We start from the raw sequence: 72,089 nt of genomic DNA on the forward strand, positions 1-72,089 counted from the left end.
CTGGTTCTTAATCGTCTCCTGCATCGGCGTCCATACCGTCGATGTCTTCGGAGTCGAAGTCGAGCATGTCGGTTAAATCATCGACAATGGCTATGAAGTGGGTGGTGGGTGGGCTTTGAATTTCTTCATCATCTGCATCCCAACCTTGCCGACCATAGTCCGGCCAGGGCTCTCTTGACAAAGAGAGAGACTTTAGTGACTTCAGAATATCGCCGAAGGGCGAGTGCTGAAAGATGTCCGCGGCGGTGAACTCCATGATCGGTGCCCAATCAGGTTCGATCGATCGGGGTGCGGAGGGCTCGGAGTCTGGTGAGGAGTCCGGCTCCTTGGAGTCACGGGCTTCACAGAGAACAGGGCTGGTGTTCGGCTCGATCGCCGTAGAAATTGCAGCCCCCGAGGCGGTGTCTAACCACCCATCCTCGGTTGGTGTGATTGGCTCCGAGCTAGGGGTCGGAGCGGACACAGGTGCGGCCTCCAGGGCACTGTTCGGCAGCAGAGCTAAATCATGCCCATTGTGACAGTGCGGCGCGCTTGGCTGTGGCTCGAATCCGTCGAAGATCAAGTCTCCGCGGATGTCGGCCGTGTAGTTCAAACTTCCAAATCTGACCTGATGGCCAGGGGCGTAGCTTTCGATCTGCTCTAGATGACCAAGCGAATTGGCCCGCAGTGCAAAGCCGCCGAATACGAAGATCTGTCCGGGGAGATAAGTCTCACCCTGGATCACATCGTTGTTGATGATCGGAGAAGCCATCGGGCCTAAAAGCGACGACACAGAGGAACTCTCAATGAAAGCACCAATGTCGGTGTCAAAACCGGCGGATCTCGGGTAGGGGGTCCCGAATTGTGCGTCTTGGTCGGATGGTAATAGGAGGCATGGGACACGAATTTTACCCAGGTTCGGGCCCTCTTGATGGAGGTAAAACCCTACGTCCTGCTTGATTAATATTAATGGTATGGGTAGTACAAGAGTAGATCTACCACGAGATTAGAGAGGCTAAACCCTAGAAGCTAGCCTATGGTATGATTGTTGTTCGTCCTACGGACTAAAACTCTCCGGTTTATATAGACATCGGAGAGGGCTAGGGTTACACAGATTCGGTTACAATGGTAGGAGATCTACATATCCGTATCGCCAAGCTTGCCTTCCACGCCAAGGAAAGTCCCTTCCGGACACGGGACAAAGTCTTCAATCTTGTATCTTCATAGTCCAGGAGTCCGGCCGAAGGTATAGTCCGGCCACCCGGACACCCCCTAATCCAGGACTCCCTCAGGGGTCTCCGGACAGCCGGACTATATCCTTTGGCTGGACTGTTAGACTATGAAGATACAAGATTGAAGACTTCGTCTCGTGTCCGGATGGGACTCTACTTGGCATGGAAGGCAAGCTAGGCAGTACGGATATGGATATCTCCTCCTTTGTAACCGACCTTGTGTAACCCTAACCCTCTCCGGTGTCTATATAAACCGGAGGGTTTTAGTTCGTAGGACAACAACAATCATACCATAGGCTAGCTTCTAGGGTTTAGCCTCTCCGATCTCGTGGTAGATCAACTCTTGTAATACTCATATCATCAAGAATAAGTCAAGCAGGACGTAGGGTTTTACCTCCATCAAGAGGGCCCGAACCTGGGTAAAACATCGTGTCCCCTGCCTCCTGTTACCATCCGCCTTAGACACACAGTTCGGGACCCCCTACCCGAGATCCGCCGGTTTTGACACCGACAACGGCCCTTCACAACTTTCTTCCACAAATAAAATCCTGGATTTTTTGGATGTCTTCGGAACCCATTCCGAGACCCTAAAAAACTTTCCATATATAGATTCAGACTTTCTGAAACCATGTTATCCCTTTTTGGAATTCCAAGAACCCTTCTGGAACCATTCGAAACATTTCAGAACTATCTGAAACTCTTTTGTTGCTTTTTTTTAACTCATTTCTCATTTCTCCGGTAATCAGGACTAGACCCATTAAGTGTGTGGCCCTACAGGTTCAGAAACAAGAGGGCATGTCCCGGAACACCTTCCAAACAGTAGTTAACAACAAGATCTGTACACCCTTATTAACTCCCGCATATTCACAAAGTTCTCGAGCGAACCTTTGTTTACAAATACCATTCCCTTTGCTTCGCAATAAGTTTACAAAATCCGAGGTAGGATTATTGGTATCCCTGTGATCAACTCCTTGATAACTATACCGGTTATCTTTGTTACAGATTTCATTCTATTTACTCGTGTCCGTGTTTCGGTATCCCGTGATCATAATCACAAGTGTCTGGCCAGACGATAATGAACCCGTAACACTGTGTGGACCTAGGGAGTATCTCTCCATCGTGAGAGGAGAAAATCCTAGTCTTGAACTATTGATATCGAGACATACATTTTCAGTATACTTGTAAATTACTTTTATTCAAGTCCAGTTACGAAAGTGACATTCGGTAACCCCAAAGTAACCATCCAGTATGTTGATATACAATATTCTCATGGTCTAAGGAACAATGCAGTCGTTAACAAGTTATATGAAATACAGATAACATAACAACGAAGCCATCTCTTTGTAAATCATAAAGTTGGGTCTATCTAACTCCGTTGTTAGCATGACAACGGTGTTCTGATATATTGATAGCATCCTCGTTACACTCACAATGCTCATTATGAAGAAAACAAGATCATCATCAATGCATGAGCTAGTCATAGAGGCTAGACTAGGGATCATTTGCTATTTATATTATCACACATGTATATGAGTTTTACTTTGAATCTCATATTCAAGAACCAATACAATTGTAGCACAAAAACATAAACTTAATAATGAACATGAAAAATATAATAATATATTTATTATTGCATGTAGGGCATATTTTCAACAGCGTATCGCCGGAGCATAGTACATATAGCCGCTGCCAGGCGAGGCGAACAAACGACTAGTCCAATTCCATGCAGCACAGCGGCCAAAGTAGGTTCTTGGGACGGCACGTCCGCATTGAAGCGACGATGCCCGACTGATCGCGTGGGTCAGCGCCGCCCTCTCATCCGGTCACATCACACGACATCAGTGTCAGGCGCTCTAGGCCGGCATGAATGCGGCGTGGGAAGCGGCGCGTCCATTGGATAAACACGAGAAAGGATTCTGGATGGGGTCAAGTTGTCAGACGTATGTGTGACAATGGTCTAGACGTCCGCAAAGCCCCTCTGGTTTGCTTCCGGTTTGAGAGAAAAAGGATGCGCGGACCGGTCCGCGGACGGATGTGGGGCCGTATTGGATGACAAAACACGTCCGGACCATGTGGTCTAGACAAATGCGGACGGTTCGACGGTCCATGTTGCAGATGCCCTTAAACTCTTCATTAAAACAATGAAAACTAGTTTTTTTAAATGACCCCGCTTCAACCCATTGACTCTATGGAATTCTTTAATTTGGCTTTATTCTCAACTGTTACCACTATGAAATTCGTTAAACATAATCTCATCTCTTTGGATCCTGACTTCCCATCTATAATATCTTATTATACATGCTCACGTCACAAAATGCTTGATTTTCACTAATTATAGTAAGAGATCCTCCCCTCCTACTTTCAGGAGGAAGTTCTCACTTTCAATCCCTCTTTTATCCGGTTGATGTTCTTGTGAAGAACAACACATGGTTACCACCTCCGTCAAGTGGCCTCTAACAAAAACCAGCGGCTCTTTGCAAACTCGGGTGATAACGTGGAACAAGATGTTCGCACATGAACACGTCACCTTGTACCTCCAACGCCGAGGGTGAAGCACCGCAGCTCACGTCGAAGGAGACCCGTCCGGAAGCGTGGTACGCAAGCAATTCGGCGGGTACTTTTCAGGACCCGAAACCCCACGCGCCCGAGAAGGACCCCGTCTGGACGTGCGGCGGCTATGGGCTGCCCTAGGTCGGTTCGCCTGTCCCTAGAGCCTCGAGGATCGCTGCCCTTCAACATGAAAAACGAGAGAGAAAAAACAAAGGAGAGATGTAAAACTAGGGTAAAAAGTAGATGTGTTTTGCGATTGTGTGTTGTTGTTCAATCGGTCGTCACCTCTTGTCTATATAAGAGGCGGATGGACTTCCCGTACAACAAAAGGACTTGACTTGTCGTCCAAATCATTAAAATCTGGCCAAATTCGGACTTCTCACGACTTCCGGCCCGGATGTCCGGCTCTAGGCCCGGATGATCCAACCTAGCACAGTTTTCTGACAGCAGCTTACTGTTTTGGCTCTAGAATCCACATACGACCTTGGATTTGGACGTTTTTTATATCCAAATCAATCGCCTCGACGAGACGCACAACTTTCATGCTGAACACTTTTCGATCTGAGGCCATCTTGGGGTGTTTCGTGTCATTTTCTAAAATCTGAAGTAGAAAAACTTATCCGGACGTCCGGATTCATGTCCGGATTATCCGGGCTTTACCCGGATGATCTGGGTGCCATCCGGATGATCTGGCTTCACGGGGACTGAAATTTATGGTTCTGTTGATTTACCCGGATGATAGTCCGGATGTCCGGGTCATTCATCCGGCCGAAAGCCGGATGGTCCGCATCCCGGCCCGGATGATCCGGCCAAATACTGCTGCAGCCCACTGTTTTGCCTGTAACTTTTGCCTATGACCTCGGATGAGGACGATTTTTATATCAAAATCGTCCATTTCGACGAGATTAAGAACTTTGTAGTTGAAAGTTTTTCATCCAAGGCCATCTTAATTAGGTTTCACGCCATTTTCTAATCTGATGTCAACACGGGTATCTTCAAAATTGTCATAACTTCTGCATCCGAGCTCCGTTTTGGACCATCTCTATATTTATTTTGATCGGCTTGAAGAGAGTCATCCAATGGTGACATGACATCATGAATTTGAACTCATATTGCTACAGCCTCAAGTCACTCTTTGCGATCATGCCATTTTCTAGCGTCAACACATGCCCCCCTATTTTTTGGCAAACTTGTGTGCCGAAAAATAACTTGCACGATGCTTTTCCTAAGGACGATGTCAACACTCCATCGGCCATTTTATGTGCTTAGGGCGATAATTTCTATATCGGCCATGTTCAACTTCTTGTTTACATCATACTCCCTTCGTGTTGGGGAACATTGCAGAAAACAAAAAATTTCCTACAGTTTCACCAAGATCCATCTAGGAGTTCATCTAGCAACGAGTGATCGGATTGCATCTACATACCTTTGTAGATCACGCGCGGAAGCGTTCAAAGAACGGGGATGAGGAAGGCGTACTCGACGTGATCCAAATCACCGGAGATCCTAGCGCCGAACGGACGGCACCTCCGCGTTCAACACACGTACGGTCAGCGTGACGTCTCCTTCTTCTTGATCCAGCAAGGGGGAAGGAGAGGTTGAGGAAGATGGCTCCAGCAGTAGCACGACAGCGTGGTGGTGGTGAAGCTGCAGTACTCCGGCAGGGCTTCGCCAAGCACTATGGAGGTGGAGGATGTGTTGGAGAGGGAGAGGGAGGCACCAAAGATGTGTTATGAGAGGCCCTCCTTCCCCACTATACATAGGGAGTCCAAGGGGGGGCGCCGGCCCTAGGAGATCCAATCTCCTAGGGGGGGGCGGCCAAGGGAGGAATCCCTCCTCCCCAAGGCACCTAGGAGGTGCCTTCCCCCTTTGGGACTCTTCCCTTCTTGGACCCTAGGCGCATGGGCCTCTTGGGGCTGGTGCCCTTGGCCCATATAGGCCAAGGCGCACCCCCTACAGCCCATGTGGCCCCCCGGGGCAGGTGGCCCCACCCGGTGGACCCCCGGGACCCTTCCGGTGGTCCCGGTACAATACCGGTGACCCCGAAACTTGTCTCGATGCCCGAAATAGCACTTCCTATATATAATTCTTTACCTCCGGACCATTCTGGAACTCCTCGTGACGTCCGGGATCTTATTCGGGACTCCGAACAACATTCGGGTTACTGCATATACATATCCCTACAACCCTAGCGTCACCGAACCTTAAGTGTGTAGACCCTACGGGTTCGGGAGACATGTAGACATGACCGAGACGACTATCTGGTCAATAACCAACAGCGGGATCTGGATACCCATGTTGGCTCCCACATGCTCCTCGATGATCTCATCGGATGAACCACGATGTCGAGGATTCAAGCAACCCCGTATACAATTTCCTTTGTCAATCGGTATGTTACTTGCCCGAGATTCGATCGTCAGTATCCCAATACCTCATTCAATCTCGTTACCGGCAAGTCACTTTACTCATACCATAGTGCATGATCCCGTGACCAGACACTTGGTCACTTTGAGCTCATTATGATGATGCATTACCGAGTGGGCCCAGTGATACCTCTCCATCATACGGAGTGACAAATCCCAGTCTTGATCCATGTCAACCCAACATACACTTTCGGAGATACCCGTAGTATACCTTTATAGTCACCCAGTTACGTTGTGATGTTTGGTACACCCAAAGCACTCCTACGGTATCCGGGAGTTACACGATCTCATGGTCTAAGGAAAGGATACTTGACATTGGAAAACTCTAGCAAACGAACTATACGATCTTGTGCTATGTTTAGGATTGGGTCTTGTCCATCACATCATTCTCCTAATGATGTGATCTCGTTATCAATGACATCCAATGTCCATAGTCAGGAAACCATGACTATCTATTGATCAACGAGCTAGTCAACTAGAGGCTTACTAGGGACATGTTGGTGTCTATTATTCACACATGTATTACGATTTCCGGGTAACACAATTATAGCATGAATAAAGACAATTATCATGAACAAGGAAATATAATAATGATGCTTTTATTATTGCCTCTAGGGCATATTTCCAACAGTCTCCCACTTGCACTAGAGTCAATAATCTAGTTACATTGTGATGAATCGAACACCCATAGAATTCTGGTGTTGATCATGTTTTGCTCTAGGGAGAGGTTTAGTCAACGGATCTGCTACATTCAGGTCCGTATGTACTTTACAAATATCTGTGTCTCCATCTTGAACATTTTCACGAATGGAGTTGAAGCGACGCTTGATGTGCCTTGTCTTCTTGTGAAACATGGGCTCCTTTGCAAGAGCAATAGCTCCAGTGTTGTCACAGAAGAGCTTGATTGGCCCCGACGCATTGGGTATGACTCCTAGGTCAGTGATGAACTCCTTCACCCAAATTGCTTCATGCGCTGCCTCCGAGGCTGCCATGTACTCCGCTTCACATGTAGATCCCGCCACGACGCTCTGCTTGCAACTGCACCAGCTTACTGCCCCACCATTCAAAATATACACGTATCCGGTTTGTGACTTAGAATCATCCAGATCTGTGTCGAAGCTAGCATCGACATAACCCTTTACGACGAGCTCTTCGTCACCTCCATAAACGAGAAACATTTCCTTAGTCCTTTTCAGGTACTTCAGGATATTCTTGACCGCTGTTCAGTGTTCCTTGCCGGGATTACTTTGGTACCTTCCTACCAAACTCACGGCAAAGTTTACATCAGGTCTGGTACACAGCATGGCATACATAATAGAACCTATGGCTGAGGCATAGGGGATGACACTCATCTCTTCTATATCTTCTGCCGTGGTCGGACATTGAGCTGAGCTCAATTTCACACCTTGCAACACAGGCAAGAACCCCTTCTTAGACTGATCCATATTGAACTTCTTCAATATCTTATCAAGGTATGTGCTTTGTGAAAGACCTATCAGGCGTCTTGAACTATCTCTGTAGATCTTGATGCCTAATATATAAGCAGCTTGTCCAAGGTCCTTCATTGAAAACTCTTATTCAAGTAGGCCTTTATGCTGTCCAAGAGTTCTATATCATTTCCCATCAAAAGTATGTCATCTACATATAATATGAGAAATGCTACAGAGCTCCCACTCACTTTCTTGTAAACACAGGCTTCTCCATAAGTCCGCGTAAACCCAAACGCTTTGATCATCTCATCAAAGCGAATGTTCTAACTCCAAGATGCTTGCACCAGCCCATAAATCGAGCGTTGGAGCTTGCACACCTTGTCAGCATTCTTAGGATCGACAAAACCTTCCGGTTGCATCATATACAATTCTTCCTTAAGGAAACCATTAAGGAATGCCGTTTTGACGTCCATTTGCCATATTTCATAATCATAGAATGCGACAATCGCTAACATGATTCGGACGGACTTCCGCTTCGCTACCGGTGAGAAAGTCTCATCGTAGTCAATCCCTTGAACTTGTAGATAACCCTTAGCGACAAGCCGAGCTTTATAGATGGTCACATTACCATCTGCGTCTATCTTCTTCTTAAAGATCCATTTATTTTCTATGGCTCGCCGCTCAACGGGCAAGTCAGTCAAAGTCCATACTTCGTTTTCATACATGGATACTATCTCGGATTTCATGGCTTCTAGCCATTTGTCGGAATCCGGGCCCGCCATTGCTTCTTCATAGTTCGAAGGTTCACCATTGTCTAACAACATGATTTCCAAGACAGGGTTGCCGTACCACTCTGGTGCGGAATGTGTCCTTGTGGACCTACGAATTTCAATAGGAGCTTGATCAGAAGTATCTTGATCATTATCATTAACTTCCTCTCTAGTCGGTGCAGGCACCTCAGGAACATTTTCTTGAGTTGCGCCATTTTCCGGTTCAAGAGGTAATACTTCATCAAGTTCTACTTTCCTCCCACTTACTTCTTTCGAGAGAAACTCTTTCTCTAGAAAGGACTCATTCTTGGCAACAAAGATCTTGCCTTCGGATCTGAGGTAGAAGGTATACCCAATAGTTTCTTTAGGGTATCCTATGAAGACGCATTTTTCCGATTTGGGTTCGAGCTTTTCAGGTTGAAGTTTCTTGACATAAGCATCGCATCCCCAAACTTTTAGAAACGACAGCTTAGGTTTCTTCCCAAACCATAATTCATACGGTGTCGTCTCAACGGATTTCGACGGAGCCCTATTTAAAGTGAATGCGGCAGTCTCTAAAGCATACCCCCAAAAAGATAGCGGTAAATCGGTAAGAGACATCATAGATCGCACCATATCTAATAGAGTGCGATTACGACGTTCGGACACACCATTACGCTGAGGTGTTCCAGGCGGCGTGAGCTGCGAAACTATTCCACATTTTCTTAAGTGTGTGCCAAACTCGTGACTCAAGTATTCTCCTCCACGATCTGATCGCAGGAACTTGATTTTCCTGTCACGTTGATTCTCAACCTCACTCTGAAATTCCTTGAACTTTTCAAAGGTCTCAGACTTGTGTTTCATTAAGTAGACATATCCATATCTACTCAAGTCATCAGTGAGGGTGAGAACATAACGATAGCCACCGCGAGCCTCAACACTCATTGGACCGCACACATCAGTATGTATGATTTCCAATAAGTTGGTTGCTCGCTCCATTGTTCCTGAGAACGGAGTCTTGGTCATTTTACCCATGAGGCATGGTTCGCACGTGTCAAATGATTCGTAATCAAGAGACTCTAAAAGTCCATCAGCATGGAGCTTCTTCATGCGTTTGACACCTATGTGACCAAGGCGGCAGTGCCACAAGTATGTGGGACTATCATTATCAATCTTACATCTTTTGGTACTCACACTATGAACATGTGTAGCATTACGCTCGAGATTCATTAAGAATAAACCATTCACCATCGGAGCATGACCATAAAACATATCTCTCATATAAATAGAACAACCATTATTTTCGGATTTAAATGAGTAGCCATCTCGAATTAAACGAGATCCTGATACAATGTTCATGCTCAAACTTGGCACTAAATAACAATTATTGAGGTTCAGAACTAATCCCGTAGGTAAATGTAGAGGTAGCGTGCCGACGGCGATCACATCGACCTTGGAACCATTCCCGACGCGCATCGTCACCTCGTCCTTCGCCAGTCTTCGCTTATTCCGCAGCTCCTGCTTTGAGTTACAAATGTGAGCAACTGCACCGGTATCAAATACCCAGGAGCTACTACGAGTACTGGTAAGGTACACATCAATTACATGTATATCACATATACCTTTCGTTTTGCCGGCCTTCTTGTCCGCTAAGTATTTGGGGCAGTTCCGCTTCCAGTGACCACTTTCCTTGCAATAAAAGCACTCAGTCTCGGGCTTGGGTCCATTCTTTGGCTTCTTCCCGGCAGCTTGCTTGCCGGGCGCGGCAACTCCCTTGCCGTCTTTCTTGAAGGTTTTATTACCCTTGCCTTTCTTGAACTTAGTGGTTTTATTCACCATCAACACTTGATGTTCCTTTTTGACTTCTACCTCTGCTGATTTCAGCATTGCAAATACTTCAGGAATGGTCTTTTCCATCCCCTGCATATTGAAGTTCATCACAAAGCTCTTGTAGCTCGGTGGAAGCGACTGGAGGATTTTGTCAATGACCGCGTCATCCGGGAGATTAACTCCCAGCTGAGTCAAGCGGTTATGCAACCCAGACAAAACTGTTTTCCTCCATCTTACAGCTGAAGAACTTGTCGGAGACTTGATATCTCTCGACCTGGGCATGAGCTTCGAAAACCATTTTCAGCTCTTCGAACATCTCATATGCTCCGTGTCTCTCAAAACGTTTTTGGAGCCCCGGCTCTAAGATGTAAAGCATGCCGCACTGAACGAGGGAGTAGTCATCGGTACGTGCCTGCCAAGCGTTCATAACGTCTTGTTCTGCAGGGAGAACAGGTGCGTCACCTAGCGGTGCTTGTAGGACATAATCTTTCTTGGCAGCTATGAGGATGATCCTCAGGTTCCGGACCCAGTCCGTGTAGTTGCTACCATCGTCTTTCAGCTTGGTTTTCTCTAGGAACGCGTTGAAGTTGAGGACTACGTTGGCCATTTGATCTACAAGACATATTGTAAAATTTTAGACTAAGTTCATGATAATTAAGTTCATCTAATCAAATTATTCAATGAACTCCCACTTAGATAGACATCCCTCCTGTAATCTAAGTATAACATGATCCGAGTTAACTAGGCTGTGTCCGATCATCACGTGAGACGGACTAGCCAACGTCGGTGAACATCTTCATGTTGATCGTATCTTCTATACGACTCATGCTCGACCTTTCGGTCTTCTGTGTTCCGAGGCCATGTCTGTACATGCTAGGCTCGTCAAGTCAACCTAAGTGTTTGCATGTGTAAATCTGTCTTACACCCGTTGTATGTGAACGTTGGAATCTATCACACCCGATCATCACGTGGTGCTTCGAAACAACGAACTGTCGCAACGGTGCACAGTTAGGGGGAACACTTTCTTGAAATTATTATGAGGGATCATCTTATTTACTACCGTCGTTCTAAGCAAACAAGATGCAAAAACATGATAAACATCACATGCAATCAAATAATAATAGTGACATGATATGGCCATTATCACATAACTCCTTTGATCTCTATCTTGGGGCTCCATGATCATCTTGTCACCGGCATGACACCATGATCTCCATCATCATGATCTCCATCATCGTGTCTCCATGAAGTTGCTCGCCAACTATTACTTCTACTACTATGGCTAACGCGTTTAGCAATAAAGTAAAGTAATTTACATGGCGTTTCTCAATGACACGTGGGTCATACAAAAAATAAAGACAACTCCTATGGCTCCTGCCGGTTGTCATACTCATCGACATGCAAGTCGTGATTCTTATTACAATAGCATGAACATCTCATACATCACATATATATCATTCATCATTCATCACAACTTTGGCCATATCATATCACAAAGCACTTGCTGCAAAAACAAGTTAGACGTCCTCTAATTGTTGTTGCAAGTTTTACGTGGCTGAAGTAGGGTTCTAGCAAGAACGTTTTCTTACCTACATGAAAGCCACAACGTGATTTGTCAACTTCTATTTACCCTTCATAAGGACCCTTTTCATCGAATCCGCTCCAATTAAAGTGGGAGAGACAGACACCCGCCAACCACCTTATGCAACTTGTGCATGTTAGTCGGTGGAACCGGTCTCACGTAAGTGTACGTGTAAGGTTGGTCCAGGCCGCTTCATCCCACAATACCGTTGAAGCAAGATAAGACTAGTAGCAGCAAGAAAGTTGACAACATCAACGCCCACAACAAATTGTGTTCTACTCGTGCAAGAGAACTACGCATAGACCTAGCTCATGATGCCACTGTTGGGGAACGTTGCAGAAAACAAAATTTTTCCTACGGTTTCACCAAGATCCATCTAGGAGTTCATCTAGCAACGAGTGATCGGATTGCATCTACATACCTTTGTAGATCACGCGCGGAAGCGTTCAAAGAACGGGGATGAGGAAGGTGTACTCGACGTGATCCAAATCACCGGAGATCCTAGCGCCGAACGGACGGCACCTCCGCGTTCAACACACGTACGGTCAGCGTGACGTCTCCTTCTTCTTGATCCAGCAAGGGGGAAGGAGAGGTTGAGGAAGATGGCTCCAGCAGTAGCACGACGGCGTGGTGGTGGTGGAGCTGCAGTACTCCGGCAGGGCTTCGCCAAGCACTATGGAGGTGGAGGATGTGTTGGAGAGGGAGAGGGAGGCACCAAAGATGTGTTATGAGAGGCCCTCCTTCCCCACTATACATAGGGAGTCCAAGGGGGGGGCGCCGGCCCTAGGAGATCCAATCTCCTAGGGGGGCGGCGGCCAAGGGAGGAATCCCTCCTCCCCAAGGCACCTAGGAGGTGCCTTCCCCCTTTGGGACTCTTCCCTTCTTGAACCCTAGGCGCATGGGCCTCTTGGGGCTGGTGCCCTTGGCCCATATAGGCCAAGGCGCACCCCCTACAGCCCATGTGCCCCCCTGGGGCAGGTGGCCCCACCCGGTGGACCCCCGGGACCCTTCCGGTGGTCCCGGTACAATACCGGTGACCCCGAAACTTGTCCCGATGCCCGAAATAGCACTTCCTATATATAATTCTTTACCTCCGGACCATTCCGGAACTCCTCATGACGTCCGGGATCTCATCCGGGACTCCGAACAACATTCGGGTTACTGCATATACATATCCCTACAACCCTAGTGTCACCGAACCTTAAGTGTGTAGACCCTACGGGTTCGGGAGACATGTAGACATGACCGAGATGACTATCTGGTCCATAACCAACAGTGGGATCTGGATACCCATGTTGGCTCCCACATGCTCCTCGATGATCTCATCGGATGAACCACGATGTCGAGGATTCAAGCAACCCCGTATACAATTCCCTTTGTCAATCGGTATGTTACTTGCCCGAGATTCGATCGTCGGTATCCCAATACCTCGTTCAAACTCGTTACTGGCAAGTCACTTTACTCGTACCGTAGTGCATGATCCCTTGACCAGACACTTGGTCACTTTGAGCTCATTATGATGATGCATTATCGGGTGGGCCCAGTGATACCTCTCCGTCATACGGAGTGACAAATCCCAGTCTTGATCCATGTCAACCCAACAGACACTTTCGGAGATACCCGTAGTATACCTTTATAGTCACCCAGTTACGTTGTGACGTTTGGTACACCCAAAGCACTCCTACAGTATCCGGGAGTTACACGATCTCATGGTCTAAGGAAAGGATACTTGACATTGGAAAACTCTACCAAACGGACTATACGATCTTGTGCTATGTTTAGGATTGGGTCTTGTCCATCACATCATTCTCCTAATGATGTGATCTCGTTATCAATGACATCCAATGTCCATAGTCAGGAAACCATGACTATTTGTTGATCAACGAGCTAGTCAACTAGAGGCTTACTAGGGACATGTTGGTGTCTATTATTCACACATGTATTACGATTTCCGGATAACACAATTATAGCATGAATAAAGACAATTATCATGAACAAGGAAATATAATAATAATGCTTTTATTATTGCCTCTAGGGCATATTTCCAACACTTCGTTCGGAATTACTTGTCGTGGAAATGGATGTATCTAGACGTATTTTAGTTCTAAATACATCCATTTCCGAGACAAGTAATTCCGAACGGAGGGAGTACCCTGGAACCGATTACCACCAATCGGCTTTAAAGAGATGGGAATGAGCCCATTCCTCATAGCATTAAGGAAATCAAACTCCAAGAGGTCACGTCGTGTTAAGCAAGTAACATCCGGATGATTCCAATCCACCGATGCATCGGCCAAAGCAACACAAGCCGAATTATCCGCGTGAATGACTTCTACCTCATCATCGACCCACTATATTAAGAATTGATGCATGGTAGATGGCACACATTTGTTAGTATGAACCCAATCGCGGCCTAATATAACATTATAGTTACCTTGCACCTAGGCGATGAAGAATGTGGTGGCCAAAGTTTTGCTTCCCACGATGAGTTCCATGCACATCACACCTTTGGCCTCTGTCTTTTCTTTACCCTCAAATCCATTAAGTACCATATTGGTCTTCATCAATGCATCATTATCTAATCCCAACTTCTTGAAGACCGAATAGGGCATAAGATTTACCACAGCACCGCCATCAACGAGCATCCTAGCAACCGGCGATCCGTTAATATGACCTTTGAGGTACAATGGCTTCAAGTGTTTCACCGGTTCTTTTGGCTTCTCAAAGATAGCGTTCTTTGGACCAAAATCCAGTTGAGCCACCTCCCCTTCCTCACCTATAGCACGAAACTCGACAGGTAAGTAATACACCATATTAATATCCATACCTTCCCGAACCGACGTAGAGTCATAATCCACCATCTCATCTTCATCCCCCAATGTGTATATTGGGCTCAAAGTTTCCTCAATTGAAGGGGATTTTTCACGTGGTGTGGACGATGTAACAGGGGTCGCATCCTCCTCCTTTGGTGGTGAAGGTGTTGCTGCAGCTAATGTAGAAGCATCTGCGTTTTGTTTTTGTTTAGGCCTCCACACTTGTTTTGTGAGTGCCATGGGCCGAATTTCACTTAACAATTCGTCCCTTTGCCTCTCCTTTGTGTGCTCTACCTTCTCGTGGTTTCTCATGCGTTGTAATCTCCTTTTCATGGTCTTAGTTAAACCGAGAGGACACCACTTAGGTTGAGTATATTTGGGATCCCTTGGTTTGTCCTTGCTTGTGCTCGCCTCATGATCACTAACCATGGAACCCTGCTGAACAATCCAGATTACCAACAACCGGCTTTTCGATCTCCTTTTGCTTGTCGCACTCTGAGATTTCCGCATTAGATGACTTAACACGCCACACTTTTTTATTGGCCTTACTTGGAGAATTTTTTTGGCCGATTAGCACCATAGCTCAAACGGCCTTGTGTGGGGTAATAAAGCCTCTCGCGAGCAGGCCTTCTAGGTGCTGCCCACCACATATGGAAAGCATAAGGAGCCATTGGGGGCTGCCCCCATCCTCCACTGAAGCCTCTCATGTAATATGGCGCATAAGAGGGCTGTGACATCCATGGTGTCGGTGCCCATGAACCATATGGCCTTGCATATCGTCGAAACTCTTGCTCCAGAGGCAATCTTGAACGCTTTGAATGTGATGGCCAATTAGAGCTAGAACCGGCCGCTTGACTTGCATATTTGGATAGCAACATATCAAAAGTTGGCTTGATTCTCTTGTTCTTAGTTTCATTCTTTTTCCACTTGCCAACTTCTGAATTCTTGGGCTTGATCAATTTAACATGAGCATCCTCTTGTACTTGTGGTTGCCCCCCGAGTGTAGCATTTTTTATAGTGATCTTCAACACTTCCTTGCCATCGGGTTGCTTCTCAAGCACAATCTTTCTTCCCAAGACCTTGCCGCCCTCCTTGCTATTCCTGGGTTCACCAATAACAACATTATCTTTATTAGCGGATTCGGCTATGTTAGGCCGAATTAACATTTTCTTCCCTTCCAAGTCTATGGTGTTTATGGGGAAGGGCTGCTTATCAACTTGCATCTCAGCAAAATTCAATCGTCCGTCATTAATGGACGATTGTATCTGTCGTCGAAAAACATTGCAATCGTTAGTAGCATGAGAAAATGAATTATGGTACTTGCAATAAGCACGCCGTTTCAGCTCCTCAAGCGGCGGTATGGTGTGTGATATTCTAATCATCTTATCTTGCAAGAGAGCATCAAATATTTTATCACACTTTGATATATCAAAAGTAAACCTCATCTCCTCATCACGATTCTTGCGAATCGGCTTAAGAGCATTGCACATATAGGGTTTGGCCTTTGAGGACCAAACAAATTCAGTAGTATAGACATCAACCTCATCGTCCGAATTATCATCATTGTGTTCAACCATATGCATTCTAGGGCGATCGATTGCAGACCTATGGACCTCTTTACTTCGACTCTCTTGGGCCAAAGCTTTTTGTAAGACTTGATTAATGCTCGAAAACTCATAACTTTCTAGCCTCTCTTTAATGTGAGTTTTCAAACCATTAAGAACAAGATCTGCCAAGTCTCTCTCAGTTATCACTAAGCTATAACATCGGTTTTTTTATCTCTAAACCTCTTGACATAATCGGTGACCGATTCATCATGTTTCTGCCTAACCGATGTAAGATGCGACAACTTTAGCTCATTATCGCCGCTATAGAAGTGATCATGAAACTTTTGCTCTAATTGCGACCATAAGAGAATTGAGCCATGTGGCAAAGCAGCAAACCATGAAAATGCGGTACCAGTTAAAGATAATGAAAATAAACGCACTTTCAATTCTTCTATGGAACCTGCTTCACCCAACTGTGCTAGATACTTACTCACATGCTCCCAAGTTGTTTTCGTACCCTCACCACTAAATTTAACAAAATCAGGAACCTTATAACCTTGATGGTAAGAAATTGCATCGAAGTGTTCAGGATAAGGCTTTTGGTACACACGACTCTTTACTTTCGGCTCGTTTCCGAAAGTTTCTAGAAACATCTTATGCAAATCCTCCCTTAATTTAGCTAAAATTGGATCCCAGGTAGATGAAGATGTTTGTGTCAATGGCATAGGAGCAACCTGAGTACTAGCTATTGGTGCAACTTGTGGGATGGGCGCCGGACCATAATTCGGCGGAAGACCAAACATGCTTGCGCCTATGGGTGGTGTGACAAAGTGATTCGGCGTTGACGCTGAATTGGGCACACTCATAATAGGATTAGGGTATGTAGGTGCAGCCACAAGCTGGTTGGTTTGAGTAGGGTAAAAATTCAACGGCATATTATATTGTTGTTGCATAGGTGGTGCCGATGAAAGAGGTAAAATTGGACTAGGGTTTTCAGATATACCAACAGTACCACTAGATGACGGAGGCATATTTTTCTTAGCACTAGTATTTGCCACAAAAGAATTGTATGTCATCACATTACCCTTACTAACACGATTTTCAATCACAGCCACTTGCTCTGGAGAAATTTTTTTACTCACAGTGATTTCATCTTGTTCATCAATGAGAGGAGGGAAATTGATGTTTCCAACCGGAGTGATGTTGCCTTGACGGTCCTTCTTGAAACTTGAAAGAAACGCCTCCAAATCCTCCTCCTCGCGCTTCTTCTTGAGCGCCTCAAAAGCCTCTTCATGTTGCTTCTTGCGCGCTTCGTAGGCTTGGCGATGTTCATCCGATAGTTCATCAAGACCGGGCTTAATGATGTTATCGGTGCTAACTTCTGAGGGCTTCGGGAGATCAGACATGGTTGATGATGATTCTTGATCTTTCGTCCCACCGGAGTCGCCAAAAAGTGTGTTCGCACACGAACACGTCACCGTGTACCTCCAACGCCGAGGGTGATGCACCGCAGCTCACGTCGAAGGAGACTCGTCCGGAAGCGCGGTACGCAAGCAATCCGGCGGGTGCTTTTCAGGACCCGAAACCCCACGCGTCCGGGAGGGACCCCGTCTGGACGTGCGGCGGCTATGGGGTGCCCTAGGTCGGTTCGCCCGCCCCTAGAGCCTCGAGGATCGCTGCCCTTCAACACGAAGAACGAACGAAGAACGAGAGAGAAAGAACAAAGGAGGGATGTAAAACTAGGGGTAAAAGTAGATGTATTTTGCGATTGTGTGTTGTTGTTCAATCGGCCGTCACCTCTCGTCTATATAAGAGGCGGATGGACTTCCCGTATAAGAAAAGGACTTGCCTTGTCGTTCAAATCATCAAAATCTGGCCAAATTCGGATTTCTCACGACTTCCGGCCCGGATGTCCGGCTCTAGGCCTGGATGATCCGGCCTAGCACAGTCTTCTGACAACAGCTTACTGTTTTGACTCTAGAATCCACATACAACCTCGGATTTGGACGTTTTTTATATCCAAGTCAACCGCCTCAACGAGGCGCACAACTTTCATGTTGAACACTTTTCGATCTGAGGCCATCTTAAGGGTGTTTCGGGTCATTTTCTAAAGTCTGCAGCAGAAAAACTTATCCGGACGTCCGGATTCATGTCCGGATTATCCGAGCTTTACCCAGATGATCTGGGTGCCATCCGGATGATCTGGCTTCACGGGGCCCAAAATTTATGATTCTGTTGATTTACCCAGATGATAGCCCGGATGTTCGGGTCTTTCATCCGACCGAAAGCCGGATGGTCCGGATCCCGGCCCGGATGATCCGGCCAAATACTGCTGCAGCCCATTGTTCCGCCTGTAACTTTTGCATACGACCTCGGATGAGGACAATTTTTATATCAGAATCGTGCGTTTCGACAAGATGAAGAACTTTGTAGTTGAAAGTTTTTCCATCCAAGACCATCTTAATTAGGTTTCATGCCATTTTCTAATCTGATGTCAACACGGGTATCTTTAAAATTGTCATAAGTTCTGCATCCGAACTTCGTTTTGGACCATCTCTATATTTATTTCGATCGGCTTGAAGAGAGTCATCCAATGGTGACATGACATCATGAATTTAAACTCATGTTGCTACAGCCTCTTTGCGATCATGCCATTTTCTAGCGTCAACACAAGAGGAGATGCATGACAACTTAAGATGTCTAGCAGAGCAGTGTTGAAAGAGAGCACATCCTTTCCCATGGCCACACTCGTGCATGTGTAGTCTGCACACGTAGCAACTCAATGAAATTTTCTTTTGCGAATGAACTCGATGAAAATTCAAAAAAGAAAAGAAATGCCTACGAGTCGTTCTTTTCAGGGGCGGGACATGACATGAGCCTCGAGAGAAAAGGAAAACAGGTCTGGTCGAACGCGTGCCGTTGCTCGGTCGTTGGTTCGTGTACCCCGGCCCGAGTCCCTCGGCGCAGGCACACTCGCTCACGCACGCACGCACACGGCACGAGCTTCAGCTCACGCCGAGGCAGTCGCGCAGGAGACGCGCACGCACCAACCAAACACTAGTCAGCAACGCAGCCCACCCAAGTTGACAATCGTCACTCCCTTGTCTCCCCCACCCAGCAGCTCCCGTCTCCCCCTCTCGCTCTCGCTCACGCTCACGCTCACGACACAGGTCCGCACAGCCGCACGGAGACGAATCGAATCGAAGCCCGAGCGGAGGACAGGCGAGGCCGTACCTAGGGTTTCGCTCGCCGGCGAGGATCCCGACGCAGCGCCGCCAGAGGCGGCGCCTCCGCTGAGGTAACTGCCCATCTGTTCCGGCCCCCCTCCACGCCGCTGGGTCTAGTCGAGCTCAAGCTAGGGTTTCCGCGACGGAATTCCGGGGGGTTTTCGGCGGGGTTCGCCGGATCTGGAGGGGCTCGGGGGGCCGATTGGGAGCGCTCCTCGCGGGAATTGCGGGCTCCGGAGGCGCCGCATTGGCGGTGGTTGGTGGGGGGCGGAATTGGGGACGCTTCCTGCGCGTAGTGCTTGTGCCGTACGCTACGGGATTCCACTTTCCGGGGAGCTTGTATGCATGTACGAGGCGAATGTTGAAGGTTTTATATAGGGTTTTTGGGTTGCGATGGCTGCTCGACCTCTCCCTGGAGGAAGCCTGGAAATGATGCCGCCTGCTTAGGAGCTTAGGAGCACCGCGTTGCTGCATGTGGTGCTTTAGTTGCCGTCTGGAGTGGTGTTGATTTGGTGGCCATTTGGGGGACTTTGTAGCAAATGACTTGGTTAAGTTAGTCGTCTCTACAGCGTAGACACACTGGGTATAGACATTAGGCTGGTACTGTTTCAGATATAGCTGTGGATAGGGTGATTTTGCCGGGCAACGGTTGGATTTGGTGCTTTTTGTATGTATCTTTGAATTTGCGAGACACATCTCTTTCCATTTTTGCTTGCCTGGCCTCCGCGTTGGTGCCTACATGACTGATGTGTTGATATTAATATCCTTAATATTCCGTGTAGCTTAATTCTTGGTGATTTAGGCTAAGCCTCTGATTTGCTGAACTGGATGTGCTTCAATAAATTTTAGAAGCGAATTTCCGTTGGGGTCAATTAGAAGATTCACTGTAGTGATCAAATTTAGTACGCGATGTTAATGGGTTAACTCGAGTTCATTGATTGGACTTCACCGATAGGCAGCAATTGGTCCTGTGATACTGTATTTGTAATGTTTGACGGAATTGGGATTACTTTAGGTGATGACGTTACTACTGGTCCTAGCGCTATTTTTATTTTATTGAATTTTTGTCGTTACTCTCACGGATCTAGACTTAGTCTTCACCCAATTGGAGTCGGACAAGTGAGCTGTCCTACTAATCGTCGGAATTTTCATTGGTTCATAATGGTGCTGCTAAGGGGCAATCATTTATTGTAATGGGCGCTACCGTTTCGCTTTTCTAGCTGTCAGATAACGGACTTCTTAAAATGGTGTTGAAATATTATTTTCCGTTCTTGATGCTTTTCTGGTTTACTAACGAAATCCTGAAGTCATGCCGATATTGTGACTTTGAGGCTGCGATGGTATTGTTTGGTACTCCTACACATACATCACCTTGTCTCTATGTGAAGTTGTGCTAGCGTAGGGCAGCATGGTGAGACAAAATTTATTCTATGGGCTGTGATTGAATACACTCGAGTGACGTGTAGTAAACGCTAAACCTGTATACTCGAGTGATGTGTAGTTATTTTTGGCATTGTAATTTCTAATTATGGGATTTATCACGTTCTACTTGTTTGGCAGGTTTCTTCGGGCCTGTACCCATGCTTTCAGCTTTCAGAAGGTGATTGTAGAGGGGGAGGATGGAAGAGGAGGAACATCGTGGAGTTGTTCTGGTATGCAGCGTCTGTGGGTTCCTCTTCGCTGTCCTTGGCCCTCTCAGCTTTTGGATTCTATGGGCTGTGAATTGGAGGCCATGGAGGTTATATAGGTATGCTGGTGATTGAATATACTTTTTTGCGAGGATTATGCTTTTATTTGCATGTATCATTTGTTTGGTTCTTACTTGGGATTAACTAATAATCTGCTATGTTAAATTCGTTGTTTGTGCACTCTATTTTTTCCTATTCAAATTCCATGCATTTTATCGTTGTGTACCATTGAATGTTGGTATTGATATAAAGCTTGACGCACCAGTCTAATCACACGCACCATACGCAAAGTAGCCGCCCCCCCCCCTTTGCCCTCTCCCCAATTGTTCTTTACCTCACTGTGATATTTCTAATGTTTTTACGAGTACCCAGCTAGTAGTTTGGTTGTTACATTTGCAGATATTTCACTCAGTAAGAAGCATTTTTATCCTAATGATATCAAGACAGCAAAGTAGGTAGGGTTGGTATCAGTAACACACTAGCGCATGAAACTATTCTTGCAATTCTATTATATTTCCATTCTAGCTTCATACTTTCTGATTACTTAAAGCCTGCTGTCCATGTATGGAGTATAGTGTTTTTTTCTTTCTGATCCTGTGTTTGGCAAGTAGTGGTAAAGCTACTGCCTTGTGACCATGAGGTCATGGGTTCAAGTCCTGGAAACAGCCTCTTACAGAAATGTAGGGAAAGGCTGCGTACTATAGACCCAAAGTGGTCGGACCCTTCCCTGGACCCTGCGCAAGCGGGAGCTACATGCACCAGGTTGCCCTTTTTTTTTTTATCCTGTGTTTGGCAAGTAGCGGATGGGCAAATATGCATCCTTATTTAGGCTCATTGTGTTCACAGTGCATTGACTTCTGGTTTCACCCGTTTGGCTTTCCTAGTTAGGTGTTAATCTTTTTCATCCTATTTTCTTATTCAGCTGGATATACGCAAGGAAATGGCCAGCCTATGTGCAAGGACCTCAGCTAAGCACACTCTGCAGTTTTTTGACCCTTTTTGCATGGCTTGTCGTCATTTCCCCTATAGCAGTTCTGCTAGTGTGGGGAAGCATCCTTATTGCTCTTATGGAAAGGAACATAACTGGTTTAGCTGTTATAATGGTTGGCGTTGCTTTGCTTCTATCATTCTACTCTATAATGCTCTGGTGGAGAACACAATGGCAAAGCTCAAGTATGTTTTCTATCCTTTGTGTTGATTTTATAAATTGGCATTTCTTCTTCCAGAATTTTTGCCCACGTAGTTCTCATTCTTTGTCCAAATGTCATCATGCTTGAGTACGGTTGCTCCTGAAATGCATTGGATTTTTTGGTGGGCGTTATATTATCTCTCTAGAACATGAATAAACCCTCTGTCTTCTGGCTATAAAGAAACACTCAATTCTTTTTAGACACTGATAATAATTCAATGTTACTTGCCCCCCATATATTTGCCATGACATGGCGTTTTGTACTTCTGCATCCAATTTGCACGGTGTTTGGTCCCGGCATCTAGCATTCTACCCACAATAGTTGGCCATACAACCGCGATTATTCCATATCAAAATTTCTTCCAGAAGGACCTGACTAGTCACATTAGAAAATAGAGATACTATGGGAATTATTTCAAAACATGTTTGACATAAAAGTTTTTAGATCATCACAACCAAAGTGTGGCTAAATCACTTTTGTAGCTAACCACATTTTGCCTAAGCTAAGTTAGCCGTGAACCAAATGGGCGGCTTACATAAAGAGAAGTTACAAATCCCTGTGGACCGTTCAAAATGTTATCAGCAGTTTCATCTAAAAAAGTTATCAGCAGTACTTGTTCCAGAATTTCTTCACTTTGTTTTGTATTAGATGTTTCTGCTATTGGGTCAATACTATCTTTTTGTCCTTTTGTGAGCTGAGACACTGTTTTCTTTTCGCTTGATCTATTAAAGACATTAACAAATGGAAATCCCTGTGGGCTGTGGAGGTTCAAAATGTTATCAGCCGTTTCATCTAAATATTGTTCTATCATTTCTTCATTTTGTTTTGTATTAGTTGTTTCTACTATCGGGTCAATCAACTATCTGTTTGTCCTTTAGTGAGCTTTTTGGTTGATCTATTAACGATATTAACATATGGATTGTTTGTTGCAGAGGCTGTTGCTTATCTTCTCCTCTTGGCAGTAGGTCTGCTGTGTGCCTATGAATTTTGTGCTGTTTATGTCACAGCCGGTGCTAGTGCTACTGAAATCAATTCTCCATCTGGATTCTTCTTTGGATTATCTGCAATATCATTGGCCATCAATATGCTCTTTATATGTAAAATACTGTTTAATGGTAAAGCCACTCTTCTCTCAGCTTAGTTGAGCCTTATCTTAATATACAAATTTATGAAACTTTTGAAATTCCATACATATTATCTGCAGGAAGTGGATTCGATGTTGATGAATACGTCCGGAGGTCGTACAAGTTTGCATATTCTGATTGTGTTGAAGTGGCCCCTGTCTCATGCTCCCCTGACCCCCCGGATCCTAGTGAGTTATACATGACAAAATCCAGCAGGTGAGTCCAGCATTTTATTCTCGAAATATCTTTTACTAACTTAACTAAACTGCGGTATACCAGCTTCAGTAAGTTTTATGATGTTCACTTGGCTAATCTATTTTTCTTTCAAATTTAATAAGATGATGAGTTAAAAATGCAGGGTGTTGCATCTAGGGCTTCTCTACCTTTGCTCCCTGGTTGTGCTTGTTGTCTATTCCATCTTGTATGGTGTGACATCAAAAGAAGCACGTTGGTTGGGTGCTTTAACTTCAGTTGCTGTAGTGATTCTTGGTAATGCTTTTTCTGTGGACTATTGATTGTTTGTGCTCTGTATCTGTTTCTTTGACATCCTGGTTTTCTGTTGTACAGACTGGAATTTGGGCTTGTGTTCATTCAGGTTTGAGCTTCTTAAAAGTCGGACGCTAGCGTTATTTGTGGCTGGAGCATCGCGCGTTTTTCTCATGTGCTTTGGGGTTCATTACTGGTTTGTATTCATCTTTGTGCTTCTTTAGTTGATCATATTTAAGTCCTAGTACTTCTTCCTACTTACTGACTAAGGTATTAAATTAGGTACCTTGGACATTGCATCAGCTATGCTTTTGTGGCATCTGTTCTTTTAGCTGCTGCTGTCTCTGGCTGGCTTTCTATTTCCAACCCCTCAGTTGCAAGGATTGATGCTCTAAGAAGTACAGTGATAAAGCTGCGAGAAGGATTTCGAAGAAAAGGACAAAATAGTTCTTCAAATTCATCAGAAGGTTGCGGATCTAGTGTGAAGCGTAGTAGTGGTAGTGTTGAAGCATGTCAACATGGTAATACTACCGATTCTATTTACAGAAGTAATTCACAGAGTGATGGGGTCCATTGGAATAGTGTTCCTTTTGATCGATCCAACAGTTGTCAAGAAGGCAGAAGCTCTGACAAGAACATAGATAGTGGACGTGCAAGTTTAGCGCATCGCAGTAATTCGTGCCTTTCTGCCGTCCAAGACTCTGAAACTGCGATCATTTCTGCAGATAGACATGGGGATACCACTGCTTCACTTGTTGTTTGTTCTAGCAGCGGTTTGGAAAGTCAAGGCTGCGGGTCTAGTGGATCAGCCACTGCCTCGGGTAATCAGCAACTGTTGGATTCGAACTTAGCTGCAATTTTTCAAGATAGGCTGAATGACCCAAAGATCACATCTATGCTAAAAAGGAATGGTGGACTTGGAGATGTGGAACTGGCTAATCTTCTACATGATAAAGGCCTGGATCCTAATTTTTCTTACATGTTGAAAGATAAGGTTATGGATCCACGGATTTTAGCTTTGCTACAGAGAAGCAGCCTAGATGCAGACCGAGAACATCAAGATGATGCAGATGCTACTGCTACTGAGGAATTGGATACGACTATTGCAAACCAGATCTCTTTGTCAGAAGAACTCAGGAGAAACGGGCTAGAAAATTGGCTGAACATTTCAAGACTGATTTTTCATCAAGTGGCCGGTACTCCAATACGGTCCTTCGTTGTATTTACCCTAATATTTATTGTAGAGACAGTTACTGTTGCTGTCCATCGACCAGAGCCCATCAAGGTGATAAATGCAATACATGAACAGGTAATATTTGTCGCAGAAGCACTATAGCACCTTTGAAAGATTGATTTAACATTGGTAAAACATGTGATAGATTTCCCCCCTTCATTTGGCAGTTTGAGTTTGGTTTCTCCATACTGCTTTTATCACCAGTTGTCTGTTCCATCATGGCATTCACATGGTCCCTGCGTGCGGAAGAGATGATGATGACATCCAAACCACAGAAGGTGATTAGTGATATACAACAAGAGAACTTTTCATTCTTTAGTACCAATTATCATGCCATGTCAGATTATAACCGTCATACTAATACGAGGCTCTTATCACCATATCAGAACAAGTACTTTGTACTATTTCTGTTTTAAAACTTACCATGAACCAGATGCTATGTAATGCAAAAGGTATATATATATATATTTGCGGATAGTGCAAAAGGAATATGATGGTAGAGGCAAATTGAAATGCTGTGCAAGAATTTTAGCAATACATGTGCGTGCCTCTGGATAACTCTGGGTATCTTTACTAGACATGCTTTAGTGCATCAAACTCTCTTATGTAAAGGCCATCTGTGCTTATCTTTCGAAAACAAATAAATATGTGCTCATATTGCACTGAGTATGCTGGGTCTGTCCTTTTATTGCACTGAGTATGCTGTTATGTTGCTTAATTTTACTTGAAATGCAACTTCATTCTCAGCTATAATGACTTGCCATTGTTTTCCACATCTTCAGTATGGCTTCATCGCGTGGCTGTTGAGTACATGTGTTGGCTTACTTCTCTCTTTCTTGAGGTACACTCACTGCTTAATATCTGAAATATCAGTAACTATTATAATTTTAATCATATGCAATACTGCTAATTAATTTCTGTGCCTGTTTATTTCACTTAAGACTAAATATTTTCACAAGGGTATAAAATGATAATATGCAAATCATGCTAGTCATAACCATTTGTTCCACATATGGTTTTAAGGGCACTTTATTATTATATACGTTTCATACATCATTTTCTTCAAAATGGCTTCTTCTGTACAAGAGAATCATTTGTGTATGTGATTTCTCTTAAAGAAACTTACGGCTCTTTATACTTGCGGAAGGGATTACGTGTATACTGGAAATCCTGAGTGTGCCATCCTCAGTTGGCAAGTGACGTGACCTATATCTATTAGTTGTGTTACATGCATGTTTCACTTTAGGCGGCATGAGATGATGATACATGCTCAAAAATAGATCTCCACTTTGTTTCTATGGATATCAGTTTACATCCGGTTCTACTACGAGGTGCTTTATCCTGTAGGATGTTAGAGAAATACAGATCCGAATTTTCGTACTCCAGTTATCCAGTGAGCTAAGATATAATGCAATAAGACATGATTCAAGCAAGTACAATAATTATATGGGATTAAGCATTACGCTAGCACACAGACACCCTTAACAAAGTCTAATGGTGGTGTCACTGCTGAAGGTTTTCTATTGTTTATCAGTTTGTCTTAGGATGAGCTTCATTATGTGATTGATTAACTAAATTTATTTTGGGTGCATGTGCAAGACTAAAGCTTTAGGTTGACTGCTATATTTTAGTTGGGTAATGATGATGGCTTGACATATTCAAATCATCCGCTGTCTGTAGTCAAAACCTGTTTTACACATAGATTCTGTGGCAACTAGATATCTTCAATTAATGCAATTCCTATTTTCATTGGTGAAATGTATCCTTTTTTGGTTCTGAATGTTACTTATGCTATTCTGCAGCAAGTCATCAGTTATATTGGGTTTGTCTCTCACGGTCCCACTTATGGTGGCTTGCCTCTCATTTGCTATTCCTATATGGATGCGTAATGGTTATCGTTTCTGGATTCCGGGAGGGGAACTTGATAATCGTGAAAATATTCGTCAATCTCCAGGGAAGAAAGAGGTTTGTTTCGCGTATCTTCTTAAAATTTAGCAATGGGTATTATTTATATATGTACTAACCAATATGCAACGTTCATCTATCTAAGCTCTTTGCATAACTGAACTTATAATGTATGCCACACTCTGACCCAGCTTCGTGTTATGTCCTGAGCTGTAGTTTTATTGCATGCACCATGTTCTGCAGTATATATATATCCAAACATGAACAATTTTCTGTCCCTATTTTACAGCATTACTCCTTCTGTCCCATATTAGTTGTCGCTCAAACGGATGTATCTAGCACTGAAGTGCGTGTAGATACATCCATTTCAGCGACAACTAATATGGGACGGAGGGTGTATTATTATTCTAGATACCTTCCAGTCCACCAATGGTATTTGAAATTATGTTCATGTTGCTCATTATTAATCTTTTGTTGTCAGGGGACTCTCTTCGCAATCAGCGTAGTTGTTTTCATTGCATCAGTTATTGGCCTTGGCGCCATAGTATCGGCGAAGCCTTTAGATGCTTTAGGCTACAGAGGATGGGATGCTGATAAAAAGAGTTTTTACTCTCCCTATGCAACATCTATGTATCTTGGATGGGCATTATCTTCCACAATTGCGGTGCTTGTTACTGGGGTGATACCTATTGTTGCTTGGTTTGCCACATACCGATTTTCGCCTTCATCGGCCATATGTGTTGGCCTTTTCGCAAGTATGTCGTACTTGATCTTTTCTCAATTTGATATTGAAGCTGACGCTTTCAGATATAACTGACTCCTGAGTTGTTACTTTCTGTAGCTGTTCTTGTATCCTTCTGCGGTGCATCCTATTGGGGAGTTGTAAATTCACGTGAGGACGGGATTCCTCTAAAGGCTGATTTCCTGGCAGCACTACTCCCCTTACTTTGCATTCCTGCAATGTTTGCTCTGTTCACTGGGCTGTATAAATGGTATAAAGTCCACCTGTAGCATTTTCATTTCTACTCATATTTTTGCTGTGCTGAGATGAAGCGCAAAAAATTGCAGGAAGGATGATGATTGGAAGATCTCCCGAGGAGTTTACCTTTTCGTCGGCATGGGAATGTTGCTATTGCTTGGTGCTATATCAGCAATTATCGTCACAATTAGACCTTGGACTGTAAGTTAACCTAAATCATGGAGAAATCTTCATATACATGTGTAATTCATCTGTGTATAAGTTATAACGGAGTATAATTGACATGACATCTTTATACAGGTCGGAGTCGCATGCCTCCTAGTTACCCTGTTCCTTGTATTTGCTATTGGGGTCATTCACTACTGGAAATCTAATAATTTCTATTTAACAAGAACACAGATGCTACTTGTCTGTTCCCTTGCTTTTCTCCTCGTGCTGGCTGCCTTCCTTATGGGTCTGTTTCAGGGTGAGTACAGGTTCTCCCTTCGCTGTCTTCCATTCTGCTTTTACTAGTTTTAGCGGTTTGGTGCACTGTACTACTGTCATCATTTCATATTAAATGTGAATATCTTTTACAGGCAAACCTTTTCTTGGAGCATCTATTGGTTATTTCTCATTTCTGTTTCTTCTCACTGGAAGGGCTTTGACTGTAAGTTTGATTTATGTTACTTACTTGCATAACTATTAGCCATCAGATGCTAGTTTTGATATTTGCTGATCATCCTGTGACACTGAATGAATATAACCTTCTCAGGTCCTTCTATCTCCACCAATTGTTGTTTATTCACCACGGGTATTACCCGTATATGTTTATGATGCTCATGCAGACTCTGCCAAAAATGTTAGGTATGGTAAACAACCTTCATACCATAACCTTCTGAGATGAACCTAATCTTTCTTATGTTCAGTATTGATCATAGTTTATTTTTGTTTCTGTTATGTCCTATCCTATAAGTGCTGTTGTCATCTGATAAAATACCCTAACACCACTCTCTTTACAGTTACGCCTTCCTTATCTTGTATGGGATTGCATTGGCAACTGAAGTTTGGGGTGTTATCGCTAGTCAAATAATGAATCCACCGTTTGTTGGGGCTGCTATTTGTGCTAGCACTCTTGTAATTGCCTTCAGTTTCGCTGTTTCTCGTCCATGCCTAACTCTTAAGGTTGGTACTTTTGTACAGTATAAGCAAACACTGAACATTCTTTGTTTTTGTCCTTTTTTCATCTGTAATTCCAAGTAACAATCTCTATGAAACTTGAATCAGATGATGGAGGATGCCATTCATTTTCTCAGCAAGGACACAGTTATTCAAGCAATGTCACGGTCTGCTAACAAAGTAAGTCGATTTATATCCTACTATGAAGATGCTACTTAACAAACTACTGATTTGAAAGCTGGTCAATATAGCATTTTTTTTTCTGCATACCACTGTTAAGCCTGTCTGAACCATCTTTTCCACTTTCTTTTCGTTAACAACATTTGTTGAGAACTATCACCAAATTTGTGCCTAGCTAGTGCATATTCTATCCCGTTGCATACCTTTCCTACCGGTGAACTTTCAGAAGTACATAAATGTTACTGAGATGGCATCCTTTTGTAATTACGTGCCAATAGTTCTTCCGTGGTAGGCATGGTTATCTATCAGCTGTCAGTCTAGATGAGAATCTTGTTAGTGACTCCACCAATTTCCAGGATATGCACATAACAATAAGAGCACCATATAACAATATAATATTGTTGTTACTGTATCGTTGACCATATGTTCTTTGTACAACTCAGACAAGAAATGCTATATCCGGGACTTACTCAGCACCTCAGAGGTCCGCAAGTTCTGCTGCTCTTTTGGTGGGAGATCCTGCTGTTACTTTGGATAGGGCTGGGAACTTTGTGCTTCCTAGGGCTGATGTTATGAAACTGAGGGATCGTTTGAGAAATGAAGAAGTCACTACAGGGTCTTTCTTTTGTGGAGTAAAAAATTGTTTCATGGTTTGCCCTGGATCCCCAGCAGACGTTGATTATCGGAGGAATATGTGTGCCCATGCACGCATCTTGGCTTTGGAAGAGGCAATTGATACTGAATGGGTTTATATGTGGGACAAATTTGGTGGTTATTTGCTTCTGTTGCTTGGATTGACTGCCAAAGCTGAACAAATACAGGTAAACTCAATATTTTCCGCCATTCTTGTCTCTCCCTAATTCATGAGCATTGTTAATGCTGTATATTTCTGTTTGTTTCAGGATGAAGTTCGTCTTAGGCTATTTTTGGACAGCATAGGCCTTTCTGACTTAAGTGCTAAAGAAATTAAGAAATGGATGCCTGAAGATCGAAGGCAATTTGAACTTATTCAAGAAAGGTAATAAGTGATGTTTTTACATGATACCATAGTTATATGTAGGGCTCCCTGGAAGTCATGAGCTCATCATCAAAATTTTGCTTTTATTTGTGTCTGCAGCTACATAAGGGAGAAAGAAATGGAAGAGGAGGTTTTGATGCAAAGGCGAGAGGAAGAAGGGAAGGGAAGGGAAAGAAGGAAGGCATTGTTGGAGAAGGAGGAACGCAAATGGAAGGAGCTCGAAATATCATTGCTGTCTTCTATACCTAATGCTGGAAGCAGGGATGCTGCGGCTATGGCGGCAGCTGTCAGAGCTGTGGGAGGTGATTCTGCTCTGGAAGACTCTTTTGCCAGGGACAGAGTCTCGTCAATAGCCCTTCACATACGAAAAGCACAATTGGCACGACGAGCAGAGCAGGTGCTATTCGCATTATACTTATATTTATTTTTTATGGTGCTATATGTAAAATATGTACTTTTTGGGTGCATGAATTGCGGAGAGCCATCCTTTGTGAGTTTATTGAATGTTTCGTGGTTCACCTTGAACTGGTAACCTGACAACACATCAGTTTAATGACTTCATGATCAAAAATAGCATTTTTAAATAAATTCTATAGCACGTGCTACATGCACATTTCCTTTAGTTACAGTTCCTGCTGATACTACTTAGATATCTGTTACTGTTGTGAATTGTTGAATAGACTAGCATTCCTGTTCTTGCTGATACTGTTTAGATATCTGACATTGTTATGAACTGGTGAACAGACTAGCATTCCAGGTGCTGTATGTGTACTTGATGATGAACCAAGGAGTACCGGACGCCATTGTGGAGAAATTGACTTGTGTCTTTGTCAAAGTCAAAGAGTGAGCTTCTCCATTGCAGTAATGGTTCAACCGGTATCTGGTCCAGTCTGTCTTTTCGGAACCGAATTTGAGAAGAAGGTTTGCTGGGAAATCTTGGTGGCAGGGTCAGAACAGGGAATGGAAGCGGGGCAGGTTGGTCTTAGATTGGTAACTAAGGGTGAAAGGATGACTACTGTTGCTAAAGAGTGGAATATTGGTGCGTCAAGTATTGCAGATGGCAGGTATGAACTTTTCACCACTTTTATATTTTGTGTGGAAACAACAGAAAATCAAAAGCAGCTAACCTGTTCAACTTTTCCTTGCCACTGCAGTGTCCGCAAGCATTTACTGTCTGTTACAGACTTACTGTGTTGTTTTTCTGTGGGGTTCCATCTTTTCTTCTTCTAGTATCTGTATAGAAAGAATGTAAATCTTAACATTTGTGGTTCAGACCAGACCTGTTAACTCCTGCTACATTATTAGTGGTTTTCCCCTATATAGTGTTGCTTTAGTTGTAATGTTTTCAATGAATAAGTAGGCGGTAATTCCACTGAAAAATCTTTTGATGCAGATTTAGTTTCCTCTACTTTCTTTTACTAGTTATATCTCATAGTCGCCGATTTGATTTTGCAGGTGGCATATCGTCACAGTGACTATAGATGCTGACCTAGGTGAAGCAACTTCTTTCATAGATGGAGTTTATGATGGATATCAGAATGGATTACCGTTGCCTAGAAACAACGGCGTATGGGAACCTGGGGCAGATATTTGGGTTGGTGCGAGGCCACCCACAGACTTGGATGCCTTTGGTAGGTCAGACAGTGAAGGTACAGACTCAAAGATGCAGATAATGGATGCTTTCTTATGGGGAAGGTGTCTGACTGAAGATGAAATTGCTGCGCTATATACAATCATGAGTCCTGCGGAGTATGGCTTTTTTGACCTTGCAGCTGAAGATGCTTGGCATGGAAGCTATTCTGCTAGGGTATATTCTAGCTTCTAATTCCTTATTTGTACCCTTTTTGTAATGTCATGATTTTGAAGGTAATATGAAATTACAAATGCCATTGTCTTAAATTTACTGTATTTTCATTCAGGTGGATGACTGGGAGAGTGAAGAAGCAAACTATGAGCTATATGATCAAGAGGATGTTGAATGGGACGGGCAGTATTCAAGTGGTAGGAAACGTCCGGTGCGCGATGCAGTAGCTATTGACATTGATTCCTTTGCTAGAAGACCCAGAAAACCGAGGTTTGAGACACGAGAGGAAGTCAACCAGCGTATGCTGTCTGTTGAAAGGGCTGTCAGGGAAGCTCTTAGTGCAAAAGGGGAGAGGGCATTTACTGATCAAGAGTTCCCTCCAGATGATCGATCTTTATACGTGGATCCAGGGAACCCTCCTCTAAAATTGCAGGTACTGTTCATGCATATATGTGCTCTTGTGCACTAAATATTGTTCAAGTCTTTACAATTGATTTTTGTATGAGTTCAGGTTGTTTCTGAGTGGACGAGGCCTTCTGACATAGCAAAGGAGATATCTATTAGTTCTCAGCCATGCTTGTTTTCTGGTTCCGTGAATTCCTCGGATGTATGCCAGGTATATAGTGTTTGGTTTGTGCTGGTCTGGTATTTTTCCCTACAGTAGAATTTTTTAGCAAGATCAAGCCATGTTTTGATAGTACTAACGAATTTCCCTAACTGTTCTTTTCAGGGTCGGTTGGGAGACTGCTGGTTCCTGAGTGCAGTTGCAGTTTTAACTGAGATGTCTCGTATATCTGAAGTTATAATCACTCCAGCATACAATGAAGAAGGGATTTACACTATCCGATTCTGCATTCAGGTATTTGATAATATTCAGCTTCTATTTCCATGAGGCCATAGACCGGTATATATATGTGTACATGTGAAGTAAATAGATGGGATATTACACCACTCAGATTATTGGCATTTCTCCTAAACCTAGAGATGTTAGCAAAAGTCCCATATTATATTTGATGCCTCTTTGTTATCATATACATCAACAAACTAACAAATATGAATTACCTTGCTGCCCATGTGGGCTAGCTGTCCCAATTTACATATAGTACATTATGCATGTATTGCAGTAAAAAAGATACCAAAATTATTCATTAGTGCAGTTTTATCAATTTAGCACATGCCTGCAGTCCTGCACAGTTCTGTTCCCCCATTTAATTTAGTAGATTATGCATAAATGTATTATAGATCAATTCATTAGTCATCACACAATTTCCTGTTCAAACTCAACAGTATCCAAGAGAACGAACTAGTGCACACAGAGATTTGTCTAGGGTGCATCATAGTTTCTCTAGGGTTTATGCATTATTTTCCACCAATAATCTAATTCATTTTATGAGCACTAGAGCATATGCATTATCTTCCGACTTCCGCTAACTTGACTCTTTCTTGATCACGCTTTCCACTAGGGTGAGTGGGTGGCTGTGGTCGTCGATGATTGGATTCCCTGCGAGTCTCCTGGAAAACCAGCATTTGCTACGAGTAGGAAACAAAATGAGCTATGGGTATCCATTCTTGAGAAAGCTTATGCAAAACTTCATGGCTCTTATGAGGCGCTAGAAGGCGGGCTTGTGCAAGATGCTCTAGTAGACCTCACAGGAGGAGCTGGCGAGGAGATTGATATGCGGAGTCCCCAAGCACAGATCGATCTTGCTAGTGGAAGATTGTGGTCTCAGTTGTTACATTTTAATCAAGAAGGTTTTCTTCTTGGTGCTGGAAGTCCCTCTGGCTCTGATGCTCATATTTCATCAAGCGGCATTGTTCAGGGACATGCTTACTCCATTTTGCAGGTTTGCTCTCATTTGTTTGTTTGAACTTTTGGCAGTCTCCATTCTACGTTGATACATTTATACTGTATTTTCAGATAAGAGAAGTTGATGGCCACAAGCTTGTCCAAATTAGAAATCCTTGGGCAAATGAAGTTGAATGGAATGGGCCATGGTCAGACTCGTCACAGGAGTGGACTGAACGAATAAAGCATAAGCTCAAGCATGTTCCACAGGTACTAATCTTTTCCCGGCTATAATTTTGACTGAGTAGATTGTACTCCATTAGCTTTCATCAGAAAGGATTAACATTGATTTTTTTGTATTACCAGAACAAACAATATATTTTTATTCTGGAAACATTGTTCCACACGATTTTTACCATCTCAATGTCTAAGAAATCAAGTAAACAGAATGGAGTTTATTTTAAAATAGTGTGAAAATTAAAAATATCTTATTATCAGTACTTCAATAGCCACCCCTGCAATTTTGGGTTATAAATTGTCTCTTTCGAAAAAATAGGCACCTGTTTGAATTTATAACCCTCACCACTCACCACAGTATCTTATTGTCTATTATTGTTGTTGCAGTCAAAGAATGGTGTATTCTGGATGTCTTGGCAAGATTTTCAGATCCACTTTCGATCAATATATGTTTGTCGTGTTTATCCACCTGAGATGCGCTATTCTGTCCATGGGCAATGGCGTGGCTATAGTGCAGGTGGTTGCCAAGATTATGACTCGTGGCATCAAAATCCTCAGTATCGACTTAGGGTAACAGGACGTGATGCACTGTATCCTGTCCATGTGTTTATTACCCTTACACAGGTATGTGCCATCTGCATGTTAATATAAGACTTGAAGAAAGCACTTCGATGCTGATTTTGACACGGACTTCTGCTTGTCAGGGTGTTGGTTTCTCTAGAAAGACAAATGGTTTCAGGAATTACCAATCTAGTCATGATTCTTCCATGTTTTATATTGGAATGAGGATACTCAAGACAAGGGGCTGCCGTGCTGCTTACAATATCTACATGCATGAATCCGTTGGCGGGACAGATTATGTAAACTCAAGGGAGATATCGTGTGAATTGGTCTTGGAACCTTATCCGAAAGGATACACAATTGTGCCAACAACTATCCATCCAGGGGAGGAAGCACCTTTTGTTTTGTCAGTTTTTACAAAAGCACCAATCAAACTAGAAGCTGTTTAGGGCAGGATTGAGACTCCATGCGTTTGCTACTGGTCACTGTGCCTCTCAGCTGCTGGCCCAGGTTCTTTGGGGCCGAGTGACGCAGAGTCCCAGCTGTGGGTTCAAGAAGACCAGGAAATGGGTAAGCGCTTGATCCTTGCAGTTGTCTATGTTCCGACTTTGCCTAATTCTGCCGGCCGTATGGTCTAATGCTGCAGTGTTCTCCAAACTATAAACAACCTATCTGGTGTGCTGCTGCATTAATTTAGATAACAAGATGTAATTCAGATAACTGACGAACCTTGTAACCATTTCAGGGTATTTGCTAAGAGCAGTACGCCTATAGCTGGGATTTATGATGCAGCAGCTCTGCACTTGGACCTGAATATGCCGGAATCCATCAGGGCGCTCTGCCTGCAAGCTGATGAGAGAAGGCAATGTTTTTGCTAGCAAAGAAAGAGAAGGTAACGTTTCCAGTCAGCAGGTTGCATGGAGCGAATTGATCGGTGCATGTGCTGGATGAGAAGAATCGTGGCGTTTTGTGTCCATGCTTGTAGATAGCGGTGGCAGCTGACATTTAGACCTAGTAGCCCAATCCTGTGTATACCTGTCCGTGTTACCCCTGTACATACTATAGAGTTAGATGAGTTTAACCTTGCGCCTGCCGTTCTTAAGCGCATATCGCTCTTGTGCAGCTTGGAAATGCCGTTCTAGCAAGCTGCAGTTTTGCTGATCCATAACCTGAGGGTAGTCTGGCCATAGTTGTTTTCATTGATTGCCTGTATGTAATCCAAATCTGATCTCATTGAAAGGAAGCGATTTTTTGGTATATGATGTGAAGCCTTTGTCCCTGTGCTCGTCATTCACCTTGTTGCAATGACTAAAGGGATTCTGCTCCCCCCTACTAAAATGGAGTCGGACACAAGCAGTATTACTGTACTATTCAGACTTCAGAACTTATCAAGGGAGGTTCGACGATGTGGATCATGCGCGGCTGGGCAGAGCACGCACGCCATCTTTGAACTCAAAACTCTTGAAGTGCTCCTCGTCTTTACGCCAATCTGGCAGTGGCCGGCATGCAATAATCCGGCGCCGTAGAGGTGGGTGCTTCTAGGGGACCGCCACCTGAGTCAGTGACCATAGCCTGAGCTGCGTATACGTGCGGGAAGCAAATCGTCCGCAGTAGGTACGTACACGTGCAAGCAACGGTTTTACTCACGCGCTAGTGGTTTCTTGGTAGTCGCTGCGCTACTTTGGTCGGCACGGTCGATCTACGGGGTGAGCCCTGGGTCTCCGAACCGATAAACAAAATTTTCTACGAATAGAACCGATATAAACATTTCCATTGTTCAGGTCACAACCGTTGTCCCCTTCAATAAGCTGCACGATTGTAGGCAGCAGCGATGATTATCAGGCCAGAAAGGAAAAAGGTGCCGATAACTTTTACTGACGCCGAGCCCCGGTATCACGTCACCTATCGGTGTCAACCATGGAACGTCGACACATGTACGCTCACGCCTTGTGGCCTGTGTGCTGTGCCCTCTCACGTCCGCCGCTCCGAGACACCTGCGCGACGCCCGTACGTGCCCTCCCTGCCCGTCCGGTTGCTCGGCCGGCCGGTCGGTCCGTCAGGCGGCCGTGTTAATCGCATCGCACCGCACCTCACCGGTCATTCCCTCTCGTCCTCTCGTGCTGGTATTTACGCCGCGCCGGGCAGGGTGTTCCCCGCGCGAGCCGCTTTGCCAAAAGCGTACCGCCACCACCCCTGCCGCCCCCCCTGCCAAGTGCTAACCACCTTAAAGCAGGCGGCTTTGCCACTAAAACCCCGTCAAATACTCCACCCAGCGGCCACGAATCATTAGCATCGCGCACGCACGGACGGCCGCAGCAACGAAAGGTAGAGAGAGTGCGCGAGCTTGCCGGCGCTGGCCATCATGGCGAGAGCCTTTCGCGCGGCATCCCCGCTGCCCCTCCCCTCTTCCAGCTCCAGGAGCGCCACCGCCGCGAGCGGCGGCGGCAGCGGCAGCGGCAGCTTCACCTGGCTGCTCAAGAAGCGCTCCAGCAAGGCGCCGCAGCGCAGCGGGCCGAGCGGCCAGGAGGCTGGAGCGGCCGCTCTGTCCTCCGCGCAGTCGTCTTCCACCGGCGAGCAGTCCTCCTCCTCGTCGTCGTCGAGGAAGAAGCGCGCGGACGCGCTGGCGCGTCTGCGGTCGGTGTTCCTGGCGGCGATCACGCACCGGCGCCGGCGCGAGCAGCTCGGGTCGTGCGTGACGGGCACCATCTTCGGGCGGCGGCGCGGGCGCGTGCACGTGGCGCTGCAGACGGACCCGCGATCGGCGCCGGTGCTGCTGGTGGAGATGGCCGCCTACTCCACCGGCGCGCTCGTCAGGGAGATGTCCTCGGGCCTCGTGCGCCTCGCGCTCGAGTGCGAGAAGCCGCCGCTCAACGCAGGTACGACGTCCACCACCCGCACAACCACAGCGAGAGCAGCTCGAGCGCCAAAGCCACAGATTAACCCGCAGGCACGTGCAGGGGAGAAGCGGCGGCCGCTGCTGGAGGAGCCGACGTGGCGCGCGTACTGCAACGGGCTCAAGTGCGGCTACGCGGTGCACCGCGAGTGCGGCGCCGACGAGTGGCGCGTGCTCGGCGCCGTGGAACAGGTGTCCGTCGGCGCCGGCGTGCTCCCGGACGACGGTGCCGCCGGGGCCGCAGGCGGCGCCAGCGAGGGCGATCTGATGTACATGCGCGCCAAGTTCGAGCGGGTCGTCGGATCGAGGGACTCGGAGGCGTTCTACATGATGAACCCCGACGGCAGCGGAGGGCCCGAGCTCAGCATCTACCTGCTCAGAGTCTGACGGGCGGTCGAGGAAAAAAATTCTTCCTGTATGGACTTTGTACACGTCCTTGTGCATGCATATTTGGGGTTGTTTTCTTTCTTTCTCTTGGGTTCCATGTATTCTGGTGCAGGACTTAATTGGCTGGCCTTGTACAGTATGTAGTACGTACAATAGTATCATTGCTCACTCTAGTGCTTAATCAAAATTAATATTGATATTTCCTCCATTTTAACATGCAGTGCACATTAGAGCAAAGGTTAACCAAATTTGTAGAACAAAATATAATCATCTACAGAACCAAATCAATATTATTAGACTTCTCATGAAATATATTTTCATGGTATTGTGGACGCAGTCCCATCCATTCGATCAACCCCTTCCGCTCTCTTTTTCCGAGAGCACGTAAATTGTGTGCCCTTTGTTTTATAAAAGACAGAGGATAAAATACAGAAAATTCAGGCAAGCTCTCACCGCAACCGGGTGAGAAGTAAACACACGTAAATTGTGTGTCTTTGTTTTATAAAAGACAGAGGATAAAATACAGAAAATTCAGGCCGGGTGAGAAGTAAACACACACACACACAATACAACCCCAACGCATGAGGGTGTGTCCTAAATTGACCAACAAAGCCGTGTCTTGACCCACGTTGTATGGACTTTGTACACGTCCTTGTACATGTCCTGGTCAACTCGAAAGAGCGACAACTCCAAATGAACTTTCGTTGCTGACGCACCAACTATGCTTGCGTGCCTAAAGAGTTGGCAGGTGGGTGATAGGACTCACATAACCCTGGAAATGTCATGGTCTTGGACTCATGCATGACGGGGTACATAGCTCCCCTGAAGAACAATCCAGAATAGCGGTGAGCATCAACAGAGGAACAATGTCGAGGGCGTTGCCATTATCGATCTGGAACCGAACCTAGGCTTTCGCCCGGAGACAACCAATCAAGTGAGAGAGAGCGAGGTGCCAACATACCACAATGACGCCTCCAAAGAGGAGAACAATGCCCACATGCGCCATCGCCGCTGGCACCAATCGAAGACGGGCATGACTTTCATCCGAATCATCACACACCTGCATTCCTGCCCATAGGAATGGGTCATACCACCCATGTTGGTTCGCTTAGCCGTTGCAGCAACACCACAACGATGAAGCCGCATCGTCTCGCCCCACCAACACTACCATGCCGAGCTACCACCACTTCCGCCTGTACCACCATGGTGCCACGGAGCAGTCGAGGTGTGACTTCACCATGCTTGTCAGTATCCACGGACCAATCCCACCAACCAGATCCAGACCAAGATCCGCTGGAACTTCGCCACACCTTGCCGCCAAGCACTCCGCCGAAAGGGAGTCACACCACCATCGGGGAGAGGGGCAGGGACCAAGACACCCCAGACGTGAAGCTACTGCCGTCCAGGGCCGCTAGCGGGCGGCTGAGTTACCCCCACCCAAAACAGAATGAATCTGTGTAGGGGAAGCTCCGATCCGCTGCCACCGATCTGCAAGGCTAGTTAGCATGCTGCCCCCACACCTATGGTGGCGCAGCCACCGTCGATAGCCCCTGGGGTTTCCGCCCTAGCCCTCAGGCTCCGCCATCATGCAAGGCGCCCAACGACGTGAAGGAAATATGCCCTAGAGGCAATAATAAAGTTGTTATTTATATTTCCTTATATCATGATAAATGGTTATTATTCATGCTAGAATTGTATTAACTGGAAACTTAGTACATGTGTGAATACATAGACAAAACAGAGTGTCCCTAGTGTGCCTCTACTTGACTAGCTCGTTAATCAAAGATGGTTAAGTTTCCTGACCATATACATGTGTTATCATTTGATAAACGGGACCACATCATTAGAGAATGATGTGATGGACAAGACCCATCCGTTAGCTTAGCATTATGATCGTTTAGTTTTATTGCTATTGCTTTCTTCATGACTTATACATATTCCTCTGACTATGAGATTATGCAACTCCCGAATATCGGTGGAACACCTTGTGTGCTATCAAACATCACAACATAACTAGCTGATTATAAAGATGCTCTACAGGTGTCTCCGAAGGTGTTTGTTGCATTGGCATAGATCAAGATTAGGATTTGTTACTCCGTGTATCGGAGAGGTATCTCTGGGCCCTCTCGGTAATGCACATAACTATTAGCCTTGCAAGCAATGTGACTAATGAGTTAGTTGTGGAATGATGTATTACGGAACGAGTAAAGAGACTTGGCGGTAATGAGATTGAACTAGGTATGATGATACCGATGGTCGAATCTCGGGCAAGTAACATACCGATGACAAAGGGAATGCCATACGTTGTTATGCGGTTTGACCGAAAAAGATCTTCGAAGAATATGTAGGAACCAATATGAGCATCCAGGTTCCACTATTGGTTATTGACCGGAGATGTGTCTCGATCATGTCTACATAGTTCTCAAACCCGTAGGATCCGCACGCTTAACGTTCAATGACGATTTGTATTATGAGTTATGTGTTTTGGTGACCGAAGATTGTTCGAAGTCCCGGATGAGATCACGGACATGACGAGGAGTCTCAAAATGGTCAATAGGTAAAGATTCATATATTGGAAGGTAGTATTCGGGCATCGGAATGGTTCCAAGTGATTCAGGTATTTTTTCGGAGTACCGAGGGGTTACTGGCCCCCCCCTCCCCGGGAAATGTTGGGCCTACATTGGCTTAAGTGAGAGAGAGAGGGAAGCCCGCGGGGGGTGGCGCGCGCCCCCCTCCTAGGGAGTCCGAATAGGACAAGGAGGAGGGGGCACGACCCCCCTTCCCTTTCCCTCTCCCTCTCCTTCCTTTTCCCTCCGGTGGAATAAAGGAAGGTGGGGCGTTGCTACAGTTCGCGTGCCGAGACACCACGTGATGATCGGGTGTGATAAGCTCTACGTTCACATACAACGGGTGCAAGCTAGTTTTGCACATGCAGAATACTCGGGTTAAACTTGACGAGCCTAGCATATGCAGATATGCTCTCGGAACACTGAGACTGAAAGGTCGAACGTGAATCATATAGTAGATATGATCAACATAGAGATGTTCACCATTGAAAACTACTCCATCTCACATGATGATCGGACATGGTTTAGTTGATATGGATCACGTGATCATTTAGATGATTAGAGGGATGTCTATCTAAGTGGGAGTTCTTTAGTAATATGATTAATTGAACTTTAATTTATCATGAACTTAGTCCTGATAGTTTTCGCATATCTATGTTGTTGTAGATCAATGGCCCGTGCTACCGTTCCCTTGAATTTTAATGCGTTCCTAGAGAAAGCTAAGTTGAAAGATGATGGTAGCAACTACACGGACTGGGTCCGTAACTTGAGGATTATCCTCATTGCTGCTGTGACGCCCGGATAATTAGGCTACAATAATCCCATGTTAATGATGCCACGTCACCACAGTTACTGTTGTTAATCTCGTGTTAGTTCAAAATCGATTCGAAATTCAAACTTAAAATAAAGTCAAACGGTAAAGGTTTTCAAATATTAAAACTAAAATGTTGGGGTATTGCCAAATAATGCATAGGTAATTCTTGTGGAGAAACCAAAATTTTATAAAAAGTTTAAATGCACTTAAATGATTAAAACAGTAGGTAAAACTATTGAATAAATGTCTTTGAATGTTATAAAATACTAAACTATTTTGATCAGGGGTAAAACTTTCTGTGAAAGTAGTTGGAATTGTAACTCTATTTTAGATATGGGTTTTACTTTTTGTAAAACTATAAATTATTAAATAAATAAAAGAAAGCAGAAAAGAAAACGTAAAAATAAAACAAAACTAAAAAGAAAAAAAAGCCCCCTGGCCAACTGGGCCAGACGGCCCAGCTCACCGGCCAGGCCGGCCCACCTGGCCCAGCCGGCCGAACCGCCCCTGCCTTATCCCCACGAGGGGGAAACCCTAACCCGTAACCCCCCACTCCCCATTCCCCTCGCCCCCACTCGTCCCCCCCACGATCTGGATCGGGATCGCCCCGATCCCGCGCCGCCCTGCACCCCCGACGACGGCGCCTCCTCCCCGGAGCCCCCCTCTCGCCGACGCCAGCGTCCTGCCCTGCCTCTCCACCGCCGGCGCCTTTGGACCTCGTCGCGCCCCGTGGTCGTCGTCCACCCCACCAACGCAAGGCCACGGTGTCCCCCATCGCCGGATCGTTGCCGCTCCTCCGCGTCGGCCAACGCCATGGCGAGTTGACGACTGTGTCTACCTGCTGCTCCAACGCCTCCCCGGCCCCCTCGAGCTCGCACGCGACCTCCCGTGTGAGCCCCTTGCCCAATCCCCCTCCACCTCCCGCTGTAGGTCGCCGCCATGGTCCGGCCCAACTGCTCGCGCCTTGTCTGGCCCCGCTCGCGCCCCGCGCGCCTTCTCCCCGACCTCGCCGCGCTCGCAGACCTTCCCTCGCCCCTGTACCCACGCCGCGCGCGCCCGTCACCGGACAAGCTGCGCGCCCCGCAACCGTTGGCGCCCGCCGGCGCCCACCCTATCCCCCCACTGCAATGCGCTGCTGCTGCCCTCTCGCCTCCCCTGCACATCGCGCCCGCCTCCCGCGCCCGTGCGCCGCGCGCGTCTGCGGCCTACTGCTGATGCTGCTTGCTGCCGGTGCTGCCCGCCTCCACTCGCCGGCGGCTGCGACGCGCCCCGCCGCTGCCCCGGTTGCCTCTCCCTGTAGCGCCCAATCGGGGGCGACCCTGTTGGGGCTGTGCCCGACGCCCGCGCCCGCTATGGTTTCCCCAGAGCCACTCACAAGTGGGGCCCGACCCCCAGAATGTTTAAAAAAAATGATAAAAGTAAATAAATAAATAAATAGATAATTAATTAATTAACCAATCAATTATAAACTAATTAAACTATTAGGTAATTAATTAATCAGTCAATGACAGTGGGGCCCACCCCTAATTAATCCTGATTAGGTTAATTAAACCAGATAACTAAATGTGTCACTGACAGGTGGGACCCACCTGTCAGGTTGACCAGGTCAACTGCTGATGTCATGCTGATGTCAGCAAACACTATTCTGGATAATGTTGAATTAAAATAATTAAATAAATCCTAAAAGTGATTTAATTCTTTTAAAATTAATATAAAATAAACCGTAGCTCTAATGGAAAAACTTTGTACATGAAAGTTGCTCAGAACAACGAGATGAATCCGGATACACAGCCCGTTCGTCCGCCACACATCCCTAGCATAGCGAACACACAACTTTCCCCCTCCGGTTCATCTGTCCAAAAACGCAGAACACCGGGGATATTTTCCCGGATGTTTCCCCCCTTCACCGGTATCTCCTTGTACCGCGTCAGGTCACCCCTAGCACAACGTAATGCCGCATCTTGCTTTTTGTTACATTGATTGCTCTGTTATTTATTGTGTTCCCCCTCCATTACTTCTTTCCGGTAGACCCCGAGACTGCCGGAGACCCCCAGTACGACTACTGTGTTGATGACCCCTCCTTCTTGCCAGAGCAACCAGGCAAGCCCCCCCCTTGATCACCAGATATCGCCTATTCTTCTCTATACTGCTTGCATTAGAGTAGTGTAGCATGTTACTGCTTTCAGTTAATCCTATACTGCTGCATAGCCTGTCCTTGCTACTACTATTGTTACCTTTACCTGCTATCCTACTGCTTAATATAGGATGCTAGTGTTCCATCAGTGGCCCTACACTCTTGTCCGTCTGCCATGCTATACTACTGGGCCGTGATCACTTCGGAAGGTGATCACGGGCATATACTATATACTTTACACTGTTACATTACCTGTGGTATTGTCCGGAGTTGGGGGCTGAAGGGGCAGGTGGCTCCATCCCGGTAGAGGTGGGCCTGGTTTCCCGACGGCCCCCGACTGTTACTTTGTGGCGGAGCGACAGGGCAGGTTGAGACCACCTAGGAGAGAGGTGGGCCTGGCCCTGGTCGGTGTTCGCGGATACTTAACACTTTTAACGAGATCTTGGTATTTGATCTGAGTCTAGCCACTGGCCTATACGCACTAACCATCTACGCGGGGACAGTTATGGGCACTCGACATCGTGGTATCAGCCGAAGCCTTCGTGACGTCAGCGACTGAGCGGCGCGCGACGGATTGGAACGTAAGCCTGCTCTTGTATTAAGGGGGCTAGTTCTGCTTCCGGCCGCCCTCGCAACGTGTAGGTGTGCAATGGGTGATGGGCCCAGACCCCTGCGCCATAGGATTTTGACCGGCGTGCTGACCTCTCTGTTGTGCCTAGGTAGGGCTGCGACGTGTTGATCTTCCGAGGCCGGGTATGACCCAGGAAAGTGTGTCCGGCCAAATGGGATCGAGCGTGTTGGGTTATGTGGTGCACCCCTACAGGGAAGTTAATCTATTCGAATATCCGTGATCTTCGGTAACAGGACGACTTGGAGTTGTACCTTGACCTTATGACAACTAGAACTGGATACTTAATAAAACACACCCTTCCAAGTGCCAGATACAACCCGGTGGTCGCTCTCTAATAGGGGACGAGGAGAGGATCGTCGGGTAGGATTATGCTATGCGATGCTACTTGGAGGACTTTAGTCTACTCTCTTCTACATGCTGCAAGACGGAGGCTGCCAGAAGCGTAGTCTTCGATAGGACTAGCTTTCCCCCTCTTATTCTGGCATTCTGCAGTTCAGTCCACCGATATGGCTCTTTACACATATACCCATGCATATGTAGTGTAGCTCCTTGCTTGCGAGTACTTTGGATGAGTACTCACGGTTGCTTTCTCCCCCCCTTTTCCCCCTTTTCTTTCTTTCTGGTTGTCGCAACCAGATGCTGGAGTCCAGGATCCAGACGCCACCGTTGACGACGACTCCTACTACACCGGAGGTGCCTACTACTACGTGCAGCCCGCTGACGACGACCAGGAGTAGTTAGAAGGATCCCAGGCAGGAGGCCTGCGCCTCTTTCGATATGTATCCCAGTTTGTGTTAGCCTTCTTAAGGCAAACTTGTTTAACTTATGTCTGTACTCAGATATTGTTGCTTCCGCTGACTCGTCTATGATCGGGTTCTTGTATTCGAGCCTTCGAGGCCCCTGGCTTGCAATATGATGCTTGTATGACTTATTTTATTTGTAGAGTTGTGTTGTGATATCTTCCCGTGAGTCCTTGATCTTGATCGTACATGTTTGCGTGTATGATTAGTATACGGTCAAATCGGGGGCGTCACAAGTTGGTATCAGAGCCGACTGCCTGTAGGAATCCCCCTTCCACACTCCTTGGCCGAAGTCGAGTCTAGACATTACAAAACTTTTTACTAACATGGCTGTGTGCCTTACGGGCCCACGTCGCCATCTGGGTGGTATTAGGATCTTTTACTCCTCGATCCTTACTCTGGGATTCTGATATCTCTTCTATTCGGGATAAATGATTTTGCTAACTCTAACTCTAGGTTCTCGTAATTACTTTCTTCCGGAGAGCCCCTTATTACAGATGATCGCCTGCTGCACCAGAAGATTTCAAAGATACTCTCCGATATTCTCTCGAGGCTTTTTGCCCGTTGCTTTTGCAATTCCCTACCACCAAAACATCCCTATGGATAAATACTTACACATGTCGTCTGTCGTTCTTACTTTTATTTCTAGTCGATCTTGTTATTACAAGATACCCCGAGAATACTTTGTGCCTACTGCCTTGCAGTTCCTTGCCACCTGAATACCCCTATGAATAATTTCTCGCACTTATCGAGGATTCACTCATTCCCAGTTGATTCATGTATTTCACAAAATTCTTCGAAATACCATTCGGTCTTCCAAAAATCCTGAGCAGCCTGTTGCTCCTAAATTTCTTTCTTGCTTGCTTGCGTTATGGTTAATACCATAAATCTCATAATCTTATTGGCATCCTTTGTCAATATCATTTTGAGTCCATTGATCCAATATGATGTGAATGCTCTCAATACTCAGTCATATCCTAGAATTCATCCTTCCGGCTCAGACGTCATTTCAAAGGTGAGCTGGTTCTCGCCAATCAAATTGTCGTCGATTGTGCCCCTAAGTATATTGAACTTATCCATCCATGATCAGAGCGTCTGCTCCTGATCCTTCGCTTTGTAAATCATAATTCCTTTGCAATTGAGCTCTAAGGTACTTAGTTGTTTCTATAATCCAATGTCTTTGCATTGATTCTTCCTCTGGTTGTGAGCCGATACTCACATCAGATCCTTTATTGGCCATCAGAACCTTGTTGGATTTTATCCAACAACGTCCTTCATATTCAATCATGTTTGGAAGTTCTTTCCCTGATACATAATGCCTTTGGTAAATCTTATTCCTTGATTTGGCCAACCATGCTCTGCTTTCGAGCTGGTGATATTTACTATTGAAGCTTGTGGTATATGTTTCCACGATCCCCCGATGGGTTGAACCAACGCCTTCCCTAATCTGTGTGATCCCGAAAGATTTCACGTTTCATACTTATCTGGTATTTCACCAGGTAAAAAATTTCAACCCTAATGTCATTTTTGAAACGCGAGGAGTGAATGAAAGGTTATGCATTGAAGAAGTGGGAGTCGACCTTGAACTTTGTGTTCATGCCCATGGACACGATGTATATCCTATCATGGAAGCTTCTTGAAATAATAACTATTCCCTTGATATATTATCATTTGGTATCTGTGAATTGATTCTTTGCAATCGTGGTTCCGGCCATATTTTCTCCTTGATTCCATTTCTCGTGCAAGTTTGAGCACTTGTCTTCTGCAGAGCATTACTCTAGTCCAACCTCTACTTTGATCTGTCGTCGAGTACTACCCCCTGGTATCTCGAGACTATCTTGGAACTGCATAACTTCCTATGAGTTCTTCATCAAGTACTACATTCTCACTGATTACAATTTTTCATGGGCTCTGAGTTATTAAACACTCAAGGACACCGATAACTGAACCGAGTCCACACTCCGATTCAATAACTCTAAGTAATTTTCGTTGCTTACGAGTTTAATAATCCTTCAAGTCATTCCTAGCCTGACCGGCTATATCATTATTGTGCTAAAATTTTAACTGTGCTACCTCGTCCTTTTTCCCGGAGCATAAATTTCAATGGTGAGCTAATCTTACGTCAGTCTTCCTTGTCATATCATTTCTCCCTGAACAACAAACTTGATTTCGAGTTTGTGTCATACCCATGGTTCCAATAACCTTTCGCTTCATCATTCCTTTGACTTGATGTCATCGCCGATCGATTACATCTTCGTGGAGCCTCTCAACTAAATTTGTCGTGGTCGTCAAACAACATTTTGATTCCTTCCAGAATATCAACCAAATGGATGATGACAGGTAACCATCCTTGTCCCTCGATGATTTGTGTTATCACCGACAACATTATTGCCTTCCCTCCAACACAAACTTGTTCGTGTTTTGTGTCATACCTGGAGACCCGTGCTATCCAGCAATTATTCTTCGATACCTTGGAGTATTACCATCTTTTATGTCAAGAATGTTGTGAGAATTTCACCACTTCCTAAGAATTCTTGATACAGGTAATACTTATCACCATCACCATCCTTTCTTGGTCCCCGTGTTGGATCTAAACGGGATACCAACAGGTGAACGGTGCTGTTTGGATTCTGCCCTTCTAGCAACCCTATTGCTTTGAAGTTAATGGACGAACGTTCATTCTTAGACTATTGATCACTGAATCACCCTTCTAACATTTGATCATGCTACCTAAGGCCCTACTTTGGGCACCCTTTTCCACTAATGTTTAATTGTGTATGTTTTTCCTTGAGCATACATCATTATATCATTTGATCTGACAAATGTTATCTCCTTGTTCACATAACTGTGGAAATCCATCTTTTTGGATACCTCGTTGTATTATCGCTGAGTCCATCAGCCACCTCCTCATCCTCTCCTTGGTTTAATGATGAATCCCTTCGTGTATCCAGAGTCTGACCTTTGATTGAAGACCATGCAATGCTATCTCGAAGCATGTCTGTGGTACTCTGATTTTCAGCAAGAACATTTGAAGCCCCGTGCTAAATGTTTCTTGCTCTGTTGTCCAAACACCGTTGTATGGTTAATGTGATGAAATTTTTCTTCCCTTACCTAAAGAGTTTTCTACATTATATCCTATCATGGATAATATGTTCTGCTTGTTCTTGGGAAGGATATACCCCTGAAATATGTGTTTAAACACATTTTCCTTTCCATTGTTCTGTTTAATCTAACAATCACATTTTCCTTTCCATTGTTCTGTTTAACCTTCTTGAGGTTTATATGATATAAATAGTAATACGTCACTGCTTTTATAAGCACCTCAGTGTACAACTCTATTAGTAAGACCCTGTTACTAGTGTTGTTGACATTTTGGTAACCACCGATGCACGAGAACTTTGCCTATTGGTCCGTCTTGTTCAACGAGCAGGAAGATGGTTCTCTTCATCCCTCGCCCTTGGTACCGATGTTGTTGCTGACATAACTGACAGGCGATACTCTGACCTGCCTTGCTATCTTGACCGTGCAAATTGATTAGCACCTTCCTACCTTTACCCACATGGTGGGCCCATAACCCACAATGCCACAGGATCAAAACCTGACTCTCCTGTACACCCTGTTTCCAAAGTTAACTCTCGCGCTTGGCTTCGTATGCAATTCACGAGCCACATTCCTAGTGATATATTCTGATGTCGGCCACAATAATTATTTCGTTGCTTTGAAACCCCTTTCACCTTCTGTCTAGGCATTGAACGATTGCCTGGCTGCTTGAAACCTCTTATTGTACCTTCCAACTTTACTCTCGATGTGTTTTATTTGTTCAACTCGAGAGGTACTCCTATGCCCATTCATGGGTTAATCCCAGATTATTACCCTTATAGCATTCTGTCCTTGCCGATCTGCCCCGTTACCTATTCGTAAATATGATGAAGATCCCGAAGAAAGGATGCCGACTTCATCATGATGACCTGAAGCAGAGAAATGGAGACATCAACGTAAAGGATCAACTACTTCGGGAAGTGCAACAAAGACCGAGAAGACCCATTAGAATTTCGCAACCTAGTCTTTCCCCCTTACTCGCCCCCTAAATCTCGAGACAAGATTTCTTGTAGTGGAGGAGAATTGTGACGCCCGGATAATTAGGCTACAGTAATCCCATGTTAATGATGCCTCGTCACCATAGTTACTGTTGTTAATCTCGTGTTAGTTCAAAATCGATTCGAAATTCAAACTTAAAATAAAGTCAAACGGTAAAGGTTTTCAAATATTAAAACTAAAATGTTGGGGTATTACCAAATAATGCATAGGTAATTATTATGGAGAAACCAAAATTTTATAAAAAGTTTAAATGCACTTAAATGATTAAAACAGTAGGTAAAACTATTGAATAAATGTCTTTGAATGTTATAAAATACTAAACTATTTTGATCAGGGGTAAAACTTTCTGTGAAAGTAGTTGGAATTGTAACTCTATTTTAGATATGGGTTTTACTTTTTGTAAAACTATAAATTATTAAATAAATAAAAGAAAGCAGAAAAGAAAAAGTAAAAATAAAACAAAACTAAAAAGAAAAAAAGCCCCCTGGCCAACTGGGCGAGACGGCCCAGCTCACCGGCCAGGCCGGCCCACCTGGCCCAGCCGGCCGAACCACCCCTGCCTTATCCCCACGAGGGGGAAACCCTAACCCGTAACCCCCCACTCCCCATTCCCCTCGCCCCCACTCGTCCCCCCCATTATCTGGATCGGGATCGCCCCGATCCCGCGCCGCCCTGCACCCCCGACGACGGCGCCTCCTCCCCGGAGCCCCCCTCTCGCCGACGCCAGCGTCCTGCCGTACCTCTCCACCGCCGGCGCCTTTGGACCTCGTCGCACCCCGTGGTCATCGTCCACCCCACCAATGCAAGGCCATGGTGTCCCCCATTGCCAGATCGTCGCCGCTCCTCCGCGTCGGCCAACGCCATGACGAGTTGACGACTGTGTCGACCTGCTGCTCCAACGCCTCCCCGGCCCCCTCGAGCTCGCACGCGACCTCCCCTGTGAGCCCCTTGCCCAATCCCCCTCTGCCTCCCGCTGTAGGTCGCCGCCACGCTCCGGCCCGACTGCTCGCGCCTTGTCTGGCCCCGCTCGCGCCCCGCGCGCCTTCTCCCCGACCTCGCCGCGCCCGCAGACCTTCCCTCGCCCCTGTACCCGCGCTGCGCGCGCAACCGTTGGCGCCCGCCGGCGCCCACCCTATCCTCCCACTGCAATGCGCTGCTGCTGCTCTCTCGCCTCCCCTGCACATCGCGCCCGCCTCCCGCGCCCGTGCGCCGTGCGCGTCCGTGGCCTACTCCTCATCCTGCTTGCTGTAGGTGCTGCCCGCCTCCACTCGCCGACGTCTGCGACGCGCCCCGCCGCTGCCCCGGTTGCCTCTCCCTGCATCGCCCAATCGGGTGCGCCCCTGTTGGGGCTGTGCCCGACGCCCGCGCCCGCTATGGTTTCCCCAGAGCCACTGACAAGTGGGGCCCGACCCCCAGAATGTTTAAAAAAATGATAAAAATAAATAGAGAATTAATTAATTAACTTAATTAATTTTCATTAATTAAACTAATCAATTATAAATTAATTAAACTATTAGGTAATTAATTAATCAGTCAATGACAGTTGGGCCCACCCCTAATTAATCGTGATTAGGTTAATTAAACTGGATAACTAAATGTGTCACTGACAGGTGGGACCCACCTGTCAGGTTGACCATGTCAACTGCTGACGTCAGCAAACACTATTCTGGATAATGTTGAATTAAAATAATTAAATAAATCCTAAAAGTGATTTAATTCTTTTAAAATTAATATAAAATAAACCGTAGCTCGGATGGGAAAACTTTGTACATGAAAGTTGCTCAGAACGAGGAGACAAATCTGGATTCGCAGCCCGTTCGTCCGCCACGCATCCCTAGCATAGCGAACATGCAACTTTCCCCCTCCGGTTCATCTGTCCGAAAACGCGAAACACTGGGGATATTTTCCTGGATGTTTCCCCCCTTCACCGGTATCTCCTCGTACCGCGTCAGGTCACCCCTAGCACAACGTAATGCTGCATCTTGCTTTTTGTTACATTGATTGCTCTGTTATTTATTGTGTTCCCCCTCCATTACTTCTTTCCAGTAGACCCCAAGACTGCCGGAGACCCCCAGTACGACTACTGTGTTGATGACCCCTCCTTGCCAGAGCAACCAGGCAACCCCCCCCCCCTTGATCACCAGATATCGCCTATTCTTCTCTATACTGCTTGCATTAGAGTAGTGTAGCATGTTACTGCTTTCAGTTAATCCTATACTGCTGCATAGCCTGTCCTTGCTACTACTGTTGTTACCTTTACCTGCTATCCTACTGCTTAGTATAGGATGCTAGTGTTCCATCAGTGGCCCTACACTCTTGTCCGTCTGCCATGCTATACTACTGGGCCGTGATCACTTCGGGAGGTGATCACGGGCATATACTATATACTTTACACTGTTACATTACCTGTGGTATTGTCCGGAGTTGGGGGCTGAAGGGGCAGGTGGCTCCATCCCGGTAGAGGTGGGCCTGGGTTCCCGACGGCCCCCGACTGTTACTTTGTGGCGGAGCGACAGGGCAGGTTGAGATCACCTAGGAGAGAGGTGGGCCTGGCCCTGGTTTGCGTTCACGGATACTTAACACGTTTAACGAGATCTTGGTATTTGATCTGAGTCTGGTCACTGGCCTATATGCACTAACCATCTACGCGGGGACAATTATGGGCACTCGACGTCGTGGTATCAGTCGAAGCCTTCGTGACGTCAGTGACTGAGCGGCGCGCGCCGGATTGGAACGTAAGCCTGCTCTTGTATTAAGGGGGCTAGTTCTGCTTCCGGTCGCCCTCGCAACGTGCATGTGTGCAATGGGCGATGGGCCCAGACCCCTGCGCCATAGGATTTAGACCGGCGTGCTGACCTCTCTGTTGTGCCTAGGTAGGGCTGCGACATGTTGATCTTTCGAGGCCGGGCATGACCCAGGAAAGTGTGTTCGGCCAAATGCGATCGAGCGTGTTGGGTTATGTGGTGCACCCCTGCAGGGAAGTTAATCTATTCGAATAGCCGTGATCTTCGGTAACAGGATGACTTGGAGTTGTACCTTGACCTTATGACAACTAGAACTGGATACTTAATAAAACACACCCTTCCAAGTGCCAGATACAACCCGGTGGTCGCTCTCTAATAGGGGACGAGGAGAGGATCGTCGGGTAGGATTATGCTATGCGATGCTACTTGGAGGACTTCAGTCTACTCTCTTCTACATGCTGCAAGACGGAGGCTGCCAGAAGCGTAGTCTTCAATAGGACTAGCTTTCCCCCTCTTTTTCTGGCATTCTGCAGTTCAGTCCACCGATATGGCCCTTTAGACATATACCCATGCATATGTAGTGTAGCTCCTTGCTTGCGAGTACTTTGGATGAGTACTCACGGTTGCTTTCTCCCCCCTTTTCTTTCTTTCTGGTTGTCGCAACCAGATGCTGGAGTCCAGGATCCAGACACCACCGTTGACGACGACTCCTACTACACCGGAGGTGCCTACTACTATGTGCAGCCCACTGACGACGACCAGGAGTAGTTAGGAGGATCCCAGGCAGGAGGCCTGCGCCTCTTTCGATCTGTATCCCAGTTTGTGCTAGCCTTCTTAAGGCAAACTTGTTTAACTTATGTCTGTACTCAGATATTGTTGCTTCCGCTGACTCGTTTATGACCGGGTTCTTGTATTCGAGCCTTCGAGGCCCCTGGCTTGTAATATGATGCTTGTATGACTTATTTTATTTGTAGAGTTGTGTTGTGATATCTTCCCGTGAGTCCCTGATCTTGATCGTACACGTTTGCGTGTATGATTAGTGTACGGTCAAATCGGGGGCGTCACAGCTGCACAGAAGAATTACGTTCTGGAAGCACCGCTAGGTGCTAGACCCGCTGCTAGAGGAACTCCCGACATTATGAACGTCTGGCAGAGCAAAGCTGATGACTACTCGATAGTTCAGTGTGTCATGCTTTACGGCTTAGAATCGGGACTTCAAAGACGTTTTGAACATCATGGAGGATATGAGATGTTCCAGGAGTTGAAGTTAATATTTCAAGCAAATGCCCGAGTTGAGAGATATGAAGTCTCCAACAAGTTCTACAACTGCAAAATGGAGGAGAATAGTTCTGTCAGTGAACACATAATCAGAATGTCTGGGTACCATAACCACTTGACTCAGCTGGGAGTTAATCTTCTTGATGATAGTGTCATTGATAGAGTTCTTCAATCACTACCACCAAGCTATAAAGGCTTCATGATGAACTATAATATGCAAGGGATGGAAAAGACAATTCCCGAGCTCTTCGCGATGCTAAAGGATGTGGAGGTAGAAATCAAGAAGGAGCATAAAGTGTTGATGGTTATCAAGACCACTAGTTTCAAGAAAAAGGGCAAAGGGAAGAAGGGGAACTTGAAGAAGAATAACAAGCAAGTTGCTGCTCAAGGGAAGAAGCCCAAGTCTGGACCTAAGCCTGAAACTGAGTGCTTCTACTTCGAAGGGAATGGTCACTGGAAGCGGAACTGCCCCAAGTATTTGGCGGATAAGAAGGACGGCAAAGTGAAAGGTATAGTTGATATACATGTTATTGATGTGTATCTTACTAATGCTCGTAATAGCGCCTGGGTATTTGATACTGGTTCTGTTGCTCATATTTGCAACTCGAAACAAGGGCTACGGATTAAATGAAGATTGGCTAAGGACGAGGTGACGATGCACGTCGGAAATGGTTCCAAGGTTGATGTGATCGCCGTCGGCACGCTACCTCTACATACACCGTCGGGATTAGTTTTCGACCTGAATAATTGTTATTTGGTGCCAGCGTTGAGCATGAACATTATATCTGGATCTTGTTTGATGCGAGACAGTTATTCATTTAAATCAGAGAATAATGGTTGTTCTATTTATATGAGTAATATCTTTTATGGTCATGCACCCTTGATGAGTGGTCTATTTTTGTTAAATCTCGATTGTAGTGATACACATACTCATAATATTGAAGCCAAAAGATGCAAAGTTAATAATGATAGTGCAACTTATTTGTGCCGTTTAGGTCATATTGGTGTAAAGCACATGAAGAAACTCCATGCCGATGGACTTTTGGAATCATTTGATGCTTGCGAACCATGCCTCATGGGCAAGATGACTAAACTCCGTTCTCCGGAACAATGGAGCGAGCCATAGACTTATTGGGAATAATACATACTGATGTATGCGGTTCGATGATTGTTGAGGCTCGCGGCGGGTATCGTTATTTTCTGACCTTCACAGATGATTTGAGCAGATATGGGTATATCTACTTAATGAAACATAAGTTTGAAACATTTGAAAAGTTCAAAGAATTTCAGAGTGAAGTGGAAAATCATCATAACAAGAAAATAAAGTTTCTACGATCTGATCATGGAGGTGAATATTTGAGTTATGAGTTTGGTCTTCATTTGAAACAATGTGGAATAGTTTCGCAACTCACACCACCTGGAACACCACAGTGTAATGGTGTGTCTGAACGTCATAACCATACTTTATTAGATAGGGTGCGATCTATGATGTCTCTTACCGATTTACCGCTATCGTTTTGGGGTTATGCTTTAGAGATGGCTGCATTCACGTTAAATAGGGCACCATCTAAATCCGTTGAGACGACACCATATGAACTGTGGTTTGGCAAGAAACCTAAGCTGTCGTTTCTTAAAGTTTGGGGCTGCGATGCTTATGTGAAAAGGCTTCAACCTGATAAGCTCGAACCCAAATTGGAGAAATGTGTCTTCATAGGATACACAAAGGAAACTGTTGGGTACTCCTTCTATCACAGATCCGAAGGCAAGATATTCGTTGGTAAGAATGGATCCTTTCTAGAGAAGGAGTTTCTCTCAAAAGAAGTGAGTGGGAGGAAAGTAGAACTTGATGAGGTAATTGTACCTTCTCCCAAATTGGAAAGTAGTTCATCACATAAATCAATTCCAGTGATCCCTACAACAATTAGTGAGGAAGCTAATGATGATGATCATGAAACTTCAGATCAAGTGACTACCGAACCTCGTAGGTCAACCAGAGTACGGTCCACACCAGAGTGGTACGGTAATCCTGTTCTGGAGGTCATGTTACTTGACCATGACAAACCTACAAACTATGGGAAGTGATGATGAACCCAAATTCTGCGAAATGGCTTGAGGCCATGAAATCTGAGATGGGATACATGTATGAGAACAAAGTGTGGACTTTGGTTGACTTGCCCGATGATCGGCAAGCCATAGAGAATAAATGGATCTTCAAGAAGAAGACTGACGCTGACGGTAATATTACTGTATACAAAGCTCGACTTGTTGCGAAAGGTTTTCGACAAGTTCAAGGAGTTGACTACAATGAGACATTCTCACCTGTAGTGATGCTTAAGTCTGTCCGAATCATGTTAGCAATTGCCGCATTTTATGATTATGATATCTGGCAAATGGATGTCAAAACTGCATTCCTTAATGGATTTCTTAAAGAAGAGTTGTATATGATGCAACCAGAAGGTTTTGCCGATCCTAAAGGCGCTAACAAAGTGTGCAAACTCCAGCGATCCATTTATGGACTGGTGCAAGCCTCTCGGAGTTGGAATATACGCTTTGATAGTTTGATCAAAGCATATGGTTTTATACATACTTTTGGAGAAGCCTGTATTTACAAGAAAGTGAGTGGGAGCTCTGTAGCATTTCTAATATTATACGTGGATGACATATTGTTGATTGGAAATAATACATAATTTCTGGATAGCATAAAAGGATACTTGAATAAGAATTTTTCAATGAAATACCTCGGTGAAGCTGCTTATATATTGGGCATCAAGATCTATAGAGATAGATCAAGACGCTTAATTGGACTTTCACAAAGCACATACCTAGATAAAGTTTTAAAGAAGTTCAAAATGGATCAGTCAAAGAAAGGGTTCTTGCCTGTGTTACAAGGTGTGAAGTTGAGTCAGACTCAATGCCCGACCACTGCAGAAGATAGAGAGAAAATGAAAGTCATTCCCTATGCTTCAGCCATAGGTTCTATCATGTATGCAATGTTGTGTACCAGACCTGATATGTGCCTTGCTATAAGTTTAGCAGGGAGGTACCAAAGTAATCCAGGAGTGGATCACTGGACAAGGGTCAAGAACATCCTGAAATACCTGAAAATGACCAAGGATATGTTCCTCGTTTATGGTTACGTCGATGCAAGCTTTGACACTGATCCGGATGACTCTAAGTCACAAACCGGATACGTATTTATATTGAATGGTGGAGCTGTCAGTTGGTGTAGTTCAAAGCAGAGCGTCATGGCGGGATCTACGTGTGAAGCGGAGTACATAGCTGCTTCGAAAGCAGCAAATGAAGGAGTTTGGATGAAGGAGTTCATATCCGATCTAGGTGTAATACCTAGTACATCGGGTCCAATGAAAATCTTTTGTGACAATACTGGAGCAATTTCCTTGGCAAAGGAATCCAGATTTCACAAGAGAACCAAACAGATCAAGAGACACTTCAATTCCATCCGCGATCAAGTCAAGGAGGGAGACATAGAGATTTGCAAGATACATACAGATCTGAATGTTGCAGACCCGTTGAGTAAGCCTCTTCCACGAGCAAAACATGATCATCACCAAGACTCCATGGGTGTTAGAATCATTACTAAGTAATCTAGATTATTGACTCTAGTGCAAGTGGGAGACTGAAGGAAATATGCCCTAGAGGAAATAATAAGTTGTTATTTATATTTACTTATATCATGATAAATGTATATTATTCATGCTAGAATTTTATTAACCAGAAACTTAGTACATGTGCGATTACATAGACAAAACAGAGTGTCCCAAGTGTGCCTCTGTTGGGGAAGGCAGTATTTCAAAAATTTTCCTACGAACATGCAAGATTTATCTAGGAGATGCATATCAACGATACGGGGAGAGTGTGTCCACATACCCTCGTAGACCGAAAGCGTAAACGTTTAGTAATGCGGTTGATTTAGTCGAACGTCTTCACGATCCAACCGACCAAATTACCGAACGTATGGCACCTCCGTGTTCAGCACATGTTCAACACGATGACGTCCCTCGAGCTCTTGATCCAGTTGAGGACGAGGGAGAGTTCCGTCAGCACGACAGCGTGGCGACGGTGATGATGATGTTACCGGCGCAGGGCTTTACCTAAGCACTACGACGATATGACCGAGGTGTTGAACTGTGGAGGGGGGCACCGCACACGGCTAAGAGATTGTCTGTTGTGCTATTGGGGTGCCCCTGGCCACGTATATAAAGGAGTGAGGGAGAGAGGAGGCCGACAAGGTTGGGCGCGCCAGGGGGGAGTCCTACTTGGACTCCTAGTCCAAGTAGGATTCGCCCCCCTTTTCCTTTCTTCCACCGGAGGGAAAGGAAGGAGGGGAGAAAGAGAAGGAAGGAGGGGGCCATGCCCCCACCCCTAGTCCAATTCGGTTTGGGCAGGGGGGAGGCGTGCGCCACCTCGTGGCCCTTCTTCCCTCTCTCCAATAAAGGCCACTAAGGCCATTAACTTCTCCGGGGGGTTCCGGTAACCTCCCAGTACTCCGGAAAAATGCCTTAACGTCTCGGAACCATTCCGATGTCCAAATGCAACCTTCCAATATATGAATATTTAGCTCTCGACCATTTAGAGACTCCTCGTCATGTCTGTGATCTCATCCGGGACTCCAAACAAACTTCGCTAATCGAATCACATAACTCATAATACAAATTGTCATCGAACGTTAAGCGTGCGGACCCTACAGGTTCGAGAACTATGTAGACATGACCGAGACACATCTCCGGTCAATAACCAATAGCGGAACCTGGATGCTCATATTGGTTCCTACATATTCTACGAAGATCTTTATCGTTCAAATAACATAACAACATACGTCATTCCCTTTGTCATCGGTATGTTACTTGCCCGATATTCGATCGTCGGTATCATCATACCTAGTTCAATCTCGTTACCGGCAAGTCTCTTTACTCATTCCGTAATGCATCATGCCGTAACTAACTCATTAGTTACATTACTTGCAAGGCTCATAGTGATGTGCATTACCGAGAGAGCCCAGAGATACCTCTCCGATTCACGGAGTGACAAATCCTAATCTCGATCTATTCCAACTCAAAAAACACCATCGGAGACACATGTAGAGCATCTTTATAATCACCAGTTATGTTGTGATGTTTTATAGCATACAAGGTGTTCCTCTGGTATTCGGGAGTTGCATCATCTCATAGTCAGAGGAACATGTATAAGTCATGAAGAAAGCAATAGCAATAAAACTAAATGATCATTATGCTAAGCTAACGGATGGGTCTTGTCCATCACTTCATTCTCTAATGATGTGATCCCGTTCATCAAATGACAACACATGTCTATGGTCAGGAAACTTAACCATCTTTGATTAACGAGCTAGTCAAGTAGAGGCATACTAGGGACACTCTTTTTGTCTATGTATTCACACATGTACTAAGTTTCTGGTCAATACAAGTCTAGCATGAATAATAAACATTTATCATGATATAAGGAAATATAAATAACAACTTTATTATTGCCTCTAGGTCATATTACCTTCAGTTTCCCACTTGCACTAGTGTCAATAATCTAGTTCACATCGTCATGTGATTTAACACCAATAGTTCACATATTTATGTGATTAGTTCACACCACCATGTGACTAACACCCAAAGGGCTTACTAGAGTAAGTAACCTAGTTCACATCGCTATGTGATTAGCACCCAAAGAGTACTAAGGCGTGATTATGTTTTTCTTGTGAGAGAAGTTTAGTTAACGGGTCTGTATATTCAGAGTCGTATGTATTTTGCAATTTTTTATGTCTATAATGCTCTGCATGGAGCTAATCTAGTTCATTGCTCCCACTTCTAATATGTATCTAGATTGAGACTCAGAGTCATCCATATTAGTGTTAAAGCTTGCATCGACGTAACTCTTTACGATGAACTCTTCATCACCTCCATAACCGAGAAATATTTCCTTAGTCCTCTAAGGATAATTTTGACCGCTGTCCAGTGATCTACTCCTGGATCACTATTGTACCCCTTTGTCAAACTCATGGCAAGGTACACAATAGGTCTGGTATACAACATGTCATACTTTATAGAACCTATGGCTGAGGCATAGGGAATGACTTTCATTCTCTCTCTATCTTCTGCCATGGTTGGGTTTTGAGTCTTACTCAACTTCATACCTTACAACTCAGGCAAGAACTCCTTATTTGACTGATCCATTTTGAACTCCTTCGAAATCTTATCAAGGTATGTACTTATCAAAAGTCTTATCAAGCGTCTTGATCTATCTTTATAGATCTTGATGCCCAATATGTAAGTAGCTTCACCGAGGTCTTTCTTTGAAAAACTCCTTTCAAACACTCCTTTATGCTTTCCAGAAAATTCTACATCATTTCTGATCAACAATATGTCATTCACATATACCTATCAGAAAGGTTGTAGTGCTCCCACTCACTTTCTTGTAAATACAGGCTTCACCGCAAGTCTGTATAAAATTATATGCTTTGGTCAACTCATCAAAGCGTATATTGCAACTCCGAGATGCTTGCACCAGTCCATAGATGGATCGCTGGAGCTTGCACACTTTGTTAGTACCTTTAGGATTGAAAAAACCTTCTGGTTGCATCATATACAACTCTTCTTTAATAAATCCATTAAGGAATATAGTTTTGACATCCATTTGCCAGATTTCATAAAATGCGGCAATTGCTAACATGATTCAGACAGCCTTTAAGCATCGATACGAGTGAGAAATTCTCATCGTAGTCAACACCTTGAACTTGTCAAAAACCTTTTGCGACGATTCGAGCTTTGTAGATTGTAACACTACCATCAACGTCCATCTTCCACTTGAAGATCCATTTATTCTCAGTGGCTCACCGATCATCGGGCAAGTCAATCAAAGTCCATACTTTGTTCTCATACATGGATCCCATCTCAGATTTTTATGGCCTCAAGCCATTTCGCGGAATCTGGGCGCATCATCGCTTCCTCATAGTTCGTAGGTTCGTCATGGTCTAGTAACATGACTTCCAGAACAGGATTACCATACCACTCTGGTGTGGACCATACTCTGTTTGACCTACGAGGTTCGGTAGTAACTTGATCTGAAGTTTCATGATCATCATCATTAGCTTCCTCACTAATTGGTGTAGGAATCATTGGAACTGATTTCTGTGATGAACTACTTTCCAATTCGGGAGAAGGTACAATTACCTCATCAAGTTCTACTTTCCTCCCACTCACTTCTTTCGAGAGAAACTCCTTCTCTAGAAAGGATCCATTCTTAGCAACAAATATCTTGCCTTCAGATCTGTGATAGAAGGTGTACCCAATAGTTTCTTTTGGGTATCCTATGAAGGCGCACTTCTCCGATTTGGGTTCAAGCTTATCATTTTGAAACTTCTTCACATAAGCAGCGCAACCCCAAACTTTAAGAAATGACAACTTTGGTTTCTTGCCAAACCATAGTTCATACGGTGTCGTCTCAACAGATTTAGATGGTGCCCTATTTAACGTGAATGCAGCTGTCTCTAATGCATAACCCCCAAAACGATAGCGGTAAATCGGTAAGAGACATCATAGATCGCACCATATCTAATAAAGTACGGTTACGACATTCGGACACACCATTACGCTGTGGTGTTCCAGGTGGCGTGAGTTGTGAAACTATTCCACATTGTTTGAAATGAATGCCAAACTCGTAACTCAAATATTCGCCTCCACGATCAGATCGTAGAAACTTTATTTTCTTATTGCAACGATTCTCAGATTCACTCTGAAATTATTTGAACTTTTTAAAATGTTTCAGACTTACGTTTCATTAAGTAGATATACCCATATTTGCTCAAATCATCTGTGAAGGTCAGAAAATAACGATACCTGCCGTGAGCCTCAACACTCATCGGACTGCATACATCATTATGTATTATTTCCAATAAGTCAGTTGCTCGCTCCATTGTTCCGAAGAACAGAGTCTTAGTCATCTTGCCCATGAGGCATGGTTCACAAGCATCAAATGATTCATTATCAAGTGATTCCAAAAGTCCATCCGCATGGAGTTTCTTCATGCGCTTTACACCAATATGACCTAAACGGCAGTGCCAAAAATATGCTGCACTATCATTATCAACTTTGCATCTTTTGTCATCAATATTATGAATATGTGTATCACTACGATCGAGATTAAATAAACCATTTACATTGGGTGTATGACCATTGAAGGTTTTATTCATGTAAATAGAACAACAATTATTCTCTAACTTAAATGAATAACCGTATTGCAATAAACATGATCCAATCATATTCATGCTCAACGCAAACACCAAATAACATTTATTTAGGTTCAACACTAACCCCGAAGGTAGAGGGAGTGTGTGATGGTGATCTTATCAACCTTGGAATCACTTCCAACACACATCGTCACCTCATCCTTAACTAGTCTTTGTTCATTTTATAACTCCTGTTTTGAGTTACTAATCTTAGCAACTGAACTGGTATCAAATACCCTGGGGTTACTACAAACACTAGTAAAGTACACATCAATAACATGTTTATCAAATATACCTTTGTTCACTTTGCCATCCTTCTTATCTGCCTAGTGTTTGGGGTAGTTCCGTTTTTCAGTGACCATTCCCTTTGCAGTAGAAGCACTCAGTTTCAGGCTTAGGTCTAGCTTTGGGCTTCTTCACAGGAGTGGCAACTTGCTTGCCATTCTACTTGAAGTTCCCTTTCTTTCCCTTGCCCTTTTTCTTGAAACTAGTGGTCTTGTTAACCATCAACATTTGATGCCATTTCTTGATTTCTACCTTCGCCGATTTCAGCATCGTCGCGAAGAGCTTGGGAATCGTTTTCGTCACCCCTTGCATATTATAGTTCATCACAAAGTTCTAGTAACTTGGTGATAGTGACTAGAGAACTCTGTCAATCACTATCTTATCTGGAAGATTAACTCCCACTTGATTCAAGCCATTGTAGTACCCAGACATTCTGAGCACATGCTCACTTGCTGAGCTATTCGCCTCCATCTTGTAGGCAAAGTACTTGTTAGAGGTCTCATACCTCTTAACACGGGCATGAGTCTGAAATACCAATTTCAGCTCTTGGAACATCTTATATGCTCAGTGGCATTCAAAACATTTTTGAAGTCCCGGTTCTAACCCATAAAGCATGGCACACTAAACCATCAAGTAGTCATCATACCGAGCTTGCCAAACGTTCATAACATCTACATCTGCTCTTGCAAAAGGTCCGTCACCTAGCGCTGCATCAAGGACATATTCTTCTGTGCAGCAATGAAGATAATCCTCAGATCACGGATCCAGTCTGCATCATTGCTACTATCATCTTTCAACTTATTTTTCCTCTAGGAACATATCAAAAATAAATGGGGAGCTATAACGTGAGCTATTGATCTACAACATAATTTGCAAATACTATCATGACTAAGTTTCATGATAAATTAAAGTTCAATTACTCATATTACATAAGAACTCCCACTTAGATAGACATCCCTCTAGTCATCTAAATGATCACGTGATCCATATCAACTAAACCATGTCCGATCATCACGTGAGATGGAGTAGTTTTCAATGGTGAACATCACTATGTTGATCATATCTACTATATGATTCACGTTCGACCTTTCGGTCTCAGTGTTTCGAGGCCATATCTGCATATGCCCGTCAAGTTTAACCCGAGTATTCTACATGTGTAAAACTGGCTTGCACCCGTTGTATGTGAACGTAGAGCTTATCACACCCGATCATCACGTGGTGTCTCGGCATGACGAACTATAGCAACGATGTATACTCAGGGAGAACACTTGTACCTTGAAATTTAGTGAGGGATCATCTTGTAATGCTACCGCCATACTAAGCAAAATAAGATGCATAAAGGATAAACATCACATGCAATCAAAATATGTGACATGATATGTCCATCATCATCTTGTGCCTTTGATCTCCATCTCCAAAGCACCATCATGATCTCCATCGTCACCGGCTTGACACCTTGATCTCCATCGTAGCATCGTTGTCATCTCGCCAACTATTGCTTCAACGACTATCGCTACCGCTTAGTGATAAAGTAAAGCAATTACATGGCGATTGCATTTCATACAATAAAGCGACAACCATAAGGCTCCTGCCAGTTGCCGATAACTTTTACAAAACATGATCATCTCATACAACAATTTATATATCATCATGTCTTGACCATATCACATCACAACATGCCCCGCAAAAACAAGTTATACATCCTCTACTTTGTTGTTGCAAGTTTTGTGTGGCTGCTACGGGCTTCTAGCAAGAACCGTTCTTACCTACGCATCAAAACCACAACGATTTTTCGTCAAGTGTGCTGTTTTAACCTTCAACAAGGACCGGCCGTAGTCAAACTCGATTCAACTAAAGTTGGAGAAACAGACACCCGCCAGCCACCTGTGTGCGAAGCACATCGGTAGAACCAGTCTCATGAACGCGGTCATGTAATGTCGGTTCGGGCTGCTTCATCCAACAATACCGCCGGATCAAAGTAAGACGTTGGTGGTAAGCAGTATGACTATTATCGCCCACAACTCTTTGTGTTCTACTCGTGCATATAACATCTACGCATAGACCTGGCTCGGATGCCACTATTGGGGAATGCAGTATTTAAAAAAAATTCCTACGAATGCGCAAGATCTATCTAGGAGATGCATAGCAACGAGACGGGGAGAGTGTGTCCACGTACCCTCGTAGACCAAAAGCGGAATTTTTTAGTAACGAGGTTGATGTAGTCGAACGTCTTCACGATCCAACCGATCCAAGTACCAAACGTACGGCACCTCCGTGTTCAGCACACGTTTAGCACGATGACGTCCCTCGAGCTCTTGATCCAGTTGAGGACGCAGGAGAGTTCCGTCAGCATGACGACATGGCAACAGTGATGATGATGTTACCGGCGCAGGGCTTCACCTAAGCACTATGATGATATGACCGAGGTGTTGAACTATGGAGGGGGGCACCGCACACGGCTAAGAGATTGTCTGTTGTGCTATTGGGGTGCCCCTGGCCACGTATATAAAGGAGGGAGGGAGAGAGGAGGCCAACCAGGTTGGGCGCGCCAGGGAGGAGTCCTACTTGGACTCCTAGTCTAAGTAGGATTCGCCCCCCTTTTCCTTTCTTCCACCGGAGGGAAAGGAAGGAGGGGAGAAGGAGAAGGAAGGAGGGGGCCGCGCCCCCACCCCTAGTCCAATTCGGTTTGGGCAGGGGGGAGGCGCGCGCCACCTCGTGGCCCTTCTTCCCTCTCTCCAATAAAGCCCACTAAGGCCCATTAACTTCCCCGGGGGGTTCCGGTAACCTCCCGGTACTCCGGAAAAATGCATGAACATCTCAGAACCATTCTGATGTCCAAATGCAACCTTCCAATATATGAATCTTTACCTCTTGACCATTTTGAGACTCCTCGTCATGTCCCTGATCTCATCCGGGATTCCAAACAAACTTCGGTCATCAAATCACATAACTCATAATACAAATCGTCATCGAACGTTAAGTGTGCGGACCCTACGGGTTCGAGAACTATGTAGACATGACCGAGAAACATCTCAGGTCAATAACCAATAGCGGAACCTGGATGCTCATATTGGTTCCTACATATTCTACACAGATCTTTATCGGTCAAACCGCATAACAACATACGTCATTCCCTTTTTCATCGGTATGTTACTTGCCCGAGATTTGATCGTCGATATCATCATACCTAGTTCAATCTCGTTACCAGCAAGTCTCTTTACTTGTTCCATAATGCATCATCCTATAACTAACTCATTAGTCACATTGCTTTCAAGGCTCATAGTGATGTGCATTACCGAGAGGGCCCAGAGATACCTCTATGCTTCACGGAGTGACAAATCCTAATCTCGATCTATGCCAACTCAACAAACACCATCGGAGACACATGTAGAGCGTATTTATAACCACCCAGTTATGTTGTGACGTTCGATAGCACACAAGGTGTTCCTTCGATATCCGGGAGTTGCATAATCTCATAGTCAGAGGAACATGTATAAGTCATGATGAAAGCAATGGCAATAAAACTAAACGATCATTATGCTAAGCTAACGGGTGGGTCTTGTCCATCACATCATTCTCTAATGATGTGATCCCGTTCATAAAATGACAACACATGTCTATGGACAGGAAACTTAACCATCTTTGATTAACAAGCTAGTCAAGTAGAGGCATACTAGGGACAATCTGTTTGTTTATGTATTCACACATGTACTAAGTTTCCGGTTAATACAATTCTAGCATGAATAATAAAAATTTATCATGATGTAAGGAAATATAAATAACAACTTTATTATTGCCTCTCGGGCATATTTCCTTCAGCCTCTACTTGACTAGCTCGTTAATCAAAGATGATTAAGTTTCCTGACCATAGACATGTGTTGTCATTTGATAAACGGGATCACATCATTAGAGAATGATGTGATGGACAAGACCCATCTGTTAGCTTAGCATTATGAGCATTTAGTTTTATTGCTATTGCTTTCTTCATGACTTATACATATTCCTCTGACTATGAGATTATGCAACTCCCAAATACTGGTGGAACACCTTGTGTGCTATCAAACGTCACAACGTAACTGGGTGATTATAAAGATGCTCTACAGGTGTCTCCGAAGGTGTTTGTGAAGCAAATATGCCCTAGAGGCAATAATAAAATTGTTATTTATATATTTCCTTATATCATGATAAATATTTATTATTCATGCTAGAATTGTATTAAATGAAAACTTAATACATGTGTGAATACATAGGCAAAATGAGTGTCACTAGTATGCCTCTACTTGACTAGCTCGTTAATCAAAGATGGTTAAGTTTCCTAGCCATGGACAAGTGTTGTCATTTGATGAACGGGATCACACCATTAGAGAATGATGTGATTGACTTGACCCATCCGTTAGCTTAGCACTATGATCCTTTAGTTTATTGCTATTGCTTTCTTCATAACTTATACATGTTCCTATGACTATGAGATTATGCAACTCCCGTATATCGGGGGAACACTTAGTGTGCTATCAAACGTCACAACATAACTGGCTGATTATAAAGATGCTCTACAGGTGTCTCCGATGTTGTTTGTTGAGTTGGCATAGATCGAGATTAGGATTTGTCACTTCGATTGTCGGAGAGGTATCTCTGGGCCCTCTCAGTAATGCACATCACTATAAGCCTTGCAAGCAATGTGACTAATGAGTTAGTTGCGGGATGATGCATTACAGAATGAGTAAAGAGACTTGCTGGTAACGAGATTGAACTAGGTATTGAGATATCGATGATCGAATCTCGGGAAAATAACATACCGATGACAAAGGGAACAACGTATGTTGTTATGTAGTTTGACCAATAAAGATCTTCGTAGAATATGTGCACTACAAAAAAAGACACTTCCGTGATGATACGTGTTTGTCACAGTAGGTCACGTTTTCTGTCATGCATGTACATCCATGACTATTTTATGACAGAATCAAGATAGTCATACCTGTGCTGTCGTAGAAGTGTTCCATGACATTACCAAAATTATCATCACGGAAGTGTCCACTTCCATGACGATAAATCGTGCGTCATGGAAGTGCTTTCGTCAAGGGTGACCGACACATGGCATCCGCCGTAACGGAACGCCGTTAAGCTATCGGGTCCGGTTTTGGATTCGTAACCCGCTAACAGCCCGGACCAATGAGGATTTTCCATGTGTAAAATTCTCATTGTCGGAGGAAACACGTGTTGGCTCACCGTTGGGAGAGATGTCATCCATTCATTGGACCGGAGGCGCCTATGATAGGTCGACACATGACACGGCCCAACAGTGGCCCATTCCAGTGAAAAAGGCCGGCCCAATAAAAACTAGCAGGCCGACCCATATAAGGCCTACTTATGTCAGGTCCATTTAAGCCCACAGCCCATACGAGATGTGCCAATTCGGCCCGTCAACGGCCCGTTAAAGATTTGACACCATTGCAGCCCATCGTCAGTTGGAGCCCTTTAACAGCCCACTATATATTTGGGCTCAATATCGGCCCGATGTGATTTTGTCCTGTTAACAGCCCATTCAAGGGATGGGCCAATTTTTAGGATGTACATCTTTCAGCCTTTTAGCGACCCATTTAAGTGTTGGCCCAATTTCTGGCCTAGTGCGTCTTTCAGCCTGTTAATGACCCATAAATGAGTTGGGCCATTTGTAGTCGGACCTTAGTTTTGGCCTTTTAGCGACCCATTTAAGTGTTGGGCCAATTCCTGGCCCGGTGTGTCTTTCAGCCTGTTGACAGCCCATAAATGATTTGGGCCATTTGTAGTCGGACCTGAGTTTTGGCCTTTTAACGGCCCATGCTCTTCATGGTCCAATACCATCCCGGTTTATCTTTCGGCCTGCTAAAGGCCCACAAGACAGTTGGGCCATTTACAGTATGACCTGACTTTCGGCCTCTTAGCGGCCCATGCTCTTCATGGTCTAGTAATAGCCCGCTGTCTCTTTCGGCCTGCTAAAGGCCCACAGTATAGTTGGGCCATATGTAGCCCAACCTTAGTAACGACCTGTTAACGGCCCGTGAAATCAAATGGGCCCACCTGTTTCCCACTTCGATGTCGGCTTGTTAACGACCCGGGAGGTAAGAGGGCCGACCATTAACTTTCGGCCTGGTAACGGCCCATTAACTTAATGGGCCCACTAAAGTTTGTACATGTCTTTAGGCCCAATTAGATAATTTGAGCCCATTACGACGAGCAATTATGCACAGGACCAAAACCGATCAAGCAAAGGTACACCATACAGGGAAAAATGTTGCACATCCAGCATATATTATAGGAAATTACATCCACTAGGAAATCAAAGATTAATGCCAGTGCAAATAAATGAATAGAACCCAACGATCTACAATGTCACAATCTGCAACCTAAGCGCGGATGACGCCCATAAGCATGTGGACAAGTTCTTGCTACTTTGCTACACTGTCTCTGAAAACATTGATTAGTTGTTGTTGCGCACGAATGTGCAGCTCTGATTCCTTCACCATTTCCATCATTGCTTCAACCATTAATTAGTTCACAAACATACATTTTTTCTGTTGCATTCGAGTTAGAGGAAACTGAACAGATTCATATGGCGATTTTGGCAGGCTTGTTTTATTGATAGTGGAGAGTGTCTCGACCACTGCATCATAACATAAATTAGGAGGGGAACCGAACAGATTAATCATGAGTTATTGCCATATTACCTGGCCTAGATTTATTGGAAAGAAACAATGGGGTTGCCTTGCTATTTTCAGAGTTTGTCTTCTTATCTTCAGCAGCCTGCACCAAATTAACACACTAGCATTGCTATCATTGGACAGGTCAGATAGTAGGAAAGCAACATTGACACAACGAACGTTTGGGCAACCAGACCACACCAGCCTACACCAAATTAACACAATATGGCACATCTATCATCAGCCAGGTAAGGTAATACGAAAGCAACATTGACACAATGAATGAATGGGCAACCAGAGCAACACTACAATTCAGTAATGTGCATGATATGAGATAGTACACTCATGCAGCTCAGTATGCAAAACTACCAGGCAGTTTTCCTTGCAAAAATCAACATTGTCGCCTTTAACATTTTGCTACAACTGAATTTAGATCAGATAAAGGTTGGATTCACACCGATTAACAAAATACATGCCGATGTAAAAATATAGTGATATACAGCAGGTACTTACATCAGCATTGGAGCACAGAGAATTCCCACAAGATACTTTCCTCGAATATGATCCCTGTACAGAAAATCTTCTATCCTTTAAGCTTATTTTCTAAAAGAGAGATGGGTAAGAAACATGTAGAAAATATGATCAGATTGCTATAAAATTTCATGATGCAAGGATACACACACGCTTCTTAGAATGGAGTTGACATATTTTTGCTGGACTAGAGTGGACTAGTTCTTTGGCCACTGGAATCTTCTTATTATCAGTGGGAGCTGGGTTTCTCTGTGCTGGAGCAGTATCTATGAAAACTGGAGTTGGTTTATTATCTCCCGGAGTTTGGATCTTTTGCAAAGACTGGTTTATAACCCTTCATATTCTAATATAGCCGTCTTCCCCTTGCATGCCTTATATAGAAAAATGGTGCTTCAATTAGCAGAGATGGAATAGGTACTGAAGAATACAAAGGCATGACATATTGACATGTATTCCCTCCATCCGGAAATAAATGGATGGGTCTAGGCGTATTTCAGTTCTAGATACATCCAGTTTTATCCATTTCTGCGACATGTAATCTGGACGGAGGGAGTATGATGTAAGAGCTAGGGATATGACAGGACAACAGTGTAAAAAAACACTACTTGAATGTAAAACTGTATGCTAGCGGAATACATTACATAGAAACACTAAGGCAACATATGCGTGTATGATTGGGAAACTAAGATGGCATTGCAAGAGACCACTAGAACAACACTTCAATGTAAAAAAAAGAACATGGTATGGTAGACAGATGAAGTACATACTGATGAATAACAATGCATAAGATATTGTGAAGCATGATGTCCAAACTAAGTAGATGGCATTGAGATAGAGTAGAATAACAGTACTTGAATTTGAAAACATGTTATCATTAATGGAATAGGTACTGAAAAACAAGAAAGCATGCCATATTTACATGCATAATCAGCAGACGAAGCACAAGGCATTGCAACAGAGTAGATGCACTCCAGGACATTATATGCATGTTGTACCCATATCAAGGGCCAAGTTAGAGCAAGGACCTTATGGGGTGAATAGGATTCATCATCTTTCTACAAGTCTTGTGAAGAACTGCCTTTACATGTTCCATCATATTGGGTATAATTGACGTCAAGTTTGTTGGCCGTTACATTGCTCCGTGAGGTTCTTGTGGATAAATCAGTGTGTGCAATTATATCTGACATGCATGGAAGACAACTAGTAGTTAGATTTATGTAATGAGTGCCTGTAGGAGATAACATAAATAGTAGGACTGGGGTTAACTAACAAGAACAGGTCTCAAAAACTAAAGGGAGAACACAGATGAAAGCTACACAATATGTATCGTTTGTACTCGAGATTAACTAGATGGCACACAAAAGTATTAAGGAACAACATATGTTATACTGGAAGTGGTATAATACTATAATCACCAGCCTGTGGGATAGCATTGGCTGATGGATGATAACTATGGAATAGCGTTACCTAAAGAACAAGTCTCTTAGCTGAACTATGGAACAACGTTAACTCCTGAACAAGACTCGTAAGAGATCAGCATGAATATACAATGAAATGTGATAATCTATTTTCAATGCTTAGACGAATAACAAAGCCATAAATATTGCACACAAGTAAGATGAGGGTACAACCTATCTGGCCGCCATCCATATGAGTGAGCATCATGTGCTGACTTGTCGATGGCCCTGCAGTTGTTGTGGCTGTCCATGTCGGGCACGCGCATTCGATGCAGGGAACTGTTGAGTGGGGACTATAGCCCCCTTCTGGTGCATGCTTCCCTTCTTGGAGCAACTGCGGTGAGTTGGAAGATGGTCTGCCTGAAGATGCAGAAAACACATAATGTTAAGAACGACACATCTCTCTGATCTGAAGAAATACCCTAAGAGATCAACAACAAGGTACGAGAGTGGTCACACGTCTGTTGACTGAAGACTAAATTGGGGTCACACGATTTTATTTTATTTTGGTACTGTCCGGTCTACGCCAGATGGCTTGATGGCCGTCTTGTGCCTCCCGGCTGACACTGTTCGGAATCTTCCCCGAAGAGCCAGCGACCACTGGTAGGGCAGCCTGCCTCCGCCGTCCGTGGCCCCGACCAAAACCCCGCTCCCCTCCCCACCGCACTGCCGTGGTTGCGTCGCCCCCGGGCCAATCCACAAAGACTCGCCGTCATCCAGATCCGGCGGCGGCAGTATCTTCAACCCCCGCAACTCTAAGATAGCCATCTAAGCGCTGCTTCCACGGCGAACTTGCGCCCCCGCACCCTTACGTTAGACACCAGCCAACCGGCAGCCTAGGAGCTCCGCCGGCTCGAGGGGTGCTGCTTCCCATTGGGAATCGATTGGCCCAGAATAAAAATTTCAGACAACTGACGCCTAAATAAAGTGATTTGAGATGAGGGTGCGACCTATCTGGCGGCCCGATGAAGTAGGCAGCTCCAACTTCCTAGTCGGTGAGGCCGGCTCGGTTGCGGTGGCTACCAGCGACAGGGAAGTAGAGATGTCGCGATGGTCGACGGCTACGAGGAAGCAGCGCCGGGGCTCTGGACGGGTCCAAAGTTGGTGCCGCTCCGGCACCGTGAACAACAACGGGGGTGAATCGACTACGGTACGGTTCATGCGGCCGTCATCGAGGCAACTCCAGCAACACGGAGTAAGAGGCACACGACCCAATGCACGACGACAAATGGACAGCGTCTCCGGGATTAGAGAGGAGGGCGGCTGTGAAATTGGTGCGGTGGGGGGCGCCATGGAGGAGGGGCTGAGGTTTCGCGGCTCGGGAGAAGGGAGCTTCCGGGGAGAAGGTGATTTGGCGCCCACGAGGTATGAATGGGGAATTGGGAGGGGGAACCATGTCTTACAGACGCATTTGTCTGAAATGTGTGTGTGTGTGTGTTGGGGGGGGGGGAGGGGTTATAGTTCTACCCCTGCCTTTAGGCTTCTCGGCTTGGGTCTATGTACTGAGGGTCGGGGATAGTAGAGTAACTTTGCTTCTCCCAAATAGTGGGCGCGAGCGATTTTGGGCGAGGAGGGCATGTTTTGAAATATAGTGGGCGCGAGCAATTTCGGGCGAGGAGGGCGTGTTTTGATATATAGTGGGCTCGAGGGATTTCGGGCGAGGAGAGCGTGTTTTGAAATAGTGGGCGCGAGCTATTTCGGGCGAGGAGAGGGTGTTTTGTCGACCATGGTTTATGAATTATTCGGCACATGTCATTTCGGCCGAGGAGAAGGCGCGCTTGGATGAAGTTACAAACCTACCCTCGATGTACAATGGGCCAATTGATGCGT

The 72,089-nt window shown here is 44.9% G+C and overlaps 2 protein-coding genes across 2 annotated transcripts; both read left to right on the forward strand.

Annotated features, from left to right (window-relative positions):
- The first annotated feature begins 19,161 nt into the window (after positions 1-19,161).
- LOC123128152 (calpain-type cysteine protease ADL1) lies at positions 19,162-35,971 on the forward strand. The gene is made up of 32 exons (XM_044548087.1): positions 19,162-19,433; positions 20,923-21,109; positions 21,973-22,223; positions 23,173-23,355; positions 23,445-23,580; positions 23,723-23,853; positions 23,932-24,046; positions 24,133-25,159; positions 25,252-25,362; positions 25,867-25,925; positions 26,887-27,049; positions 27,471-27,744; positions 27,831-27,981; positions 28,058-28,169; positions 28,269-28,434; positions 28,547-28,617; positions 28,723-28,814; positions 28,970-29,132; positions 29,235-29,306; positions 29,750-30,127; positions 30,209-30,324; positions 30,424-30,721; positions 31,069-31,388; positions 31,780-32,131; positions 32,244-32,561; positions 32,640-32,744; positions 32,859-32,987; positions 33,592-33,972; positions 34,047-34,184; positions 34,539-34,775; positions 34,856-35,282; positions 35,458-35,971. Exons 2-31 carry the CDS (start codon positions 20,982-20,984, stop codon positions 35,159-35,161), a joined length of 6,483 nt encoding a protein of 2,160 aa, XP_044404022.1. The 5' UTR covers positions 19,162-19,433; positions 20,923-20,981; the 3' UTR covers positions 35,162-35,282; positions 35,458-35,971.
- An 890-nt stretch (positions 35,972-36,861) lies between these two features.
- On the forward strand, positions 36,862-38,208 carry LOC123130840 (protein MIZU-KUSSEI 1). The gene is made up of 2 exons (XM_044550640.1): positions 36,862-37,588; positions 37,670-38,208. The coding sequence occupies exons 1-2, from the start codon at positions 37,075-37,077 to the stop codon at positions 37,990-37,992; spliced, it is 837 nt and encodes a 278-aa protein (XP_044406575.1). The 5' UTR covers positions 36,862-37,074; the 3' UTR covers positions 37,993-38,208.
- The last annotated feature ends 33,881 nt before the right edge of the window (positions 38,209-72,089 follow it).

The sequence above is a fragment of the Triticum aestivum genome, chromosome 6A (assembly GCF_018294505.1).
Source record: "Triticum aestivum cultivar Chinese Spring chromosome 6A, IWGSC CS RefSeq v2.1, whole genome shotgun sequence".
Classification (NCBI taxonomy): domain Eukaryota; kingdom Viridiplantae; phylum Streptophyta; class Magnoliopsida; order Poales; family Poaceae; genus Triticum; species Triticum aestivum.

Bases quoted from the DNA above. Each gene is read 5' to 3' on its own strand.
- LOC123128152 (XM_044548087.1), top strand. From the start codon at position 20,982: ATGGAAGAGGAGGAACATCGTGGAGTTGTTCTGGTATGCAGCGTCTGT. The intron at 27,050-27,470 runs GTTTGTTTCGCG...TTTTGTTGTCAG, and splicing joins AATCTCCAGGGAAGAAAGAG to GGGACTCTCTTCGCAATCAG. The intron at 30,325-30,423 runs GTAATAAGTGAT...TTGTGTCTGCAG, and splicing joins TTTGAACTTATTCAAGAAAG to CTACATAAGGGAGAAAGAAA.
- LOC123130840 (XM_044550640.1), top strand. From the start codon at position 37,075: ATGGCGAGAGCCTTTCGCGCGGCATCCCCGCTGCCCCTCCCCTCTTCC. The intron at 37,589-37,669 runs GTACGACGTCCA...AGGCACGTGCAG, and splicing joins GAAGCCGCCGCTCAACGCAG to GGGAGAAGCGGCGGCCGCTG.